The following is a 63,737-nucleotide window of genomic DNA, read 5'->3' as shown; positions in this document are numbered from 1 at the left end:
TTCGTAGGAAGCTTTTGGGGGACAGCACAACCGGGTAGTCAAATCCCGAGTTTCAGAGAGACAGGATAGAAGTAGGCGGAGAACAAGCCTCGTTGCTGGAGAAAGAGAGAGAGAAGGAGGAGGAGAAAAGGAGACAACACGGGAAGAGGATAGGAAGAATCGGAGTACGGAGAACACCGGAAGGAGGAAAGTAATTGGCGGAGTAAACACAGATGAGTAGAAACCAAGTACAGGGGAAAGCCATCTCACACTATAATCACGTGATGAAATAGGTTGTTACATGGTCGAGAGGAAGAAGATTGGTTGAGAAATTAATATCATTTCATTTGGATTAAATTGTTATTCTTTTGAATTTCACCTTTGTGTTCTTGATAATTTAATTGTTGGTATTGCTGACTGGTGGCTCGGAGCTTTACCTCTCTCTATCACTAATTTCACTTCCTACAAAAACGAGCCAGGGTGAGAATTCCACAGTAATTCAAATAAATATTGGGAGCATCCCACCCCAACGCATAACAGTGGGTCACATAGAACTTCACAGGGACAAAGTGAAGCTGAAGTCTTTTTGTTTTGCAGCTCGAGTGATGTAGCCAAAAATGTTGCTCGGACGGATCCGAGTGTTGGGGAATTTCGTAGAGCCGAGGATCGTCGTTAGGAGTTCATGTGTTATTATTTTGACTGTGAAAAGGATAAAAGTACTTGTCCCTACCACTGTTGCGACAGCTGTGTCAGCACGTGTAATTGTCATGAAGATATTGATAGACACCTGATTCTGATTATATATACTTGCTCATAAGTGGAGTCGAACCATAAACAACATAGACCATGATCTGACATTGCACATGGTATCAGCAGATCAGGGTCTGTTTTGTTTATTCCACTGATTACTGCAATCAAACGGCATAGACCCAGCTCTGTAGGCTCACTATGTGATGGCAGATCAGATCTATGTAGTTTATGGTTGGATCCAACTTATATGCAAGTATAGACAGTATTTAAATATGTAGCATAATATTTGAAGAATGGAGTATATAGGAAATAATACTGTTAAAACTATCAAAAATCCTTTTTTTGAATTTTCTTAATAATCATTCAGTATTTTGTCGATTTTTAGGATTTACCCAGACAAGTCTAATTTTGATAACACCAGATCATTTGTGTTATTTACTGCAATGAAAGAAAATGCAGAACCAATAAAAAGTACATGAGACCTTTGAAGACTTTTCATGACCTGCCATTTGTCGGCCACTCAGGCATTATGTTCCAGAAAACTACAATGGGGTCCCCAAGTGGCCGAGAGGTTTAAAGTGTTCACCGTTGCTGATCACTGCCATCTCACCTCCATCTGTGTGGGTTTGAGTCTCAGGCTTGGCTAACGTCAGTACGTGAGAAAGCTTGCCAGTAGCTTCTCATGGGTCAGTGGTTCTTCCTGGGATTTTCCAGGGTTCTTCCTCCACCAAATACACTGCCCACCATGTATAGCCTATCTAGTGCTGAAAAAATGGCATTAAACCCTACAACAACAACCAGAAAACTAACATGATCTCAGTAATTATATCATGCTGAAAAAATCAGTTACCTTCATTTTGTTTTCTTTCTTTGTTTGATAAGTCTGTATCCTCAGTCAGTGCTAATCTGATTAATTTATAAGTTACTATTGTTCTCATTCTCCTTTTGGTTTCTGTGAAATTAGTCGCATGGTATTATTTTACCCAACATTTTCTATATAATAACCATCAATTTGTTAGAGATAGTCACCTAACAGCAACGCAAGAAAATGCACATCAAGCAGTCATTTTTGTATGATTTGGGACTGCTTTGAACCCTAGCTCCAGAATAAAACATAATTTGTTCAGAAAAGTAAAGACTACAATGGTTTACAAATAATCAACTGTGTGGTGTACAGTATTTATTCATGTAATATGTACACCCATTTGTAAGCAGCCTAGACTTAGATGTGATATTGAATTCAATATTCATGTTAGCACAGCCTCTGACATGATGTGATGGAGATAAAGTACTCCCTCATTGTAATGCTGTCCATAGGAACCTTATAGCATTGCACCTTAAGGTGATAGTACCTAATGATGAAGTACATAATACAGTACTCCCTCAGTATAATGCTGTCCATAGGAACCTTTATGGTATGGCACCTTAAGGTGAGAGTAACATCACCTTATGGTGAAACTGCCTTATCAAGTACATGATACAGTATTTCCTCATTATAGTGGTGTCCATGGGAACCATGAATACAGTACTTTGTGATGAGACTGCCTTATAATGAAGTACATGATACCGTACTTTTTCATCAAAATGTTTTCTATAGGAACCTTAGAGTATACATGAAGCATATGACTTTACTGCCACCTAATCAAATAGGCTCCATGACAACCTAATGAAATGGGCTCCATGACCATACTTAACAATAAAATGAAATGGGCTCCATGACCATACTTACAACCTAATGAAATGGGTTTTATAACCATACCTACAACATAATGAAATGTGCTCCATGACCATACTTACAACCTAAAGAAATGGGGTCCATGAACATACTTACAACCTAACGAAATGGGCTCCATGACCATACTTACAATAAAATGAAATGGGCTCCATGACCATACTTACAGCCTAATGAAATCAGTATCATAACCATACTTACAACATAATGAAATGGGCTCCATGACCATACTTACAACATAATAAAAAGGGTTCCATGACCATATTTACAACCTAATAAAATGGGCTCCATTACCATACTTACTTACAACCTAATAAGATGGGCTTCATGACCATATTTACAACCTAATGAAATGGACTTCATGACCATACTTACAGCAAAATGAAATGGGCTCCATGACCATGCTTACATTGTAATGAAATGGGATCCATGGCCATACTTACAATGTAATGAAATGAGCTCCATGACCATACTTACAATGTCATGAAATGGGCTCCACGACCATACTTACAATGCAATGAAATGGGCTCCATGAACATACTTACAACGTAATGAAATGGGATCCATGCTTTCCTTACAACATGGGAACCATGCGATAATGATGTGTGTTACAGTCAAGAAGTTTAATGTATTATTGATTTTATATTGAATGAAACAAATTGTCTGCATATGAACCAACACAGATTTGCTCACACTCTCTCTCTCTCTCTCTCTCTCATACACACACGGCCTTGTTTATAATAAAATCAGAATTCAGAGTTAATCAATTTTCAGCTATTTCAATTTATGTGGTAATTATAGTCAGACTAGCAATGTAAATAGGGATTTCTTCAGTTAGCTAAAGAAACAGACACAAAACTGGAAACAGCATGGACCCAGAGTTGCCAGCCCAATTTGAGCTGGCAGGCAGTGTATATGATGTTTTTATTTTGCCATTTCTAGCAAACAGTATAGGATCAGGTCTGCTTTATCATTATTCAACTGTTAATATCTTTGTCTGTAAGATTTATCATTAAATGCATATCTTTTATATATTATATTATTGCCTGCTCTAGAGGTAACTTTTCTCCTATAGTGTTGTCCCATTGGGCATAAAGTATGTGAGTTTGGTTTAGGGACTAAACCCTTCAAGACAACACCTTAGAACTGGCCTGGGCAACTTCCTCCAGGGCATGGGGCAGATAGTTAATTTTTAAAGCCATACCTTTTAATATAAATAAGCCAGTAAAACCAGGTCACTAGCTGTAGTTTGCCCACCGATGCATTAGAAATACAGCATCCATGTAAGAAGGATATAATAGATTCAGTATTTCGCACAACTTAATGTGATGTTATAAGACTGAGTGCATGCATTAGTGCCCTCTGGAATGGGTGTATGACTGTAGCCATGGTAACCTGTAGTAATTCATAATGTACTAAAACAAATGTGCACAGCTACAGTGGCCTAGTGGTAAGAGCGTCCGCCTCGGATGCGGGAGGTCATGGGTTCGATCCCTGGCCGAGTCATACCAAAGACTTACAAAAATGGTACTAACAGCTGCCTCGCTTGGCGCCCACCATTAAGAGCTTTGGGTTAGGACTGGTCGGCCTGGTGTCAGGATAATGTGAGTGGGTGGGACATCATGCTACATGTCTGCGGCATGATGCCTCAGTGCTAGACATCACTATAAACTGCCACACTGCAGACATCGAAGCGATATGACTGAAAAATTGTTAAAGCTATGTTAAAAATCCAAATCACACACACACACACACACTAAAACAAATGTCTGTAAATTGTTAGTTGGAACTAAAGAATTTATCATGCAATGTTCCAGTCATGGATAGATAATGTCCAATTCAAGTCTGCCTGTATTACTGGTAGACATGTGGATTTCGTAATTTGGGATTAATTTCAAATAGATGTCATGGTGTTTTATTTAGTTCAGAGTATACTTGTGCTTTTTAGGTTGGTGACATCCAGGAAGTAGAGTATCCACCAGGACAAGTCTTGAAGCTGATAACACGAGCAGTACAGCCACCAGTATTTGGCAACTTGTCATTATAAATTTTATGTTACCGAACATCAATGTTTTGTACTTATCTTATTTGTTGTCTTTTACAAAAACACATTTGACTTTAGATAGTATATATCAAAATTTTAATTATATTCAACTGAATTCAGTGTGACAACTACAGTATAAGTTAGTTTTTATGCCAAAAAATAGCAGGGGTTAGTAACCTTTTCTAACCCTCACCCACTCCACCTCTCAAGGCTACTGCATTCATGTTGTGATTCTGCTTGATGACATTCATTCTTTATTTGACAAAGGGGTCACAAGAACTATGTTGAATGATATTTGTGTTTGGTGTTTAATGTTATTTAAAGCTGACCAGCAGCAAGTCATAGTAAAGGCTTGTAAATCCAAGATTTTTCTAGCTTATATCAGAATGAGTTGTCTCCCTTTGTATATTTTGAGTAATAGAACTTTTCATAAGGACAAGCGGTACTAATTCAGTTCCCATAGTAAACCTATGCAAACACCATGATATTAAAAATTCAATAGCTTAAAATTTCTGCGTGCTCATGATCAAACCTATATTTATTAGTTATTTTCTGTGTGAGTCAGCAACCGACAGTTTATACCACGATAAACTCAGAAAAAAAATGTTAAACTCTTAAATATTGCAAGTTTATCTTCACCTAAAGACCAATGATACATTTCAGACATTTAATATTTGAGCTTTATTTAAGAAATTAAGAAAAAATATTAAAATAAAGCTGTCTTATAAGAATTATCTTTTTTTAATATCACCATTTATCTCTCTTCAATTTAATGCTGAAATATATTACCAGCCTTGTCATATTATGTAATTAATGAGTAAAAGGTCAAGGTGACCAGTTGTATGTACATGTATTATTACAGAAAAAGAGATTTAAATGACAAAAATTACCTAACATTCCCCCCCCCCAGAAGACATATAATTTAAAACTAAAGTAACATAGACATAAGTCCATTAAAATGAAAAATATGAACTTTCAAAACATTCACTGAAAGAAATTAGAGGAATGCAAAGTCATGAGAGGTCATCACCATTAAGCATGGTGGAAGAGACCTAAGTGATCAGATCTGAAGCATTATGTTTCAAAACACAACATGGAAATATCATATTGCTTACTGTAATTACTCTATAAATGGTAAATTGTATAAATTTTATATATGCATCACTTAGATATAAACCAAAGTGCTAAACACTCCACCTAATATAGTCAAATCTACACACAGTTCCCCCTCCCCCCTTCTTGGCAACACCTGATATATCTGAATACACATTTAATATCCTCCCTAAAGTCACTCTGTGGTTTACAAAATGTCTTAATTTTGCTTGTTCTTCACAAATAGAATGACGATTGCATTTATAGTAAAGTTAATTGCACTTGCATATGTGGAGTCACTGTATTGCTTTGGATGTCTATAGGACTCAAGGTACTAATTCAGTTTCCATAGTAAACCTATGCAAACACCATGATATTAAAAATTCAATAACTTAAAATTTATGCGTGCTCATGATCAAACCTATATTTATCAGTATAGATGAAATGTGGATGTCAGCTTCAGTGTAGAGGAAAGGATATGAGCAGCAGCATTTTCTGGACCTGCATTTGTTTGAAACATATGCTTTCAATTCCGTACCAAAGAGTCAGGTGCTAATTTTAGTAATGAGTGTTCCAAACTCAAGTCTGTTAAAGGACTGAAATTCCATCAATAAAACAATGTCTCTAATTCTTTTTCACTTACAACTAGGATAAGCTCTCAAAAGATTCTTTTTCCTACAACATAACTTACATTATTAACCAATCATGGTCAGCCTAACCCATATATACTCTATTTTAGGTTCACCCATTTCCAGGCTGGTTCCCATTTGTCCATACCATTAGTACGGTGTGTCCATAACCAGCCAGCTATGTTGAATTTAACAGTTCTTATTGCAATGTATTTATTCACCCTTTTATAAAATTATATTAGCTCTGAATATGTTTGCCTCACATTATTTCTTAAGTTTTGTATGTTCCAAACAAAGCATCCTTGAAAAAAGAAAATGCAGGGCTATCTAGCTATAATGGCACCAGGAATTTTTCCTGAAGTCTGTTATTTAGTGCATCAGGAAAGGGTCAGTATATTTGGGAGGAATGTGTCTGAGTTGATTTAATTATAAGTCACATGAAGATTTTATTCCTTCCTAATGCTTTTAATTCCCACACTATACTTTCTAAAATTTTAAATGTATATTATTGTATGTGCCATTAGTTTTGTGTAAAATGTTGTACTCTTTACATTTTGTAATGTGCAAATAATCATGTCCTACCCTAGCTGTAAGTAATGTACAATTAATGGACAATAAATAATGAGTGATTCTCTAACTTCCAGAAATTCCAGAATTCTTGACATCAGAGGAGTGTGATATTATAATCCAAACAGCGAATCATGTGGGACTTAAAATGAGTGGTGTCTTTGGAGGTGATCTAGAGGAACAGTTGAGGACCAAAAACATTGCTGATGTCTCCCACATCAGCAATCAGACATGGCTAACAATGGCAGAGCTTGGAAATTTGGGGGCATCTCTATTAAACAGGCAATATAGGATTATTCATTCAACCAGACCTCTCTTATGGCTCAATGAAATCTTTGTCATACCAGGTTCTGGTAGGGGTTGATCTAAACATTGCTAGCTTTTAAACTGAGATATATAATTATTCTAGTAAAGTTTTGGATTCATAAGTTAGTCAGGTTTCTTCATAAAAACATGGATGATATAAATGCACAATTGTAATATTTTGTTTTTTTTATGCTTTGAATGGACCACATAAATTATTATAGGTAAGACAGGCTGTCACTTCTGCATGAAAAACATGCAAATTATCAAGCTGTGAGACTGATACACACAGTATATAAAATAGGGTACAATGTCTCATCCAGTACGATAAATAGGGCAGTTATCCAGCTTTGCCTCATTATATTCTATCACTTCTATAGTACATTAAAATATATTTACATTGTATCACTTATGTACAAACAGAGTTGATGAACTTTATGGTGTAGACAGTGTATTATTTGGACAGAAGGTTAAAAAGTAAATAAAAAACAAGTGACACTTGTCAGTACCAATCATGCAGATATTTACCAGGCACATATCTCTCAGAGTCACAGGAGAGTTTTGTTGAATTAGAATTGGATTTATTCAGACTTGTTATACTGTTATACATAGCCAGGGGAGTTGAGAAGGGTGCGATATCACCCCCACCTCTAATCTTCACTCGATTAAATTGTTAAAAATCAGATATCTGCCAAAATGTTATGGCTGCCTAATTGTCTCCCTTTCAAAACGTCATCCTTTGGACTTTAATTATTTTGATAAAGAAAATTACAGATATCCTTGAAGGTCTGACAAATTTGATATGTTCATTCCCCATTTTTTCAATTTTTAATAAAAAAGCTGTGTGTATTATTAAATAGCCTTTTTGGTGCAAGAGAGGGGTAACACATCTTCCTTTTGGTCCAATAGAGATAGGTGAAACATCTTCCTTTCAGTCCAAGAAAATTAGGTGACATATCTTCCTTTTGGGGTTCTAGTCTGCAACAGTTTGCCAGACCATAATCTTCCTCTATGCTACAATCCTTTCTATATTTACTCAAGAGATGAATATTCTTCATGGTGAGGTCATGCAACTGAGAGTTGTCAATAGTTGTAACAATAGAAAAATATCAATGTATGTTTTTTCCACTTGTTGAGATGATGCTTTTGAGAGTTGTCATTAGTTGTAACGATAGAAAAATATCAATGGATGTATATTCCACTTGTTGAGGTCATTCATTTGAGAGTTGTCATTAGTTGTAACAATAAACAAATATCAATGGATGAATATTCCACTTGTTGAGGTGATGCTTTTGATATGTGTCATCAGTATTTATAATGGGCAATACTGCAATATATCAACATTCCACTTGTTGAGGTGATGCTTTTGATATGTGTCATCGGTATTTATAATGGGCAATACTGCAATAGATCAACATTCCTCTTGTTGAGGTGATGCTTTTGATATGTGTCATCAGTATTTATAATGGGCAATACTGCAATATATCAACATTCCACTTGTTGAGGTGATGTTTTTGATATGTGTCATCGGTATTTATAATGGGTAATACTGCAATAGATCAACATTCCTCTTGTTGAGGTGATGCTTTTGATATGTGTCATCGGTATTTATAATGGGCAATACTGCAATAGATCAACATTCCTCTTGTTGAGGTGATGCTTTTGATATGTGTCATCAGTATTTATAATGGGCAATACTGCAATAGATCAACATTCCTCTTGTTGAGGTGATGCCTTTGAAAGTTGTTATTAATATTCACAAAACCATAGTCTCAGTATGAGAATATTCTTCATAATTAGTGATTCATTTTGAGAGTTGTTATTAATATTTAGAATAGACATAATCTCAGTAGATAAATATTTGTCATAATATTTATAACACTATTCATGAGATACAGTTTTCACTCTTTCTAACACTATTCATGAGATACAGTTTTCACTCTTTCTAACACTATTCATGAGATACAGTTTTCACTCTTTCTAACACTATTCATGAGATACAGTTTTCACTCTTTCTAACACTATTCATGAGATACAGTTTTCACTCTTTCTAACACTATTCATGAGATACAGTTTTCACTCTTTCTAACACTATTCATGAGATACAGTTTTCACTCTTTCTAACACTATTCATGAGATACAGTTTTCACTCTTTCTAACACTATTCATGAGATACAGTTTTCACTCTTTCTAACACTATTCATGAGATACAGTTTTCACTCTTTCTAACACTATTCATGAGATACAGTTTTCACTCTTTCTAACACTATTCATGGGAGACAGTTTTCACTCTTTCTAACACTATTCATGAGATACAGTTTTCACTCTTTCTAACACTATTCAAGGGAGACAAAAAATGTAAAAGTGAGTTGACTTAATACGTAGGTATATTCCAACAAGTTGTTGTTGTTGTTGTGGGGTTTAACACCATTTTTCAGCACACAATAGGCTATGCATGGCGGCCAGTATTAATGGTGGAGGAAGAACCTGGGAAAACCCCGGGAAGAACCACCGACCCACGAGAAACTACTGGCAAGCATTCTCACATATCCACATTGGCCAAACCCTGGACTCGAACCCACACAGACAGAGGTGAGATGGCAGTGATCCATAACGGAGAGCGCTTTAGACCACTCGTCCACTCGGAGCCCCCTATTCCAACAAGTCAAATGCTTATTAGACACAAAAACATGCAGAATAGTTAACGATGATAAAACTATGTTACAATATAGCTCTCAAGTGCCTAGTCTTAAAATAAAGTGAAATTAAATAGGAACAACAGAATAAAACTTAACAATTAAATAATATTAATAAGCATGCAAGTACTATAAGAAGGTGGTAGAATAATGAGGGGCTTTTTTGTGAGGAACCACAATACCTCAATGAAAGCATTATATGAACAACATTCTCTGTCAGTTTAAGAAATTTTTGAGAATTGTTTCCCTTTAAGAAGGCCACTTTTTTGAGGTACCCAGTAGTTTGCCTGCATATTTATACAACTTTAAGCAACTGGAAAAAACAACAAAAATAAATATAATTAAGTTGAAGGCATAAAACCGAAATTTGATTGCTTTAGTACCATAGAGTAAAGAATTTTTTATTATAAGCTATAATTTTTGACTGAGAAATTATGAATCATTTAGAATGATATGTCTGAAAATTTAACCTTAAACATTTATCATTTCTTTCAGAGTTGCCAGTATTACAGAGCTACCAGCATTAGTCATTACAAGAAGTGAGAAACTCCAGGTATAACGTCTTCAATAATAATGCTGTATTTGTACATGCTGCAAATTTGTATAAATGTTATGAATCTTTTCCTTCTACAGAGAACAGAGGAGTAAGCATTTACATTATTATATGTTTGTCTAGTCTTCTAATCTGAACAGAACCACATAAATAAAAAAACTCATGAATTATTACTGCAATAACCTGTAAATTACCTGGGGCAACAATAAGCTAGCATGGTATTTATGTATGATTATACTGATCAAAATCAACAAAATTCACAATTGCTGATAATCAAAGAAAATTCATGTTATTGCATTGCTGATAAGCAAAGCTAATTATAGGTTACTGCATTTGTATGGGAAAATATGAACAAGATTTTTGGATGGAAATACTGCACAACCTTGGGAGTGCAGTATATCCATCTGAAAAAACAAGTTCATATTTTTCCATTCAAATGCAGTAACCTTTCTATTATATGCTCATTTTCTTATTCTACCTAAGGCTTAATTATCTAAATAAAAATACACTACAAGAAACAAAGTAACTGAATGTATGTCATATTCCAAACTAAATACACAAGTGCAAATTCATCATTACACAACAACATTATTAATGCACACATAACTCTGCCCAGATAAATTTGAATTCAGTCACATGCTAGACATAACCTTCAAAAGAAAATGGCATTTTGGTCTACTTAAAATTGAAATTTGGAGCCATATTTTGAATGAATGTGCATATAATGCAACAACTTTTCCATTTGATCTGGAATGAATCATTTCTATGAAATTTTGTGATTACACACTGGTTTTTTCTAGACCAGTTCCACATGAAGTGCATCAAATTTCAGTGGTAATGAGATGGAGCAGTGTGTTGACATCTGCAAGTGTGTTTCTGTTCTGTCATTGAATGTTAAAATCATAATGTGGGAAATATATGAAGTATTTCAATTGCAATTATCAAAAACATGCTATGGAATATGTTTATTTCATTTTAAGTGCAGTAAGGAGGATGTAATTGCACTTGGAATGTAGTCAAAATTACAATACAATTTTGAAATGTGTAATCAAGCTTGAGAACCCATGAAATGGTTCTTGTAATTTGGATTTGCAGAACTAAGAAAATACATTTTGAGGAAATTCAAGATGTTAAACAGTAAGTATATTTTTTGCCATTCTTATTGCCATCTAAAGATGATGGTTTATGCCCTGTCAGTTGCATGTTATTTGTATTAACCCAGCAATTTTATGAAATCAGGCATTTATCGCCTGCCTAAATCCGGAACATTGTATCAAAAGTTAACGTGGAATGTGGCAAAACAGCTGCTATGTGGCAGTCCATGAAACATCTGCTTTAGTTCATTCAGAAACACATGATTTGTTTACAAATCAAAAGTCTTGGCATCTGCATCCATTGTTTGTTTACAATAGAAAGTAGTTTCTTTATGAGTGCAATATGATGTTGTTGTTATAGGGTTTAACGCCATTTTCAGCACAAGATAGGCTATACATGGCGGCCAGTATTAATGGTGGAGGAAGAACCCGGGAAAACCCCCAGAAAGAACCACTGACCCATGAGAAGCTACCGGCAAGCTTTCTCACATATTCACATTGGCTGAGCCTGAGACTCAAACCCATGCAAACAGAGGTGAGATGGCAGTGATCCGTGACACATAGCGCTTTAGACCACTCGGCCACTCGGGGCCCCAGTGTAGTATGAAGTTGCATGCAAGTTCAATATCATAAAATACTGAACAATTCTGACAATGCAAAATTAACGGATAAAAAAATGAGCATATAATAATTCAGGTTATTGTATTAAATGGTAATAAGCCAAGGTAATTCAGGTTATTGCATTATCTTACTGATTAGCAAAGGTAATTTAAGTTATTACAGTATCTTGCTCTTACAAAGTGAGGCTGTGTGAGTATGCCACATATATATTTCCTGACAAAAATAGTGGGCTGCTTGCTTTAAGTCTGTTATTGGACTGGGCTGCTTGCTTTAAGTCTGTTATTGGACTGGGCTGCTTGCTTTAAGTCTGTTATTGGACATAGTTGGTCCCAGTTTCTAAACTTAAATGAAAATTTAAGATAATAAAAAGGACATGGCAATAAATAAATACACGTATGAACATCTAGATAATATGGTGTTCATTTCATCCTTGAGGCCTGGGACACACTCATAATATACTTCATCTCATCCTTGAGGCCTGGGACACATTCATAATATACTTCATCTCATCCTTGAGGCCTGGGACACACCCATAATATACTTCATCTCATCCTTGAGGCCTGGGACACATTCATAATATACTTTATCTCATCATTGAGGCCTGGGACACACTCTTAATATACTTTATCTCATCCTTGAGGCCTGAGACACACTCATAATATTCTTCCAGCCAAGGTCAACAATTTGAGCAAATGTAACTTGTATCCTCAACAAAACAAAAAGGCTATCTGGCTGTTACAAAATTATATTGCCTGTAGTGACCTTTCAAGGTTGATACCTATCTTACCAGGTACTTTATCACTACAAAGTATTTCCCCAGTGTAAGCTGTTTGACTCATTAGTAGTGAAGATACTGGAATATGAGTAGTGAAGTGGGCCACCCTAGCCTCAAGGGAAATTAGCATTAAAAAACCCCTGGGCCACTCTAGCCTCAATGGGAAATTTAACATTACAGAAACCCCTGGGCCACTCTAGCCTCAAGGGGAATTTAACATGGGAAAAAGTCTTGGGCCACTCTAGCCTCAAGGGGAATTTAACATGGGGAAAAGTCTTGGGCCACTCTAGCCTCAAGGGGAATTTAACATGGAAAAAAAAAATCTTGGGACTGTTGAGCAACAAGGGAAAATGGAACAGGGTCGGGACCCTATTTTAATACGGTCCCGACCTGATGGGTCTATGGAAATGGAACAGGGGAGAGGGATAGAACACACACATACACACACACATACACACACACATATATATAAAATAAAAAAATCTGGCTAGGCAATTGAAAGTCTATCTCTTTTCGAGAGATGTGGGTGGCCCTGAAAAGGGCCTTTGGTTTTATGTTAATACACCCTTAACATAAAGGGCATCTGTGACATCTTCTTCTTCTTCTTAAGCTTCGCCTAACTGTAGGACCATACATTAACACTCTTTTGAGGCATCCTTGCCTCTCAACATTACTCTTCGTATCCATAGGCTGGTGTCGGTCCTATGGATAACTGTCCATTTGGATCGGACATACATCGGTATGTCCGTCCTGAACATCATCGAAGACACAAGGGTGGAAGATTCAACGTCGGTCCACATCTTGAGGCACCGAGAACAGGTGAATGAATGCAGTGAACTGCGCTTATTTATAGGTAGAAAAAGGATTGAAACAGATTGAGTTCATTGACCAATCTAAACACGCGTTACAAAATTCAGTCAGCCCGCATCCAATCCGAAGAGAGCAGTCTGTGATGTCACGTGGTCTATATAGATTCGCTAGCGCCTGTGCTCAGTCAATTCATGCGACAGTTATTCAACATGATGGAAACTCAGAAAACGATCAATTGGGGTGCACCAGCAGTGGAGACCACCCAAAGGAACCCGGACTTACTTTCAGAAGAGGTGAACTGGGATTTTGTGGATTTCCTTACCTCGCAAGAATTTGTTCCGGAACCTTAGTCACCTTCTCCTTCATTACTGCACGTGGAGAATTTTAGACAGAGACAGAAAGAAGTATTGGAGAAATTTATACAACAGCAAAAGGAAGCGGAACAAGCTTTTCTCCTACAGCAACAACAGCAAGAAGAAGAGGTAAGAAAAAAACAAGAAGAAGAAGAAGCAGCAAAGAAACAAGGGTGTGAAAATCAAACGGTCATGGTACTGTTAGACATTTTAGCGGAGTTAAGAAGTCTGAAACAAATGTATCAGACTTCTTTATTACGACCGAAGAGAATACGACCTTCCCGAGCTAAACACTCCAACCCTGTGACTAAGCCTACCGTGCCACCCTTAGTGATTTCAACCAAATCATCATTATCATCATCAACAGTACGCAGTCCAGAAGTAGGCCTTGGCCTTGGCAAAGGCTTAAGACAGTTAAAGTTGATTGCTTAAACTCACCCCTACACCAAAAACCAAAGGCCCTTTTCAGGGCCACCCACGTCTCTCGAAAAGAGATAGACTTTCAATTGCAAATAACTTTAAAAAAAAAAAAAACATTTTACCCTTATAGTACGTGTGTATGAATGTGTGAGTGTACGTTCTTATTTTAAAATCAAAACTCAAAGACACTTACCTTTTTATACCTAATTTATTCTTTTATAAATATTTACAATCCAATTCACAATTCACAATTCTCAACAGAACACTTTAAAAAGTTCATACACTTCTTCTGTCTCATTGTTTAGTGTCTTTGTTTTTTAAATTTCTTCACCGTCACATTCTTTTCCTCCTCTTCCTCCTCACTTTCTTCCCTTCTTCTTTTCTTCTCCTGTTTCTTTTTCTTTACCTGTCTGCTTTCTTATTCTTCTTCTTTCCCTGAAGAATCCCTCTCTTCTGACTCCTTTTGTTTCTTTTTTGGGCAATCTGGAGACCAGTGTCCTTTTTCTTGACAATAATAACAGGTATCTTGACTTTTGTGTTTTCTAACCCCTTTTTTTCTTTTTTGACGGTCTGGACACTCTGAAGACCAATCCCTTTCTTCTGACAGATATAGCAAGTATCTTCACTTTTATCTCGCAAGGAAGGAGAGTAGTCCGTCGGCTGGTCTGAAGAGAATTTTCTAATGACGCCTCGCAAAGCTCTGATGAAACGTTCGATTTGGGTAGTCTCTTCCATCGTTGTGCTCGGTTTGAGAGTGAAATGAACAGTGAAAGGACAAGACACACACCCTTTTATATACGCTGGTCTGCTATGAATATAAATTAGTCCATGGTGTTTAAACTTTACTCATTTGACGTTCTGCTATCAAGATGAAACGATCCAATTCATTTGAGAAGAAAGAAGAAGAAAGTAAGAGGCAGAAACGTGATCTATCGCCTCGTACCAGGGCTGAAGTCTTGGCACAAATTCATGCCAGTGATTTTGAAGAGGACATGAGTGAACCAGAATCCAAACCCTCTAAACAAAGTTCATCACCCTTAGTCAACCCTGAAAAATACTATTCCATTCGAGAGACGGAAAAGCTTCCCTCTAGAAAATTTAGAACCACGGCTTACAAATACACGGTGAAATTTAAAGATTTCAAGTCCGAAGTACCGTTGGAGAAAGCAGAAGGGTTCATCACCGAAATGTGGGATTCTTTGCTCACCACACTCAAGCGACAATGTCAACCCAAAGAAGACGATCACTTGAGACTTTCCATACAACACGACGGCTTGAAATCCCCGGTTTGGATCGAGTTTAGCAGCCCTGCAGAATTCACCGCTTCCAAAGTCATGGACAAGATTCAACACGTACAACAATCCAATGACCAGTTTGACATCACCGATGGAAAAGCCACACTGGACATGACCCATGTCTCTCCTCCTCAAGGGACTGGACGCAGTAAGGTGTTATTGGTAGACAACCTTCGCAACACCAAAACAAGTCTCGTCCGAATTCACAACCCTCACGACCAGATGTGTTTAGCCAGGGCTATCGTGGTGGGACGAACCTATGCCAACAAGAACGACACGGTAGAATGGAAAAGAGCCTGGAAAACTATTCGACAATCGGACTGAGCCAAACAACGAAGTGAAACAGAACTCCTGTTACAACAAGCCGGCTTGCCCAAAGACACACCCTGCGGCATTCCTGAGATGCAAACATTGCAAGATATTTTAGCTCCACGCTACACCTTGAAAGTGCACCCTCAAGAAATGCGTGGGCCTCTGTTGTTTCGAGGGAAAGACTTTAAGGATGGAAAATACATTCACCTTTATCATCACGATGACCATTTCGATACCATTACCACTATCACCGGATTCCTGGGATACATATATTACTGTGAGAAATGTGACTATGGCTGTAACAATCGAGAGCAACACAAGCATTGTGGATTGAAATGCTCAGGATGTTTGGCCTCTCCACCCTGTCTGAACGAAGGGCAAGAACCAGTGCATTGTTCAACTTGTCAGCACACGTTTGTCAGCCCTACCTGTTACCAACAACATCTGAAGACGCAAGGTTCACAGCAGAAATGTGCTTGTCAGCTCCTGAGATTGTGCCCTACGTGTGGCCAAGGCATACGTACCAATAATGCCAAGGCACACGTATGTTCAGGAAAGAAAAAATGTCACATTTGTCACCACATCGTGGACTTGGAACATCAATGCTACGTGCAAAAATACCAATCCCAACCAGAGAAAGAGGATGGACACAAGAAGAAAGGTAATTTCATCTTTTTCAATTTCGAATGCATGCAAGAGACCGGTATTCACATTCCTAATTTCTGCGTGGCTCATCGAGCGTGCGAGAAGTGCATTCAAGAACCTATCTTGAGTTATTGCCCTCACTGCAGTAAGATTCCTGGAGGACGTGAAAAAATCTTTCGAGGGCCGAACACGCTAGCCGATTTCGCCCAATGGGTCTTAGACCCCATCGACAAGACGTTGAGCAAAGAGGTCATCGAACGTTACGGAGACTGTCATTGTCATGCCACGGTGATGGCTCACAATTTCTCCGGATACGATGGTCAGTTTCTTCTCAGATACTATACGGAACATGGCACCGAACGTCTGAAAGTGACTTTGAACGGAACCAAAATCATTTTCATGCATGTGGGACAAGTGTAGTTTAAAGATTCGATGAGTTACTTGGCAATGCCTTTGAGCCGAATGCCTAAAACGTTTGGAATGACAGAAATGGCTAAAGGGTACTTTCCTCACTTTTTCAATACCGAAGCCAATCAACACGCCATTCTACCCCATTTGCCTGAGGCTCACTATTACAACCCTGACAACATGTGTACCGAACAACGAGACGCTTTCTACGCTTGGTACCAGGCTCACGCCTCAGACCCTTTTGACTTTCAGGAAGAAATGCTAAAGTATTGTCATTCCGACGTGGACATTTTACGGCGTTGCTGTGGAAAATTTCAAGAACTGTTCATGGAACACGGAGGGGTCGATCCTTTGAAAGAAGCTTGCACCATTGCCAAAGCGTGTTCCTTAGTGTACCACCAACGATTCATGCCTGAAAACACCGTGGCTGTCATCAGTCCTCAAACGACCAACTATGTCAAATGTCAATACTCGGTCAAAGCCCTACGCTGGTTACATTACTTGTGCGACAAGGAAGACAAATGGATTCAGCATGCCCGCAATGGAGGAGGCGAAAAGACCATCAGAACGCATTCGGTCGATGGCTGGGACTTAGAAAACCCCAAGACCGTGTACAAGTTTAACGGCTGCTTATTTCACGGATGTCCCATCTGTTACCCTGACCACGGCACTAAAAATCAGTTTTTACAATGAATCATGGAAGACTTGTACCAGGCCACTTGTCAGCGATGCCTAAAGTTAGAACAGGAAGGATACCAAGTGGTGGAAATGTGGGAACACGAATACGATCACCGTTTGAAAACCGATCCCGAGCTTAAACGTCTCGTGGAAAGTTACCAGTTCATGGACCCCCTGAACCCGAGGGATAGTTTGTACGGAGGAAGGACCAATGCCACCTGTTTGCTGTACCAAGCCGACGAAGAGAAAGGAGAAGAAATCAAATACTTGGACGTGTGTTCGCTGTATCCCTATGTGTGCAAATATTGTCGCTTTCCTGCAGGGCACCCACAATTGTTCATCGAACACATCGACCTGAAAAACATTCGACAATATGAAGGCTTGATCAAGTGTAAAGTTTTGCCTCCCACGGACTTGTATCATCCCGTACTACCTCACCATTGTCAAGGCAAACTGATGTTTCCTTTGTGCCATACTTGTGCCAAAACGTGCAACCAAGATCAACCTTGTCATCACACCCAGGAAGAACGAGCCTTGACGGGAACCTGGGTCAGCATAGAATTGTTCAAAGCTCTGGTCATGGGATACCAACTGTTAGAAGTGTACGAAATTTGCCACTTTCCCAAGACACAACAATACCACAAAGGTGACCCCACGCAGAAAGGCATTTTCGCAGACTACGTGGATGCCTTTTTGAAACTGAAACAAGAAGCCAGCGGCTATCCTTCCTGGTGTCACACTCCCGAAGACCAAATACATTTCAAAGAGAAATACCGGGAACAAGAAGGCATCACTTTAGACCACATCGAGAAAAACGAAGGCAGGCGATCGTTTGCCAAAATGATGTTAAATTGCTTGTGGGGCAAAATGGCACAACGACCGTGTTTACCCAAGACCGAATATTTGACCGAACCTTCACGCTACTTCCAGATGATTCACGACAGAACCAAATTCATCGAACACGTGGACGTTGTCCGCGAGAATTTGATCTTAGTCAATTACGAAAAAGAGCTGGACTTTGTACAAGACGACCCCTTTGGAAATGTCATCATTGCGGCTTACGTGACAGCCCATGCTCGCTTAAAATTGTACGAAGCTTTAGAACTGTTAGGGGAACGTGTCCTGTACTTTGACACTGACAGTTGCATTTACATCCATCACCCGAGTCAACAGCACCCTGACATCGAAGGAGACCGTTTAGGAGCCTGGACAGACGAGCACCCCGACGACAAGATTCTAAGTTTCGTCAGTGGTGGTCCTAAAAATTACGGTTACGAATACCGGGACAAACAAGGAGAAGTGCACATGCAGTGCAAAGTGAAAGGATTGACTCTGAATTATCGTACCAGTCGAGTGGTGAACTTTGGGGTATTGAAAGAATCCTTGCAGTCTAGAGAAGATGAACACTTTAAAGTGACCACCTATCAGCCCAACAAGATTGTATGTTTACCCACTCACCACATCGTCAGTCGACCCTTGGAAAAAGTCTATCAAATCGTGTACCAGAAGCAAGTGCGACTGCCCAACCACTTTACTTTGCCGTATGGACATGTTGGTATAAAACATTGGTTGTAAGAGGATAGCCACCCACCAGAAGGATGACTTCGCCACAGCAAGAATCGAGTGAGAAACCCGATGAGAACTTCAAGTTCAAACCCTACCATTTTCCGGTTTTCTTGCCTGACTATTGTGATTGTGCCCATCGATTGGACAAGTTTCAAGCATGGCCTACAGATAGGAAAGGATTACCTACTTCGCATGTTTTAGCTAGAACAGGATTTGTCTACTTGGGACCTGAGTCAGGATTGGGATACGAAGTACAGTGTTTCGCTTGCGGACTAAAGTTACGAATGGATCTATGTATCTATAAAGATTCAGCTATTCTGAAACATACTTGATGGTCTCCGCACTGCCCTTACCTTTCTATGGTCTTTCCACCCATGACATTATGGTACAATGATAACGGCACCTTAGAAACGGTACCTTCCAAAACTAAACATAAAAAAGGAACGATGTACAAGCTTGAGACTGCATTGCGACTAGTATAAAAAGGGGCTATGGTCAAGATCGATAGTTCATTGTGACTACCAAGACCAAGCGAACAAGATGAATACTTTTAGAGAAACACAAAACAAGTTCAGACAGGTACACTTCAAGTGTGGGACTTCTGAAGTGGAATGCGATTGTGAGCCTTGCGATGGGAATGATGTTGTACGCTGTGACCTTAGCGATGCCGTAAAGCATCATGGGAACTTTGTTCTCACTACCCCTATCATGGAAAGTGATGCTGTGCGTGTCAAACCTGAGGGATGCAAAAGCGATGCCGCTCGTTCTCTTGGACACTTTACTGGGTTTCATTTTAAAGGTGGATGTTCACCTTCACGTCTACCCCCCTACGGATGTCATCCAGCCCTGAGCAAACTCCTGTCCATGTCACCCAACCCTCATCGAAACGAACCTGTGAAAGACGAATATTCGTTCCCTGTACGTTTGTCGGAATACTGCAACTTTGAAAATTGTTTTCAATCGTTCAAAGGAAAATGGCCTAAGTATCTGGGAGGACCGACCCCCGAAGAATTAGCCAGAGCCGGATTTTTCTACTTGGACGAAGGGGATAAAGTCAAGTGCTTCAGTTGTGGTGTGTCACTTCACCACTGGGAACCGCAAGATTCGGCCTACATAGAACATGCTCGATGGTCACCGAATTGTCATTACTTACCCTTAGTGGGACCGAGACATTGAAGTAACTTACCATGTCGTTGACGAAGAAGAAACCAGATTGGCTAGGAATCAAATGTTGGACATCACCGAGACCAGTATTTAAACTTCATTTCATAAACGATATTGAATCATTACCTAAAGAACTGCAAGAGAAGATTTACAAGGAAGTTTGGCAGGGGTTTGCCAGAGTGAAATCTCAATGAGTGACTGTAGAACTTTTGTGCCGAGAAATTCATAAGAGGAAAGTGAAAAAAGTCAACCAGTGTGTTAGATTTCTCTGGGTCAAGTGTGCATTCGTCCTATTATATTACTCTAGACTGTTTAAATCAAAAGAGTTCAGTGACATTCTTGGACGTTACCCTGAATGGCAGTGGTCAGAAATTACTCACTATGTGGATTACTTTTGCTCTAGGAGAAGATTGTGAATTGTACGGACTGACCTATTCATGGATACTTTACAAGAGAACATTCGTGCTTTGTCTGTGGAGTTGAGAGAACGCATTTACCGAGAGCTGGTCAAAATACAAGTCAAACGTAAAGAACAGTTGCATCCGTTACGTCACCAGATCTTTAACCACTGGTACCTGAATGGTATAAGAGGACTGATTCGTCAGAAATTGTTTCAGTGGTCAGACCTTGTTCAACACTTTCAGTTAGTGAATGAACTAAATGTTTGTAATTTTGGTTACTTCAAGATTCACCTAGAGCAACGTATTGAGGAAGACGAGTTAAAGGATTACCAACATGTTTTACGTGGAATCTGCTTAGCGGAAGACGAAACATCTAGACAAACTCTGAAGTTTAGGTTACAGTTTGGAGCATTTAGATTCCCTACTGGAGAACGAAGATGTCTAGTTAGAAAGTACCTTTATTGCTTCCGAAACAAAGAGACTATAAAATCAGGAATCCATGCCACGGCTTATGTCACAAGTGATTGAACAGATTCTGTGGAAGGAACTCAACGACCATATTCAAACCGTGGATCATTACCATCAATTATTACAAGAACTGTATCCATTCAATTTGGGACGACGCATAGTGTGTGTCTTAGTGACTTGTTTTCTGGGATTTCGTTTACCAGCCGATTCTTTGTGGGCTCTTTACGATCAGTACTTACCACCCCAATGGCCTTAAATGGTCACGAAAGACTCCTTTTGCTTAAAGCCTTGCGTTTTCATCTGGATACTTCTCAACCTCAACAGGAAAAAAAGATTCGTCAACTTTTAGCTACCGAAGACGTGTATGACGATGTGTGTGTAGCTTGTGACTTACACCCCCACTGGACAGATGTTCGTGACTGGAAAAAGGGGGGTTTTGAGGCTTGGACCCAAGAAGTGGCCCAGTATGCACAAGAGCTGTTCAAGGAAAAAAGTTACTTTTCAACCTGTGTTAGTGACAGTGCCAGAAGAGCCCGTCGCCGAGAACAAGCACTCGCTTCAGGACAGGACTGTCATGGACATTCCTGAAAGGTCATTCCGGGAGGACACTTGTGTGACAATACCTCATGTAGAGACTGTAAGAACATTACACACTGTCCCTAGGACATCTTGGTTACCCAAAACATGTTGTACAGAGACTTGTTTATATTCCACTTTGATCGTTTTGATGTGTTTTTTATTCCTGTACATACCTATTTGGCTTTCATGTATTTTTGTCTTTCCTGTTGTTCATATTTGAAACATTCAATAAACGTGTCCTGAAAAAAGTATATAAACTCTTGTCTTGTCTGTTTTCATGTCACAAGTGACATTCCTAACACTATGGCTACCTCTGCTGTCTCTGCTCCCTCTTCCTTCACTGTCAAAGTCATCGACGAACACTTAGATCGTGCCAGCTGGGAGGCTTTGTATCTTCGCCATCCCTTTAACATGCTCATTGCTGGACCTAGCGGTTCAGGCAATGCACATTACGTGGTCTTGTTTAAAAGTCCTCGAGATAAATCACAAGTGCAAGTCTTACCCAAACAGTTAGGAACGCCTTGGCTGACTCAGGCGTACGACGATGCCACTCAAACTCCACATGCATATTTACTCGTCATTTTGAAACCTACGACCCCCGATGATTTGCGATTTCGTACCCACTTGTTTCAGCACTGGTGCCAAGACGGAGGGCCTGTCCTGTACACGTCTCCGTCCTTGACTTAACTTCACTCCACAAAAAAAAATTCTATAAAAACCTCAGACACTTTTCGTCTGTCTCATACACAGTTTGAACATGACATCCCTTCAGTCGCATCTTCCCATCAAATTGATTCGTGCCTTGTATGGCATCAGTCGAGAAAAAAATCCACAAATACGGGCTCGTGTCTTAGAAGCTAGTCTCAAAGAAGTCTTACGATGGTTCACGGTGACAGCACGTCAATTACTACAAGGGATCATTCAGATTCCTCATCAAACCAAACGCTTTTTTGAGCGAAACAAAGTCGCTTTGACCCAACTGGCCGATCCTCGCATCGACACTCAAACCAAAAAACAAATCATTTTGAAACCTGGAGGGAGCGGTACTCTAGGAGGGGTCATCATTCGCTCTCTCTTAAGATGGGATCCTAATGCCCCCAAAGTTCTCCCCAAGAAAAAAGTCAAACGAAGCTCCAAGAAGAAGAAAAAGACCAGGTCCCCAAGGAGACCCGTGTCTCCAAGAACTTCTCCAGTGGTGGGACCCTCCTCTTACCAGTCACCACCCTGGAAAAAAAAAGAAGCCCCCAGAAAAAGAAACAGAGAAAAAGTCCCCAGAAAAAGAAAAGTCCACAGAAGAAAACTAGTTGTAAGAGAGGCACTTCGGCCAGGACGCAACCTTACACTGGCAAACCACAACCAGCAACGGCGGTAACCGCGTCTCCGGTAGCCTCAGGTTCATTCACTTCTCCGTTGATGTCACCAAGAACTGAAGAGTACTTGGAGACGTTGATCACACCAAGAACATCTCCATTGATGACCCCAAGAACTTCCCCAGTGGCAGGTCCCTCCAATTTAGCGGCAGTGGCCGCTGCTCACAAAGTACCTGCTCCCAAAATCAAAGTCCAAGAAAGATCGGGTATGTTACAAAGTTTACTGGATTTGTCCAAGCAAGAACTGGCTCGATTTAGTCCATTGCGTACCCCTGCATGACGTGTCATGCCTGTCCTGAAGTTGATACAACGTAAAGACAATCAGTGGCGACGAGTTCCAGTATAAAAAGGTGTGTGTGACCAAGTCGGGGTATCAGTGTTTTTTGGTGCTCCTGAAGGCTCAAAGATGTCACCCTCCAGAAAACATCCCTCTTCTAAAACCCAAGGAAAGAAAAGGAAAGGACTGCCACCACGTTTAGTCAAACATGGGGACATGTTATCTGTCCTGTCCAAAGCTTCTCCACCCCTACGAAAAAAACTCATTCAATCAGCCTCCAAAGAGGTCATCAATACCGTGTGTGAATGTTGTTTGAACGTCTTGAAAGGTACGATCCCTTTGTCCAAACACCAGAAACAATGCTTAGGCAAACATCGTCACGTTCTTCGCCAAATGGTTCAAAAGAAAATTCCCATTCGTCAAAAGAAGAAGATGTTGGTCCAACGTGGAGGAATTTTACCCCTCTTGCTAGGCCCATTGCTGAAAGGAGTCTTGGGAACCATGTTGGGAGGACTGGTGGGAGCAAGATAAAAAGGCCCTCTGAAGTCCCAAGATCTCAGAATCGACCCCTGACATCCCATGGAAGGACGAAAACTAGCTTTAGTGCCTTACAAACAATGGATGGAATACCATCGTTGGCAAGAACAACGCACCCCGCATTTACCTCCCAATCCCCATTTGAGCGAAATGTCCCAGTTACAACACGAATTGCAGTCCTTGATGGATCGCCAAGATTTCTCCGAAACAGAAAAATCGCAAAAGTACAGTCAACTCTTGCAACGACTGCAACTCTTTCACCAGAAAGCCTCAGACGAAACAGCTCTTCCCACTCTGAAAGATTTTAAGACCTTGATGAAAAGTCCAGCACCATCACCAGTACCAGTACCACCACTACCAGTGACCAAGACAGAAAAAGGAGAAGAAGAAGCAGAAGGGTTTCAAACTCCTCCAGAAAAAGTACGCAAATTAACAACACCACCTACCTCTACAATTCAATAGATTAAAACGATGATGACCACTCCTTCTTCATCACAAGAGAAAAAGAAAGTGAAGACAGAAGTGAAGACAGAAGTGAAACAAGAACCAATATCCCCTGTTCAGACATCCTCCTCTGCGACACCTAATGCTGGTCGCACACGCAAAGCATTACAATCCAAGAAAGTACCTCAAGAGAAAAAGAGTAGCATCTTCCAAGAGTGGGTGCCTTATTAACACACAAACACAAAAAAAAGGAAAAAGTGTTAACCAGCATTTACTACGATCCCTCGCATCCTGCAGGTTATGCAGGAGTTCAAAAATTGTATCGTGCTGCCAAAACGCGACTGAAAAGTCTCCGTTTACCTCAAGTGCAACGATGGTTACAAGAACAAGCTACTTACACTTTACACAAACCCATTCAACGCAAGTTTTCCAGAAGTCGCACCTGAGTGGAAGGCATCGATCATCAATGGCAAGCCGATTTAGCCGATGTCTCTCATTTGGCCAGCTACAATCGCGGCTACAAATATTTGTTTTGTGTTATCGACGTCTTCTCCAAATTTGCCTGGGTCGTGCCCTTGACTTCCAAATCGAGCAGTGAGTTAGTGCGAGCCCTGCAACGAGTGTTGAAACAAAGCGGTCGTCACCCTCTTCGATGGCAAATGGACAAAGGCACCGAATTTCTGAACCAAGCTTTCCAAAAAGAATTAAAGAAACGTGACATTCATTGTTTTACCACCGAGAATCCTGAAACCAAAGCCAGCATCGTTGAACGTTTTCAATGCACTTTGAAAGAACGCATGTGGAAATATTTTACGCATCACCACATTCTGAAGTACATCGACATCTTACCGCACCTGGTGCAAGCGTACAACCAATCTTACCATCGAAGCATCGGACTTGCCCCGCAAGAAGTGACTCCCGAGAACGAAGTGTTGGTGTTTGAGCACCTGTTTGGTACGTCCCCATTGAGGGCTGTCCCCAAGAAAAGTGGAGTGTTGACTGTAGGAGATTGGGTGCGCATTGGCAAAACCAAACGCACTTTCGACAAAGGTTACTTACCTAACTGGACGACCGAATTGTTTCGTATCACTGGATGAGTGCATGGCCGTCATCCTGCCGTCTATAAATTGGAAGACATGAATGGAGAAGTGCTCAAAGGAACGTTTTACTTACCCGAGTTACAACGTGTCACCAAAAAAGAAGACGACGTGTACGACATCGAAAGCATTCTCGAACGCAGAACCCGTAAAGTGGGCAAACAACGTGTCAAAGAAGTCAAAGTACGTTGGAAAGGATATCCACCCAGTTTTGATTCTTGGATCGACGCTTCGCAAGTCATCGACTATAAAAAGAAGTGACCATCATGCCCTTTCACACAGACGAAGCTACGTAGACCACTCCTTCACATAGTTCTTCTCTGCAAGATTTACAAAAACAACCTTTGTGGGTGTAGTGTAGAGAACGTGTGCCGAAAATGCAAATCGTCTTTTTCTGCCAGATCTTCGTGGTGTATTGTGTCATCAGGGCAGCCATCGCCAATTTAAGTTTGCAACAAGGAGACAAACAATTGTGGACCATTTTATTGAGCAGTTGCATTGGTTACCTGCTTCCCAATCCCTTCCTGAAATTCTCTTCCAATGGGAACAACGGGAACCTTGTGTCCAGTGCCAGTGTCAGTCACCACTCCAATAACAACAATAACAACCCTATTTTGAGCGGAGACACGCCTCTAACATCCAGTAACCCCTCGGACAGCCACAGAACTCTGGAATTATGAGTCACAAAAACCAATTTTACTTAACCTTACCCAGTGACAGTTCCATGGAGGTGTTTCCCAAGAACACATTGTGCTGTTACACGGCCAAATTACCTCAGACATCCCATTAGATCACGAAGCCCATTGGGAAGTGGCTATAGTAGAAATCATTCACCCGACCCAAGTCCTCAATGTCCTTCCCAATCAAAATTCTTTTGATGTGGAAGTTTATGACGAGCAAATGCAACCGTACTTGGATACCCATGGCAAATATAACATCAAAACCCCTGGCACACAAAATCAAAAGTACACCACCTATCACTTGTTCGTTCTCCCAGGCTATTATTTTAGTGGTCAACATTTGGTGAGCACCATAGCCTCCAGGTTTAATGTCGTGTTTCTGAAAGCTTTGGAAAGTGTCAAAAAAAGTGTCACCATGGAATACCACAAAGCAGCTCGTCGCTTCTTGATGAAATTTGACGGGAGTAAAATCATGTCCATTTTATTTTGTCCTGAATTGTTTGACATGTTGGGCGGAGACATGGACATGAGAATGGTCATGCTCAAGAAAAATGAATCACCAATCATTTACGACAATGAGTCTTTTAGCAAGTTATTTCGTTCCACAGTAGAACTGAACCAAGGACTGAATTTGATGTTTGTGTACTCCAATGTGGTGGAGTACAACGTGGTGGGACACACCTCTGTGCCGTTACTGCGTGTCATTCCTTTCAAAGTGGATTCTGCCACGGTCACTGACGAGGAAGGTGGAAACACTTACCACGTTCACCGCGAATTTGTACGTCCTCACTATTTGCCTGTCAGCAAGTCGTATTTGGACACGGTCAACATTACTATAAAAGGAGATCTGGGACAAAATATTCCATTCACCAAAGGAAAAGTCACGGTGAAACTCCATTTTCGAAAACGGTTCTCTCACGACTCGTAAGTCATGTATCCAGTGTACTGAGGGGTTGCTCGACAGAGAGGACACGGTTTAGGAGATATGCTGAAATCGGCCTTTCGTTCGGTGGCCCCAGTGTTGAAACCGATGGTGACACGCGGATTGCACGCCTTGAAAGATGTGGCACTGACACAAGGCAAAGAATTTCTCCAAAATGTCATCATCGACAAACAAAATCCTAAAGAAGCCTTCATGACGGCAGGCAAAAATGTCTTGCTGCAAACGGGCAAAGACATTTTGGGCCGACGAGAAACACCTATAAATGCCCTGCACGCTACCGAGTCAGGCTTTCGGCAAGGACAAGGCAGAAAGAGACGACGAAGAAAACACCCTTTCACCAGACTTCACACGTCTAAAGCTAGGAAGGCAAAGAAAAGAAGAACCGTCCGAGACTTAGATGTTTTCGATTATTGAGACACAGAGAAAAATGATGCACCGAGAGTATTGCGCTTGTTCCAAGTCGGAACTGGATCTGTTTGCCATGCCCCCCACCATGATGACCATGCAAGAATCCCAGTGGGTGGAATTTCACCCCGTCTCCTCTTTGACAGATTCCGCTCCCATCGAGTTTGAAATCAAAGGTCAGCTCGAAGATTACATCGATCTGAATAGCAGTTACCTGTATTTGAAAGTCAAAGTGATCAAAACAGACAACACCAATCCAGGAGGCGATGCTAGAGTAGCTCCTGTCAACAGTTTCATGCATTCCTTGTTCAGTGAAGTGGACTTGTACTTGAATAACAAACTGGTCAGCAGCAGCATGGATACTTACCCATATCGTGCCTACCTGGAAAATCTCTTGACATACGGAAAAGAAGCCAAGAATACTCATCTGGATGCTTGCGTGGTATGGAAACCTGACACGGCAGGTGTAGCCACGTTTAGCGACACAGTCCTGACAGAAGATGACAATCCTCACAATGTGGGGTTTAACGACCATCGTAAGAAAATTCTGCAAGGGCGAAGTTTAGAACTGATGGATCGTTTGCATTTGGACATGTGGTTACAAGAAAAGTATTTGCTGAACGGGGTGGATATCCGTCTGAGACTGAATCGTAGCAGTGCCGCTTTCCATTTGATGGCCCATGCCAATGAATACAAAACTATCATTCAAGAAGCCCGACTTTATGTGCGTCGTGTGGAAGTGTTACCTAAAGTGGGAAACGACGTCAGTCAGACATTGAGCAGAACGACCGCCAAGTATCCGATACGACGCGTAGAAGTGAAAACGTTCACCATTCCCGCTGGACAGCGATCTATGATCGAAGATCATCTGTTCCAAGGACAGTTACCCAAGCGTTTGATTGTTGGTATCATCAGGAATTCAGCCTTCAACGGAACCCACGATCAAAATCCTTTTGAGTTTCAACATTACAATGTGTCCAAGATCGAAGTCAGTCGCGACGGCAAGACCTTGTGTACCCGACCCTTTGAGCCCAACTTTGGTGTCGCGAAGAATTATTTGAGATCGTACTTGTCCCTGTACGAAGCCACGGGACAGTTAGGAACCAAAACCAGTCACGGTATTTCGTACGACGATTATGCAGGAGGCTATGCTTTGTGGGGTTTTGATTTCACTCCAGACCAAGGCAGCGACGAGGGACATTTCCACCCTATAAAATCGGGTCAGATTCGTGTGGAACTTCAGTTTGCAAATCCACCTCCAGATCACACAGTGAACGTCCTCCTGTATGCAGAATTTGACAATACCATAGAAATCAACAGTTTGAGAGAAGTCATTCTAGACTATTAGAAGCCATGGAAGACTGTTATCCCTCTTTACCTAGTGGAGAAACTTTGGAAATGGAATGTGAGGAGACCGGGGAAGAAGAAGAAGAATCCCAAGACGAAGAAGTTATCATGATGAAGTCAAGATGGCCAGAACAAGAAGCCCATTTAGTTTCCTGTTTTGCTACATTCCTGGCAGATATAATGAAAGAATTGATCAAGGAAGAGTGCTATGGATGTCACAATGATCATCCCAGTCAAATTGAACACGACAAATGTCTGATGTTGAGTCAAGAAGAAAAATTGGACGAATATCTGGACAAAGCTTGGGATCACATCGAGATAGAATTCGTGTTGAATGAGTGGTATAAAGGCTTGGATAAACATTCTTCTCCTCCATTAACGTCTCTGGAGTGCCGTCGCATCGAATCTCTCTTGGACCAGAGTAAGAAGTCGGATCTAAACGCCTTTTACTTGTCAGACATTTTCAAGCAAAAAGTCAGGATCGAATTGATCACTTATCATTACCTGTGAAGAAAAAAAACCACACAAAACGTGGATACCTGGGAACTTTATTACCTTTTGAACCACAGTTCATACATGGCTTCTTGGAATCCTGTCGTCTGTGCTAAAGATGAACTCCCTCATCGCAAACCTCAAGACCATCAAGCTTATGTGATCAACACGGACGACAGTCATCTCCCAGGAACCCACTGGGTAGCCATCTACTTTCCTCAAGAAGGATGTGTGGAATATTTCGATTTGTACGGATTGCCCCCTTTGGAAGACGATATCATTGACTTTATGAGAAGAAATGCTCAAACCACCTGATTCAATAATGTGAAATTACAAGGCACAGATTCCTTGGTGTGTGGACAATATTGTGTGTATTTTCTGCATCATCGCAGCCTGGGTTATTCCTTAGAACATTTAGTGACTCATTTTGATACTCGTTCTTCTTCTAGAAATGATGTGAAAGTAGATCGATGGTTTTGTGACCATTATGCTTATCTTTTGTCTCAAGCTAGGAAACGTGGTGTCCATCAATGGCCTAATGACTTCCAACAGTGGAAATCACAATTTCATTCACAACGTTGTCAACCCTGTCCAAAATAATGTGTGAGTTGCACAAAAATAATGTTTGTCATTTGAAACAAAATGTTTGATGTTATATTGTCAAATTATTATTAAAAATGTTATAGTTGTTTGTTAGTGTTAAGTGATTTTGAATAAAAAATGTTGTGTTTTGAAAAAAAATGCCTTTGTCTTTTGTTTGGCTATAGGAATTTTGATTCATGTTCTTTGACTTCTTACTATCCCTCTCATGACACTCGTTGAACGTTGCGGCTCAAAAACTGTGTGGGGATGTTTTCCTTCATGTCCGCGCTTTGACTTTAAAGCCGGGGGTAGCCTTCAGTCTAACCATCCATTGTCGACTCATCCTCCTACGAAGATGTGCTCCAAACTAGCTAAGCTAAACGAAGCCTACGTGAATTTGCATAGGGTCAGACACAGTCTGATACCGAAGCCAGAAGAGACAGAGAATGTGAGAATCTTAAAAGTCACTGAAGACCTGATAGAAAAGCTCTTCAGAGAAGAAGTGAACAGGGAGAAAGAAGAATGGACAGAGAAGTACAGACTTCAGAAACAGCAGAGAGAGCAGCAACAGCAATAACAGCAGCAGCAGCAACCTGAACCTGACAGAGTCTTTGTTCATTGTCGTATCGACACCAAAGAGTTCTTCTTCTCTTTCCGAAGAAGCAGTCCTATCGTCAGAAAGTCTATCGTCAGAGGACATTGCATTCTTAGAAACTAAAAGATCGCCCTAGCTTCAACTTCACACACAAAAAAACAGCCCTTTTCAGGGCTACCCCAATCTCTAGAAAAGAAATAACAATCAATTTGCCAATGTATGTATGTAGATTAGTGTGAATATAAACACTGACTCTTTTGTGGTGTGAGTGTATGTGTTGGTGTGGATAGTAGCTAATGATCATGTTTTTTTGCTGTTTGAGGTGCGTGGAGAGTAGATTTGGGGTTTGATTGGATTGCTTTGCATATGTGGATAGTATATTGAAGTGATTAATGAAAATTTTTAAATTAGTAATGGAGAGTAAAAAAAGTGAGTGAGTGTTTCTTTTAGGTCCGCGCATTGTTTGGTCATGATCTAGGTAATATAACTTTTGTTTAAGGGGGACGTTTTCCTTCATGTCCGCACATTCACTATAAATTGAAAATCGCTAGGCAGTCTAGCTACCCTTGTTGATTGATTAACACCAGAATGAACACCAGACTAGCTAAACTTCTAGAACTCCAGATGCACCTGGAATATGCCAGGCGCATACTAAATGAACTGGCCGCAGAGGCCATCATTGAAGAGGGAAGGATGAAAGAGGAGGAAAGAAGAAAAAGAAGAGGAGGAAAAGGAGAGAGGAAATTTCAGAATCCCAGAGACAGAAGATTGGGATTCTGAAGCCACTTATCCCGCCTCTGCACTCCCAACAAAAAAAGTAAAAGGAGACTGGGGAAGAAGATGTGTGTGTGGTGCCAGGCCTGGAAGGTGCCATCATTAACCAGGTGTGACTGCAGTTAAAAACAAACAGCCCTTTTCAGGGCTACCCAAACCTTTAGAAAAGAAATAGTAATCAATTTGCCAATGTGTGTATGTAGAGTAGTGTGAATATAAACACTGACTCTTTTTTTCCTTGTGTGTGTGTGTGTGTGTGTGTGTGTTCTATCCCTCTCCCCTATTCCATTTCCATAGACCCATCAGGTCGGGACCATATTAAAATAGGGTCCCGACCCTGTTCCATTTTCCCTTGTCGCTCAACAGTCCCAAGAATTTTTTTTTTCCATGTTAAATTCCCCTTGAGGCTAGAGTGGCCCAAGACTTTTCCCCATGTTAAATTCCCCTTGAGGCTAGAGTGGCCCAAGACTTTTTCCCCATGTTAAATTCCCCTTGAGGCTAGAGTGGCCCAAGACTTTTTCCCATGTTAAATTCCCCTTGAGGCTAGAGTGGCCCAAGACTTTTCCCCATGTTAAATTCCCCTTGAGGCTAGAGTGGCCCAAGACTTTTTCCCATGTTAAATTCCCATTGAGGCTAGAGTGGCCCAAGACTTTTCCCCATGTTAAATTCCCCTTGAGGCTAGAGTGGCCCAAGACTTTTCCCCATGTTAAATTCCCCTTGAGGCTAGAGTGGCCCAAGACTTTTCCCCATGTTAAATTCCCCTTGAGGCTAGAGTGGCCCAAGACTTTTTCCCATGTTAAATTCCCATTGAGGCTAGAGTGGCCCAGGGGTTTCCGTAATGTTAAATTTCCCACTGAGGCTAGAGTGGCCCAGGGTTTTTTCTAATGCTAATTTCCCTTGAGGGTAGGGTGGCCCACTTCACTACTAATATGGTTACAGAAAAATCGGTGGTGTTTGCTGTGAGAAACTGATTTTTTCTGTCATTTCTTGAAAAAAGAGTAACCTTAAACTATTGTGGAATAAAGAAAGGATAGGAAATAAAATTAAAAATCTTGGATAACATACATTTATATGCAAATTCCGCTGATTTGCATTCCTTTGCCATACAATTTTAGAGGGGATATTTGCTTGTGTGTTTTCATTCATATGTTTTTTTATTATTTGAATGCTACAGTGGCCAAATGGTTAGAGCATCCACCCTGGATGCAGGAAGTCACGGGTTCAAACCCCAGCTGAGTCACACCAAAGACTTATAAAAATCATACTTACAGCTGCCTCACAAGTTATTGTTAGGACTGGTTGGCCTGGTGTCAGGATAATGTAATTGGGCTGGACATGATGCTACATGTCTGTGGCATGATTCTCTAGTGCTAGACATCACTATAAACTGCCATACTGCAGACATTGTAGCGATATGACTGAAAAATTGTTAAAGCTACATTAAAAATCCAAATTACACACACTTGTATCTTGATTTTTTTTGTTTATTCATTCCTTGCACCAATGATACCTTGGATTCTAGTTCACCAACACTCAGCAACATTTGGTTAATGGATCCATCTCAAAGAGGTTAACTCAGCCTTCTAATACTGCTGCACTGCAGTCATAATTTAAATGTGTGGGTCACTTTTGATTTTTCAGCTTTCATTTGTTACATCGGTTTTCACCAGTACTTATTTAGAAAAAATAGTAGTGGATACATTTAGATTAAAAATATCTCAACCACACAAAAACATTTTCACTGTGATCTAATTTTCATGATTGAATGACTTTTGTATTTCAGGTAGCCGTTAATTACATTCTTGCTATATCTGACACTTTCATACTCAGACTCATGAAAGTTGGTGCATGGATGTATCTAAAGACCAAATCATACCAAAAGTAGGTCACTGTGACCTAGTTTTCATGCTTGAGTTTTCTTTATGCCATTTGTCACATTCTCTGTATCTTTAACTCCATTATATCTAGACTAATCAAATCCTAACACCAGTGACCATAATGGGCATTGAATCCTGTCCAAAACAACCTTGGTTGGTTGTCATGACCTATCTTTGTGTGAGGTTCTTATCTCTTATTGCCTTGTCATTCCACTCGTACACCAGTCTGTATATTGTCAGTAATTCCATATGTGCTCCTGTCGGTGAAGGAATTTGTACTTAAGAATATACACTTCACCAAATATTTAATTTGCTATGTATTATCCTTACATTGGAGATTATGGTATCGTTTATGTGGTGTTTTTTTATATGTGACTCCCGTACAGTCCTTTTGCTATAAGGTACCCTCTATTGCAAGTGAATTATAGTCAAGGTACCATATTTGTGTGTCCATATGTGAATATCAGTGTAAAACTTTCATAACAGGTGGATCAACTGATGAAAGACATGGATTAAAAGGTATGGGAAATTTATGAGCTTATAATTGCAACAGGGCACATGCAAATTTAGGCAATGCATGCAATTTGCACTCAAGCTCCTGGGTATGGTGTTACTAACTTTATAAATAATAATGAAATAACTATCAGTTCTTAAATGAAAACTTTGAAAAATGATATTCCTCCATGCTAATGTAAAATTTAAATCGTGCTATAAAAAGGAATCTGTACAAGATTGACACAATGCCTCAAAAATATGGGAATAGTTATTCATCATATCAATTAATTTCTTGAATAAAACATCATTGGGTCAGATGAATACTTTTAATGTTGTTTGCTTTCTGTCCCCTCATTATAATACTGTTATTGGGAGTCACAAATGTACTCACATTATAGTGAGGGAAATTTGATACATTGCAATTTTCCATCAAGGAATTGTTATAATAAAGCATAACCTCACAAAAATATGTTATTTATTAATCTGAAATCAGATCATGGTTGGTTCTCATTTGCCATTAGTTAAAATTAAGCAAAATAACTCAGATAAAAATGAGAAAGGAAAATTCAACCAATTCAATGAGATGACAACCACACCTGCATTTAAAGAGGGTCAGTGTTACACTGAAGGACTTTATAGCAAGGGAGCCTGGTATTTACAGGAATTACAATTGTATGCAATCATAACTTAAATATGGTCCTGGGGTTGTGATAGAAGTAATGGTGTAAGTATAAAACTTGGCCTTACCAGGGTTATCCGAGAATAAAAGATTCAGGGGTTCACTGCTCTCTTTTAGCTTTCTAAATAAGGATTCTAGAGCTATATCTGAAAATCCCAACAGTGGAAAACATTAAGGAGCAAGAAATTTTATTAAAGGCTGAATCATCAGAACTTCTGAGATTTAGAAACTGGTCCATGAATAGAAAGTTTAATTAAGTTTGGGATGTGAGGTTGTCCTTTTCTTCAGGGAAAACTTGACTGCATCTTGAGCAACCACTGTTATTAGATTATAAAATACATGTAGATAGGAATAGATAGGATTCAAGTTAAATGATTTTGGTATTAACTTGCATTATGCTTGTGTTGAAGAAAAATGGATTTTGCTTGGATCAAAATTTTATACATTTTTTAGACTGTGGATATCTGCAGATATTTTACTGAAAGTTTGTGGATTTAAAAAACAATTGTGGTCATACTTTATGTGAATCTGAGTACCATTCTGTGATATAAGTAAATCTACTAATTAAGTACAGTTTTAGTAATATTTATATGAGAAGTGAAACTTTTTTCTATTGTCTCTTTTCAAATTATTATATGATTGCTCCCCCAGGGTATATCATTGCTGCCATCTGTGCATATCATCCTCACTCATGTGCATATTACTGCTTTCTAATCGGCATGTTTTTGATACCCCTGGACATATCAATACTACACCCTGGGCATATCGATACTACACCCAGGGCATATAATTACTGCCCCCTTTGCATATCAGTACTGCCTCCTGGGCATATTGTTACTGCCCTCTGTGCATATCATAGGATAAATATTTTTGTACTTATTGTTAACAGGTTGTTAGTTACAGCGAAGGAGGACATTACCATGCCCATCAAGACAGCTCCAATACCTATGCTTCTGATGATGATGAAGTTCCATCGGATATCCCATGCTGTTTCCAAACAATTTGTGGTGATGTTGTGGACACTCCTAAATGGAATACCTGCTGTCATCTTTGTAGGTAGGTTATTTATGGAGAAAGGTATCCATTGTTTATCCCATGATAACCTCCACCCTCTCAGTTACAACTCTTTGGAAAATGCAGTATTTTATAGTAATGTTTATTAAAAAATAATTGAGCTGCTCAATTTAAAAACATTAATCTTTACTGACCACATGATAAAGTTATACTAGGAGAAGCAAGGTTATCAAAAGGAGAAATACAGACAATTCTATTGCAGTCTGAAATCTGTATAATTTTTCACCCTTTCAATGGCTTCTTTTGTTTTATTTATTATAACTTAATTTTGCTGTTTTCAGTATGTATTCTTTCTCTCTCATCTCTCTCTATCACTTTAAATTTTTCTCTACGTAAAGATTTTTTTTGTTTTGACATTTTGGGCTAAGAATAGCAATTTTTGTTAGAGATCAAAAGGAATTTTAATAGTTTCTACCCCCACCCCATTTTAAATTTTAATATACATTCTAAAGCATACTTACACTATCCTTCAACATTGAAAGTCAAATTCTGTATACAAAGTCTCTTTTGGGCCCCAGGGTGGCCAAGTGGTCTTGGGAACTTGCTTTTACAATCACTGTCATCTCTCCTCTGTCTGCATGTGTTTCAGTCCCAAGGATGGCCATTATGGTTACATGAGAAAGCTTGCCAGTAGTTTCCTGTGGGTCTGTGGTTCTTCCCAGGCTTATCCCAGGTTCTTCCTCCACCAATATACTGGTCTCCATGTATAGCCTATAGTTTGCTGACAAATGGTGTTAAACTCAAAAACCACAAAGTCTCTTTCACTTTGAAACAGTCTTGTCCATTATGGCAGTGGTACCATAAACAGTCTTGTCCATTATGGCAGTGATACCATAAACAGTCTTGTCCATATGGCAGTGATACCATAAACAGTCTTGTCCATATGGCAGTGGTACCATAAACAGTCTTGTCAATATGGCAGTGGTACCATAAACAGTCTTGTCCATATGGCAGTGGTACCATAACCAGTCTTGTCCATATGGCAGTGATACCATAACCAGTCTTGTCCATATGGCAGTGAAACCATAACCAGTCTTGTCCATATGGCAGTGATACCATAAACAGTCTTATCCATTATGGCAGTGATACCATAAACAGTCTTGTCCATATGGCAGTGGTACCATAACCAGTCTTGTCCATATGGCAGTGATACCATAAACAGTCTTGTCCATATGGCAGTGGTACCATAACCAGTCTTGTCCATATGGCAGTGGTACCATAAACAGTCTCGTCCATATGGCAGTGATACCATAAACAGTCTTGTCCATATGGCAGTGGTACCATAACCAGTCTTGTCCATATGGCAGTGATACCATAAACAGTCTTGTCCATATGGCAGTGGTACCATAACCAGTCTTGTCCATATGGCAGCGGTACCATAAACAGTCTTGTCCATTATGGCAGTGATACCATAAACAGTCTTGTCCATATGGCAGTGATACCATAACCAGTCTTGTCCATATGGCAGTGATACCATAAACAGTCTTGTCCATATGGCAGTGGTACCATAACCAGTCTTGTCCATATGGCAGTGGTACCATAAACAGTCTTGTCCATATGGCAGTGGTACCATAACCAGTCTTGTCCATATGGCAGTGGTACCATAAACAGTCTTGTCCATATGGCAGTGGTACCATAAACAGTCTTGTCCATATGGCAGTTGTACCATAACCAGTCTTGTCCATATGGCAGTGGTACCATAAACAGTCTTGTCCATTATGGCAGTGATACCATAAACAGTCTTGTCCATATGGCAGTGATACCATAAACAGTCTTGTCCATATGGCAGTGATACCATAAACAGTCTTGTCCATATGGCAGCGGTACCATAAACAGTCTTGTCCATATGGTAGTGGTACCATAACCAGTCTTGTCCATATGGCAGTGGTACCATAAACAGTCTTGTCCATTATGGCAGTGATACCATAAACAGTCTTGTCCATATGGCAGTGATACCATAAACAGTCTTGTCCATATGGCAGTGATACCATAAACAGTCTTGTCCATATGGCAGTGATACCATAAACAGTCTTGTCCATATGGCAGTGGTACCATAAACAGTCTTGTCCATATGGCAGTGATACCATAACCAGTCTTGTCCATATGGCAGTGGTATCAAATATATTCACTTATAAGTCAGGTCTGACTATAAACAACGGTCAATGCAGTTTGCAGTTGGATCTATCTTACAGATATGTACAGTATATTGTTTCTTTTAATAGAGAGTTGAATTTTTTATTGGAGAATATAGCTTGTATATCGGTAGTCAAAGATTTATTATTAAGTTGTCCATGTCTCTACTAAGCTCTAGATGTTATTTTCTTTCATGATTGGAAATATGAATCAGGTTAAAATTAAGCGTTGTACAAAATTATGAATAATTCTTTGAAAGAATTCTAAGAAATTTTGTTTTATTACATTTTTTAAAAATAAAAGCTCCATGTAAGATCAATCAGTTCTTAAAGTATCTCAGCTTTTGGTCATGACTGAGTTGTATAACTGAGTGCATACATTTCATAAAATGGCAGGTACATCACAGTGATGTATTACCTGTCTGATGTTCCAGCAGGAGGAGAGACGGCCTTTCCACTTGCTGATCTCTCTGAAGAGAAGTATCAGGTACAGAAGACAACTAATTAATTTATTAATATTAATTTTGGATGTAAACCCAACCCAACAGCTGGTCCAAAGTCTAGTTGGTCTTTTTGCTAAAGTGATTATGTCAAATAATGACATCAAAATTCATTTTTTTCAGGTAGTACATTGAACAATATAATCTGTTTACATACAGCCGAATCTTGTTGCAACAAAATTTCTTTTAAACAATATTTGGGTTCCAAAACAAAACAGACTAAAACAAGGGTGTTCATTGGTAAATTTGATAATAATAATAATGAAATATTCAGCATTGGACATAACTCAACAGCAGTTTTCCAGTAACAAACCTTAAATATTATGTTTTTGTTCAATAACAATGCCATTCCATGGGATTTTGCATTTAATATATGTACGTGAGACAATAGCATATAAATATTTTATTTCTATAAATATGAGTCTTAAATGTAGGAAAATATGCATGAGAGTTGATGGTAAGTACATTAACATTAGAATATTGAACATATAATGTTTGATTCTCTCTTCTCATTTACACCTGCTGGTAGGACAAAAATAAGACAAGAATGGTAAATCCTCTTAAGTATAGGCATGATCTCTTACAACACCAACTGCTTTACAGTGATGATCTGGCTGTAACTAGAGTTTACTATATTTCACTTATAACTGCCATGTGTCTTGTTTTGAATTATTAAAAAGTTCATACAGTTTCCCATTTTAGCTTTAGAATTTTGGATACAACCTTCCTTAGTGGACGTATACCGTTATATCATCAAAAAGCAATCTGTATAAAAGTTAATTGGTTGCTTTCATTACATTTATCAGCAATTTTACCTCTATATAGAGAATACCATCCAATAATTAACAAATTTCTATTTCATGTATTTCTTATACTTAAATTCAAAGGTCATTAAGTTTATTTGTAAGCAATGGTAGAAAAGTAATAATGACTTTTAAGTAATGGAAATATATCAAGTCTTATATTATCTCAATTTTTCTTATTTATTCTCTTTCTCACTGTCTCTCCCAGAGTGATGAAATGCCTACATGTATTGCATACTGTATGTATTCATGTATTGTAAGAAAGTGATCGTAGGGCTCTTAGACCCTGGTACTGTGTGTCCCAGACTGACAGTATGTCTGCATGTATTGCATACTGTATGTATTCATGTATTGTAAGAAAGTAATCATAGGGCTCTTAGACCCTGGTACTGTGTGTCCCAGACTGACAGTATGTCTGCGTGTATTGCATATACTGTATGTATTTATGTATTGTAAGAAAGTGATCGTAGGGCTCTTAGACCCTGGTACTGTGTGTCCCAGACTGACAGTATGTCTGCACGTATTGCATACTGTATGTATTCATGTATTGTAAGAAAGTAATCATAGGGCTCTTAGACCCTGGTACTGTGTGTCCCAGACTGACAGTATGTCTGCGTGTATTGCACATACTGTATGTATTTATGTATTGTAAGAAAGTGATCGTAGGGCTCTTAGACCCTGGTACTGTGTGTCCCAGACTGACAGTATGTCTGCATGTATTGCATACTGTATGTATTCATGTATTGTAAGACAGTGATCCAAGGGCTTCTAGACCCGGGTACTTTCCACCCAAAACTGACAAACTGTCTACATGTATTGCATATAGGGCTCCTAGACCCTGGTACTAGCTCGTCCAGACTGACAGTATGTCTACATGTATTGCATATAGGGCTCCAAGACTGTTACTATCTCTCCCAGACTGATAGTACATATCAACATCTATTACATATACTGTATGTATTTATGTATTGTAAGACAGTGATCCAAGGGCTTCCCAAACTTGGTACTTTTTTTCTTGTCTAATGAAATAAATATAAAATGAATTTTTTTAAAAACATTTTGTGGTAAGGTTCTGCTCTGAGGATTTGACTACAATATAGGTTCTTTTGTATTTGATTAGACAGACAATGTCATGCGCTGTATGTAGATGGTTTATCCTGAACAATTCATAAGGACTTACGAATTGTACCAAACTAGGAAGAATGTTTTACATCAAGAGGTCAAAGTCAATTTTCAACCCTTTGTAAAAAAATATAATAGGGTTATTGCCCATATTTGACCTAGGTCATTGCCTTGTCTCAAAATTCCACTGCCGGCACCGATGATTGTTTTGCAAATATTTATCAGAATAACTTTAATTTCCCTTTGTTCATATTTTAGATTTATTTTAAATGGAATTTTTTTACAGCTCAATCTGTTTATGTTTTTTTCAAAATTAGTTTGTAATCTTGACAGTATTTACTCAGTTTTAAGTGAAATAAACATGTTAGTTTGCAAATTGTTTTCTGTAAGACTAAATTCATCAGAATTCAAACATTTAAGCAAGACAAAACCCTAGAAAAACCCAGTATTTACTGCAGCTGTAAAATTGATCATTTATTGATGGAGGGTATTGATAATCACATACGCTTGTGCTTATCGATCTTTTCTATGCTTTCTTCTGAAAATTTTCATGAAAAAGTTTAAACAGAAATATTTACATGACGGTTTCTTTTTTTAACAATGATATTCATTACTTTTATACATCATCCTTTTTTCTGAGATTATCTGAAGAAATTTAGTTTTAATACCAACGTTTCTTTCCATTATCTGCACTATACAAAGCCTTTTATTCACTTAGAAAAGCTATAACAAATAACTATGAAAGATCTGAGTATACCAACCAGTGATTTTTAAGGTAAAAGACTACTTAATCTTCTTACACACAAAAATTGTTCATACTGGAAAAACAATGAAGATTGGTCCTTAATCAGGCAGCAAAGTTGAAGCAACTAGCATTTACTGCAGCTGTAAAATAAATGAAACTTGGATACAGTAACTGTTGGCATGCTGTTCTATTAATAGCACATCGCAGTGTACCAAGAGGTATGCATATGGAGTTGTAGTTGATCGGTAGGATGATAAGATGGAAAGGTCAAAGTCAACAACTATTCAGACTCTGTACATCCAGAAATTGTTCATATTAACAAAAGATGATTGGTTCTTTGGTATTATGACCATTTAGATCAGACCTTTTTTAGCATCAAACCAAAGCTTCAGCTCAAAATGTAAATTTTTGTGTCAAAAGGACATATTGATTTGAAAGAGACACTAACCATAGACTATTTTATGCAGTGTCATAAAAAGTAACTGAAAATTGGCTTTAACACCTGTAATTATACAATTCATCAATTTTTTTGTGGTGTAATAAGTTTTTGCTAACAACTTTAAGGACCGCTCCAGTGGTCTAGTGGTTAGAGCGTCCGCCTCAGATGCGGGAGGTCATGGGTTCGATCCCCGGCCGAGTCATACCACAGACTTACAAAAATGGTACTAAAATCTGCCTCGCTTGGTGCTCAGCATTAAGGGGTTAGTGTTAGGACTGGTGGGCCTGGTGTCAGGATAATGTGACTGGTTGGGACATCATGCCACATGTCTGCGGCATGACGCCCCAGTGCTAGACATCACTAAAAACTGCCACACTGCAGACATCGTAGCGATATGACTGAAAAATTGTTAAAGCTATGTTAAAAATCCAAATCACACACACACACACATACAAACAACTTTAAGGTAACTAAGAATTTATGTTCAGTTTGATTTTGTGAATGTTTGGTGAATTGGATGTATATTTGCAAGAATACTTGTGTGACCGTGACTGGATGTATATTTATAAAGTTACTTGAAAAATTTGAGTGGATGTATATTTACTAAGTTACTTGTTTGACTTTTACTGGATGTATATTTACAAAGTTACTTGTATCACTTTGACTGGATGTAAATTTACAAAGTAACTTGTATGACTTTGGATGTATATTTACAAAGTTACTTGTATGAGTTTGACAGGATGTATATTTACAAAGTAACTTGTATGGCTTTGACAGGATGTATATTTACAAAATAACTTGAACAACTTTGACAGGATGTATATTTACAAAGTAATTTTTATGGTTTTGACAGGATGTATAGTTACAAAGTAACTTGTATGGCTTTGATAGGATGTATATTTACAAAGTAACTTGTATGACTTTGACAGGATGTATATTTACAAAGTAACTTGTATGACTTTGACAGGATGTATATTTGCAAAATAACTTGAACAACTTTGACAGGATGTATATTTACAAAGTAATTTTTACGGCTTTGACAGGATGTATAGTTACAAAGTAACTTGTATGGCTTTGATAGGATGTATATTTACAAAGTAACTTGTATGACTTTGACAGGATCTATATTTACAAAGTAACTTGTACTGATTTGACAGGATGTATATTTACAAAGTAACTTGTATGGCTTTGACAGGATGTATATTTACAAGGTAATTTTTACGGCTTTGACAGTATGTATATTTACAAAGTAACTTGTATGGCTTTGACAGGATCTATGTTTACAATACCTGTGTAACTTTAACTAGATGCATATTTACAAGAATATCTGTGTAACTTTAACTAGATGCATATTTACAAGAATATCTGTGTAACTTTAACTAGATGCATATTTACAAGAATATCTGTGTAACTTTAACTAGATGCATATTTACAAGAATATCTGTGTAACTTTAACTAGACGCATATTTACAAGAATATCTGTGTAACTTTAACTAGATGCATATTTACAAGAATATCTGTGTAACTTTAACTAGATGCATATTTACAAGAATATCTGTGTAACTTTAACTAGATGCATATTTACAAGAATATCTGTGTAACTTTTGACTTACAATGAGTAGATTAAGTGGAATGTTGAAGACTGTGTATAGGTCTACAACACCCAGCAACTAATATCAGTTCATAGTACAACAGTTCTGAGGCAGACATGTAGAGAGAAATCAGCCATAAATTAGTTCTAACCAGTGAATTACAGTATATATATAAAACTTAATACAAACCTTCAGAAATAAAAACAAAACAGACTGACACCAGGTCAGTCAGTCTATTCAGTGTAGCATTTTGACATCTGAATTTTGTCATCATCATTGGTTTGCTATTGATTAAGTAGGGAGTATTATTGTTCAAGGGAACCATGATGTTGAATGTTTACTGTGATAAAGGCATAAACACTTTATAACTTTGTAGAATATATTGAAAACATCATTCAACATATACCAGTGGATCCATGATTATACACTTGTTATATCACAGACTGTATTATACTGAATGGTTCATTGTGAGGGAAACCCTATATTGAGGCAATCCATGATCAATAAAATCAATCAAATCGACCAACTCTTATCCGCAGGATTATCTACCAAATCACATCATTGAATAAATCTGTGTGCATAGCAGTAGACATGACTGGATACATAAAAGGTCATCAAGTAAACTTGCTAAAATATTTAGAACCATTACAGTAAAAGTGTTATCTGGTACATTATCTTATTCAGACTGGTTACCTGGGATGTATTGATGATCAGTCCTTTCACGGAGGCTGTGACGTTCTGATGGGTTCAAAATGGATTGCAAACACATGGATCTCCACACCACCATATTATGATCGCTTAAAACCAAGTCTCCATTATAAGGGAAGGGGACATTAATCCTTCTAGAAGGATGCATTTATAAGACAGATCTGTTTTTCAATCACAGTATTAATTAAATTATAGAATTCAAAAAGGATATTCCAAGTAACTGATGTGTTTTATTGGCTTATTTTTTTTACAAATTTGCCTTCTTATTGTAATATTTTGGGCCACCTTTTTCCTCTGTGATATTTAGTCCTTACATGAAACTAGAAATGGAAAGTAAATACCATATATACTTGCTTATAAGTCCAATTCAAGTCAAAGATCCACATACCCAGATCTGCATCGCATCATATAATTTGTGTATAGATCCAGGTCTGTTCAGTTTGTTACATGTAATAAGTAGAACAAACAACATAGACCCTGATCTGCTGGCATATTATATGATGGCTAGATAGGTCTATGTTGTTTGCAGTTTGATTCAACTTAATAAGCAAGTATGATGGTACATGTATTGCTATAAAGAATGAGTGAGTGTTTTGAGTGTGTGTGTGTGTGATTTGGATTTTTAATGTAGCTTTAACAAAAATTGAATCATATTACAGTACTATGATTCTGCAATAAGGCTGTTTATAGGGATCTTTAGCAATGGAGGCATCATGCTGCAGACATCTATCATCATGCCCCACCCGTCACATTATCCTGACATCAGTCAAACCAGTCCTAACACTAACCTCTTAATGCTGAATGCCTAATGAGGTAGCTGTTAGTACCATTTTTATAAATCTTTGGTATGACTTGGCCAGAGATTGAACCTGCATCCAAGGTGGATGCTCTAACCACTAGGCCACCAGAGTAGTGCGCTATAATGAATGATGGCTTTAGTACTTTATTCCTTGTGTCACAGTGTCTGCTCCTCAAAGCTGAAGTGAGAAATATATATGGAAGGTGGCCATTTAAATACATTTATGGAAACTTTAGCTTTTTGATCAATGTAAATTTTTCTCCCCTTTTCTGGTCTCTGATTTTATTGTTAATCGATCTTATAATTTGTTTGAGTTGAAAAATAATTCTTCCAGAATTACCTTTTTATTACTTTTTGTGCTTTTGTGTATTTTATCACAATACCAGTGCAGAGCTTTTTGTATTTTACACAAATTACCATTTTTGTTTACTTCAGTTGGTTTACGGCCAAGTGAGCTTATGATGGTGCCTATGACAGTCATATATCATGCATTGCAAGTTGCATGTCTGTGCATATTTACCACATTTTGTAATGTTCTTTACAAAACTCTTAGACAATTTTTGTCAAAAACTTTAGTTATGTTCTGTAAAAGTTGTGTTTTTTGGTGGTTACCCTAGCAACCAGTTGGTCTCTTTGGCAACAATGTCTATTTTGATCAAACTTTGTAGAAATGTTTCTCAGGATATTTTCTTTTACACTGTGCTTATGTGGCTTTTCTAGTGAGTTTCTCACATTCGTAACAATTTGGTGACAATTGTATCAAAAGCAAAAAATATTTTTCTTTGCCATGAATTTTGATCAGTCTTGGAAGGAATATTCCTAAAGACATGTTATTTCAAAGGAGCAGCCCTAGTAATCATGTGTTTCATTAGCAACCATTTCAAAATATTTTTTTTAAAAAAAGATAAATTTTTAGAATATTGAAATGAAAGTTTGTGATAATGTCTTTTTTGAATTTGTGTTGTTTGGTGATTTCCCTTGCAACCAGATTGAAAATATATTTTTATTATTTTATTTTCTCAGAAAGCAACAAGGCAGTTTTGATACAACTAGGCAGAAATGTTTGATACCGCATGCTGTACAGATCCTGGTCTGTTAAATGCAACACTAATAATAATTGTAACATATATCTGATTTAATCATGTCTATTTTTAATTTAATCGTTTGTCAGTTTTAATTTTTTTTCTATTATAATGTAAATTTTTTCACTAGAGATGATACTTTTTCAGAAAATTGTTTTGCCTTAACTGTTAGTTTATAAACACCAGGTGTTGATCTAAATTCTGACCTTGTTTCAAAATTAGTAAAGAAAGTTCTATTTTATTTTAAAATGATTGGCTGTTGTCAAGGTCATGATGGGACTATGTGGGTTAAGAAGTAAACACTTTTTTTTTAATTCTGGGAATAAAATCATTGGTCTAATCAAGGCCATACTCTGTGTATGTGATATAAACATGATCATGTGACTCCCCCCATTTTGCAACTTGGGGGAATTTCGAAACTGCGTCTTATGATACAACACAATCTTTGTTTTGAGAGAGATTTCTCAGTTTTGGGCTTTTCATACTGATGTCAAGTTAATTTGTTGTATCCAGATTTGAGCTAAAATAATTCTTCAGATCAGTTGGATTTCAAAAGGATTAATTCTCTATTCTCTGGAAATATTTTGAGGAGTGCTCACACAGAAATTTTGGAAAGACATTGCTTACTAATTTAATTTTGATTTCCAACACCAGAGTGCCATTATTTGTATTTCTACAAGGAACTGTATAAAAGCACGGTACTGACTACAGCATACATCATCGTCATCCATCTTGGATTTTACATCAGGACTCGAATTTGAAATTATTAGAACATTTATTACTAGGACTTTTGCATTTAATTCGTAAATTATTCTTAGATTATTTTGGATTTGATTCTTGAAACCGTAAGTTCTTCTCCTTTATTTATTTTTATAGAATTTTCCAGGAAAATAAATTATTTGTTAAATTTTAAAAAGCTTGTTATTTTCAGTCTTTCTGTGTTACTGTTTATTCGAGCCTACATATGTAACATAATAATGTAATGAAACACAATAGTAACACAACACAATGTTCCACAATAGTAACACAATGCAATGTTACACAATAGTAACACAACACATTGTTACACAATAGTAACACAGCACAATGTTCCACAATAGTAACACAACACAATGTTACACAATATTAACACAACACAATGTTACACAATAGTAACACAACACAATGTAGTACTAAGTCCATTACAATTTATGATAATACTAGATAAGAACATCCCCACATCATAGATTTGATGTACATGGAACTTGTCAACCAAACCTTGCACATGTCTGTGAACACTAAGCTGCTGATGTTATTATTCCTTTAGAAAAGTGACTAATGTATAACAAAACTGCATTACATTGTGTATATCATGTGTTAAAACTGTATTTGTCAATATGAATTAAAACTGTGTGTAACTTGGGATGTTTCTTGTATTTAGGGCCTTTTTATTGCTGATTGAATGCTAAGAATGGATTTTAAAGTGAGTTGCAAATAGTGAGAAAATGTGAGATACTTTGATAATTATTCACGTTGATTGCGTATAGGAGTTAACCCCAAAACAAGCAAAAACAAACACAGTAAGTATTATGAAAAGCAATATTATTTTCACACTTTCCATTCCCTGACTTTTCTCGTTTTCAGCAACTTTGAAAATTAAAATAAAAATAATCAATAACTAACTAATATATCAGTTTGTGGAAGTAAACTAAAGCTTCATACACTGCGTTCATAGTGCGTCAATAGCAGCCTTACATGAATGAATTCGGGGCCCCGAGTGGTCTAAAGCGCTCACCGTTCCGGATCACTGCCTTCTGACCGCTATCTAGTCTCATGCTAATCTTACGTGGGTACGTGAGAAATCATGCCAGTAGGTTCTCGTGGGTCGGTGGTTCTTTCCGGGATTTTCCCGGGTTCTTCCTCCACCAGTTATACTGGCCAACATGTTTGGCCTGTATTATGCTGAAAATGGCGTTAAACCCCAAAACAACAACAACATGAATGAATTCTGGTTTGCAAAAGAAACGTAAGATATCTAGCTTGGATGAGTCAAATTTTTTATAATTATTTTTTATGGAATGCTTCATTGAATGCAGACAGTATTGCAATGCAGATAATCTTTCCAGGAAGCAACCTCCATAAATTGGAAAGAATATTGATAGAATATGTACTTTATAAAAGCAAGAATCAAAGCGCTTAAAGGAAACCTCTAAGACAGTTAAGAATATTAAGTAATAAACCAATATATTTTGATGTATTTTTCATGTATATAAACATTTGTTTAAAAGAAATTATTATTATTATTATTATTATTATTATTATTAAATGAGATAATAACGAATTAATGATCCAAAGTCATTTTTATTTTTCTATAGACACATAAAAAGATGTTATAATATTCCTACCAGATTGGTTGAGTAAATTGTATGGAATGGTGTTTAGAAAGAATATATGAGGTCGACTGAGTATTATATCACATTCTTTTGTAGAGAAAATACTGAATTTATCTCTGATGGAAATCATTAAGTCAATAGTTCTATGTTCACTGGTTCTTCTTGCGGTTGTTGCCACCGAGTAAAAAATCCAAGCAGAGGGCACTGACGGGGATACAGAGGAGGGAGATAAAGACAATATGTACAGATTTTCATTTGGTTTTGATGAATTTGCTTCCTCTGAGCTCAAAAATGATGATGAAGACCAACCCAGATGTGAAGTGTCGAATTTTGAATTACAGAAAATGTTAAAGTTGAATGCATTTAGCAATTAGTCTTATTGCAGTTAAGCCACGAAAGTCTTTGTGAAAGGTCACTTCGAACTTTCGTCGTTCATCCCCCCCCCCATGTCAGTGTAAACTTCAAAGGAACAATATTTCTGACCCAGTGAAATTGACCGGGGTATCTTAACACGGTCCTTAGAAAGTAAACATTTGAGCTACCAACCTTAACCGCTTGGTAGGAACCTATGTCCACTTATCATATTTTCAAAGGGAAAATTGTCACGCACTGTCGTACACAGATTCTGAGCTGTCTAAATCTGATGAAAGGAATTATTTCTTTGGGGAAGATTAGGGACCACCGCCTACGATTGGGTAGAATAAATTAGGGCGTACACTTTAGAGCAATCTGACTTTAAAGTGACGACCCTAGTCGAAATTCTTTAGTCTGGAAATTTCATAGAAGAGGAAAGTTTGTCTCGACTCCGTGGAAACCTAAGATTAGTGCTTTCCTCGTGAAACAAGAATGGGACCAGTTGGTCGTCGTGTAAAAAGAAAGGCGTGTTTAATAATAGGACGCACAAGTCCTGAAGGAAGGAAAAAAATACAGCGACAAGGTACGCTATTTTAGTTTCACGTAATATTCTGTTATTTGATTGCTTGTTTTATGCAAATGTGTTTGCTATGACTAGGTTTCCACATTATGTATCGTTTACTCAATTCATGCAAATGTGTTGATGTTAGAGTTGTTATGCAACTTACTTTATTCAATTTCATGAAAACCCCGGAAAGAACCTCCGACCCACGAGAAGCTACTGGCAAGCTTTCTCACATACCCGCACTGGCCGATTCCGAGACTCGAACCCAAGCAGACTGAAGTGAGATGGAAGTTCTCCGTAACGGAGAGCGCTTTAGACCACTCGGCCACTTGGGGCCCCTAAAGAAGGAAAGAAGAACGCGGTCAGAATAAGGGGACCAGGAGTTTCATGAAGGGTCAGAACCTAGAGTTTAGGAAGGATGAACTAGGAGACGTGATATACGGTAAAAGTGAATGAAGGTGATGCAATCAATCGTGGACATTGCGCTCTTTTCACCTCTCGTTATGATGATGTAATAAATCAAAATTGGACACACCTGTTAATTTCTACTTATATAATCTAACTTGAATTTGAATTACCATTTTAAATGGTTCTGGAAAGCTTTCTCACATACCCACATTGGCCGATTCCGAGACTCGAACCCAAGCAGACTGAACTGAGATGGAAGTGATCCGTAACTGAGAGCGCTTTAGACCACTCGGCCACTCGGGGCCCCTAAAGAAAGAAAGAAGAACGAGGTCAGAATAAGGGGACCAGGAGTTTCATGAATGGTCAGAACCTAGAGTTTAGGAAGGATGAACTAGGAAACGTGATATACAGTCAAAGTGAATGAAGGTGATGCAATCAATCGTGGACATTGCGCTCTTTTCGTTATAATGATGTAATAAATCAAACTTGGACACACCCGTTAATTTCAACTTATATAATCTAACGTGAATTTGAATTATCGTTTTAAATGGTTCTGATTCGATTTGTTATTTTCATGTCAAAGGGGGCTCGTGTTGTTTATTTCTTTCCATTAAGCTAGCTCAGTTATCTGTTAAAATTCCATTTTTCTTTCACTCCCGCCGGGCTATAATATGGAGGGAGGTCATCCTCTGGATAACGCCAGCCAAACCCAATTAACCACCCCTCTTTATAAGAGGGAAACGTGTCACCAGATATGTTGAGGTGGATGATGTAACGTTACCCAAATACAAATATCCAGCACTGACTAGGAGAGACCTAGGAAAGGTACTTCCAAATGTTCAATATACACGAATGGGTCCAGGATTTTTCAGGGTTGGGGGACAAGTTAAAAAGAGGATGGTTCACTTTACATAAAATTGTCATATTTCTCAGTTTTTATAGTCATGCACGCTTAAGCTAAGGATTAATAGCCAGTTCTCCATGAATACTCAAGCTAGTTCTTCAATTCCTTTCTCTAAATAAAAATATTTTTTTAATAATATATTTGTAACGGTTTCTTTACAGCGTTTCTTTTCATCGAAAGGCTGGAAGAAAGTTAACCTTACCCCTCTTCCATAAAAGGCAGCTGTGTTACACTCGTTCATCGAGACAACTCATTTGAGAAACATTGTCCTCACAAGGAATATGATTCTTGTCAATTTGGAGCATATTTTATTTTTTTCTACTAAATTCTTTGCATATTAAGAAGCAAATATTAACTTTAGCAATGAAAACAATTAAACTTGTTTCATTTATCTGGAATAAAAATAAAACGTTTGTGTATCACTTAATTTTTATTGTGTAATAAAGCTGCTGTTTTATTTATGAAATTTAGCAAGCACTACTATAAATACTCGCTTATAAGACAGTCCAAGTGCAAACAAAATAGATCTTGATCTGCTGTAGCATAATGTCTTTGCAGATCAGGATCTATGTTTTAGGTTATGCTGATTACCCCTTACAAACTACACAGACCCAGATCTGCTGGCGCATAATGTCCGGGCAAATCTGGGTCTGTGCAGTTTGCAGCTGGACTAGTCTTATAAGCGAGTATAAGTTTTATAATACTCCTGCTGAAATTAGGATAACTTAACAAATCTAGATTATACAACTGTGAGAACTATAACCATGAATAAAAATGTTTTTTATGGCATGAATTTGGACCAGACTTGGATGCAAATTTCCTAAACACATGTTATTTCAAAGAGGCTACTCTAATAATCATTATTTTATGAGCAACCAGGTCAAAATTTTAAAACAGTTGGAAGGTAAATTTATTAATTTTGAAATGAAATTTTAATGTTTCACGTGACATATTCAACAAAAAATGTTGTTTCGTGCTTTCCCTTGCATCCAGAGCAAAAAAGAATTTTTGTTATTTTTCCTGAAAGCAACGAGGCAGTTTTAACATAATATTAACACAACACAATGCAACACTAATAATATTAATTTAATGCAGCACAATAGTAATACAACACATTGCAAAACTAATAATAGTACTGTAATGCAACATAATAGTAACACAACACAATGCAATACTAATATTAGTATTGCAATGCAACACAATAATAATAAAACACAATGCAATATTAATAACAGTAATGTAATGCAACACAATAGTAACACAACACAAGACAACACTAATAATATTAATTTAATGCAGCACAATAGTAGCACAGCACAATAAAATACTATTAATTGTAATGTAATTCAACATAATATTAAAGGAACTCAATACAACACTAATAACAGCAATTTAATGCCACCCAATAGCAACACAACACAATGCGATACTAATAATAGTAATATAATGCAAGATAATAGTAACACAACACAATTCAATACTAGTGATAGTAATGTAATGAAACAATAGTAACAAAACACAGTGCAATAATAGTGATAGTAATGTAATGCAACACAATAGTAACACAACACAATGCAACACTGATAATAGTGATGCAATGCAAACAAAATAGTAACACAACACAATGCAATGCTAATAATAGTAAAGTAATGCAGCACAACACAATGCAACACTGATAATATTAATAGTTATGTCATCCAACACAATAATACCACAACACAATGCAATGTTACTAATAGTGGAACAAATCTACACCACTTCCAACTACCTTCTCTCCAGTCGACCTTCCGGACATGTTTGCAAATTTCTTCCGTGACAAAGTACAAACCATTCGAGATAAGCTTGACACCAAGAGTTCACTTGACTCGTCGTCACCATACAGTTGGGATACAGAATTTGAGCGGCAACCATTAGCAGCATTTGAACATGTCTCTATGGATTTCGTACGTACAATCCTGATGAAGAGGGCACCAAACTCATGTGAACTTGATCCAATTCCAACATCACTGCTGCTTGAGTGCTTAGATCCAGTATTGCCTTCACTAACTGATGTTATTAATATATCTCTCTCATCCGGGGAATTCCCATCATTTTTCAAAACTGCCATTGTAAAGCTTCTGCTGAAGAAACCAACACTAGACCATAACGATTTAAAGAACTACCGCTCAGTTTCTAATCTCCCATTCATATAAAACATCTTAGAAAATGTTGTTCTATCCCAGCTTATATTTCACCTAAATTCAAACAGTCGTTTTAGCAAGGTACAATCAACATATCGCCCTTGCCACAGTACTGAAATTACTCTTCTAAAAGTAGTTAATGACATTCTCTCTACGTTGGATAGCGGAATGATTACAGTGCGCACCCTCCTTGATTTGTCTGCAGCATTTGACACAATAGAACATGATATATTACTTCACCGTCTCCAGCATGTATTTGGCATTCATGATACAGCCTTACTGTGGTTCAAGTCCTACTTGGTCAACAAGACACAAATTGTATCTGCAAATGGAATACACTCCAGCCCAGTTGATCTATGTTGTGGTATTCCACAGGGGTCTGTTCTTGGTCCTGTTCTCTTCATTCTGCACACTCAGTCGCCCTCAGTAGTGAATGGGGATACTTTACGGACAATGGGAATTAGCATTACAGAGACCCCTGGGTCAGATTACGGACAATGGAAATTTAACATGGCGAAAAATCGTGGGTCAGATTACGGACAAGGGGAATTAACATGGGAATAAATCGTGGGTCAGATTACGGACAAGGGGAATTAACATGGGAATAAATCGTGGGTCACTTTACGGACAAGGGGAATTTAACATGGCAATAAATCGTGGGACAATCTACGGACAAGGGGAATTTAACATGGGTTTTTTTTAAATTTTAAAAAATTTTTTTTTAAAAAAGGGGTAGGCAATTCAAAGACTATCTCTTTTCGAGATATATGGCTGGCCCTGAAAAGGGCCTTTGGGTTTATGTTAATATTAATATTAACATAGATGGCATCTCTCACATCTTCTTCTTCTTCTTAAACTCCTTCTAACTGCCGGTCCATACACAAGTACCCTCTTGAGACATCCTTGTCTTTCTATATAAACTCTCCTCATCCATAGACTTGTATCTGTCCTATCAACAACAGTCCACTTGGACCGGACATACATGAGCATGTCCGTCCTGAACATCATCGTTGACACAAGGGTTGAAGATTGAACGTCGGTCCACATCTTGAGGCTCCGAGAAACAGGTGAATCAATGCAGTGAACGGCGCTTATTTATAGGCAGAGGTAGGATTGAAACGAATTGAGTTCATTCACCAATCCGAACACGCGTTACAAAATTCAGCCAGCCGCATCCAATCCGAAGAGAGCAGTCTGTGACGTCACGTAGTCAATATAGATTTGCTAGCGCTTGTGTGCAGTCAATCTATGCGACAGTGATTCAACATGACGGAAACTCAGAAAACGATCCATTGGGGTGCACCAGCAGGGGAGACTGCCCAAGGGAACCCGGACTTACTTTCAGAAGAGGTGAATTGGGATTTTGTGGATTTTCTCTCCTCGCAAGAATTTGTTCCGGAACCTGCGTTACCTTCTTCATTACCGCAAGTGGAGAATTTTAGACAGAGACAGAAAGAAGAATTGGAGAAATTTATACAACGACAAAAGGAAGCGGAACAAGCTTTTCTCCTACAGCAACAGCAAGAAGAAGAGGTAAGAAAAAAACAGCAGCAACAGCAAGAAGAAGTAGCAGCAAAGAAACAAGAGGGTGAAAATCAAACGGTCACGGTACTGTTGGACATTTTAGCGGAGTTAAGAAGTCTGAAACAAATGTATCAGACTTCTTTATCACGACCGAAGAGAATACGACCTTCCCGAGCTAAACACGTCAACCCTGTGACTAAGCCTACCGTACCACCCTTAGTGATTTCAACTCAATCATCATCAACATTACGTAGTCCAGAAGTAGGCCTTGGCCGTGGCAAAGGCTTAAGGCAGTTAAAGTTGATTGCTTAAACTCACCCCTGCACCAAAAAAGGCCCTTTTCAGGGCCACCCACATTTCTCGAAAAGAAATACAATTTCAAATTGCCAATAACTCAAAAAAATATTCAACAGCCCATTTTACCCTTATAGTACGTGTCTGTGTATGAGTGCGTGAGTGTAGCTTCTTTTTTTTGAAATCAAAATTCAAAGACACTTACCTTATATCATTCATTTATTCTTTTCTCCATTTTTTACAATCCAATTCACAATTCACAACACAACACAACACTTTAATAAAAAGTTCATTGATTTCTCCTTGTTTAGCCTCTCTGTTTTTTGAATTTCTTCACCGTCACACTCTTTTCCTCTTCTTCTTCTTTCTCCTCGCTTTCTTCCCTTCTTCTTTTCTTCTCGTGTTTCTTTGCCTCATTTAAATAGAATTGTCTTTTTTCTTCCTCTTCTTCCTCTGAAGAATCCCTCTCTTCTTCTGAAGAATTCCTCTTTTCTTCTGACTCCTCTTGTTTCTTTTTGGGGCAATCTGGAGACCAATGTCCTTTTTCTTTACAATAATAACAGGTATCTTGACTTTTGTCTTTTTTATCCCCTGTTTTTTTTCTTTTTTGACGGTCTGGACACTCTGAAGACCAATGCCCTTTCTTCTGACAGATATAGCAAGTATCTTGACTTTTATCTCGCAAGGAAGGAGAGTAGTCCGTAGGCTGGTCTGAAGAGAATTTTCTAATGACCCCTCGCAAAGCTCTGACGAAACGTTCCATCTGGTTAGTCTCTTCCATCGTTGTGCTCGGCTTGAGAGTGAAATGAATAGTGAAAGGACAAGACACACACCCTTTTATATACGCTGGTCTGCTATGACTATAAAGTAGTTTATGGTGTTTGAACTTGAGTCATTTGACTTTTTGCTTTCAAGATGAAACGATCCCATTCATTCGAGAAGAAAGAAGAAGAAAGTAAGAGGCAGAAACGTGATCTATCGCCTCGTACCAGGGCTGAAATCTTGGCACAAATTCATGCCAGTGATTTTGAAGAGGACATGAGTGAACCAGAATCCGAACCCTCTAAACCAAATTCATCACCCTTAGTCAACCCTGAAAAGTATTATTCCATTCGAGAGACGGAAAAGCGCTCCTCTAGAAAATTTAGAACTACGGCTTACAAATACACGGTGAAGTTTAAAGATTTCAAGGCTGAAGTTCCGTTAGAGAAAGCAGAAGTGTTCATCACCGAGGTGTGGGATTCTTTGCTCACTGCACTCAAGCGACAATGTCAACCCAAAGAAGACGATCGCTTGAGACTTTCCATACAACACGACGGTTTGAAATCCCCTGTTTGGATCGAGTTTAGCACCCCTGCAGAATTGACTGCTTCCAAAGTCATGGACAAGATTCAACACGTACAACAATCTAATGATCAGTTTGACATCACCGATGGTAAAGCCACACTGGACATGACCCACGTCTCTCCTCCTCAAGGGACAGGACGCAAAAAGATGTTATTGGTGGACGACCTTCGCAACACCAAAAAGAGTCTCGTCCGAATTAACAACCCTCAAGACCAGATGTGTTTAGCCCGTGCCATCGTGGTGGGACGAACCTATGCCAACAAGAACGACACGGTAGAATGGAAAAGAACCTGGGACACTATTCAACGTTCCGACCGAGCCAAACAACGAAACGAAGCAGAACTCCTGTTACAACAAGCCGGACTGCCCAAAGACACACCCTGTGGCATTCCTGAGATGCAAAAATTGCAAGATGCCCTAGCTCCACGCTACACCTTGAAAGTGCACCCTCAAGAAATGCGCGGGCCTCTATTGTTTCGAGGCCAAGATTTTAAGGACGGAAAATACATTCATGTTTATCATCACGATGACCATTTCGATACCATTACCAGTATCACCGGATTCCTGGGATACGGTTATTACTGTGAGAAATGTGACTATGGTTATAATAATCGAGAGCAACACAAACATTGTGGATGGAAATGCTCAGGATGTTTGGCCTCTTCACCCTGTCTGAGCGAAGAACCAGTGCCTTGTTCCACTTGTCTGCGCACGTTTGTCAGCCCTACCTGTTACCAACAACATTTGAAAACGCAAGGTTCACAGAAGAAATGTGCTTGTCAACTCCTGAGATTGTGCCCTACGTGTCGACAAGGCATACGTACCAATAGTACCAAGGCACACGTATGTCGAGGAAAGAAAAAATGTCACATTTGTCACCACATCGTGGACTTGGAACACCAATGTTACGTGCAAAAATACCAACCCCCACCAGAGAAAGAGGACGGTCACAAGAAGAAAGGCAATTTCATCTTTTTCGATTTCGAATGCATGCAAGAGACTGGCATTCACATCCCTAATTTCTGCGTGGCTCATCGAGCGTGCGAGAAGTGCATTCAAGAACCTATCTTCAGTCATTGCCCTCACTGCAGCAAGATTCCTGGAGGGCGTGAAAAAATCTTTCGGGGACCAAAGACGCTAGACGATTTTGCCCAATGGGTCTTAGACCCCGTCGACAAGACGTGGAGCCAAGAGGACATCGAACTTTACGGAGATTGTCATCGTCATGCCACGGTGATGGCTCACAATTTTTCCGGATACGATGGACAGTTTCTTTTGAGGTACTATACGGAACAAGGCACCGAGCGTCCTAAAGTGACTTTGAACGGAGCCAAAATCATTTTCATGCAAGTGGGACAAGTACAGTTTAAAGATTCGATGAGTTACTTGGCCATGCCTTTGAGTCGAATGCCTAAAACGTTTGGAATGACAGAAATGGCTAAAGGGTACTTTCCACACTTTTTCAATACGGAAGCCAATCAACATGCCGTTCTACCCCATTTGCCTGAGGCTCACTATTACGACCCCGACAACATGCGTACCGAACAACGAGAAGCTTTCTACGCTTGGTACCAGGCTCACGCCTCGGACCCTTTCGACTTTCAGGAAGAAATGCTAAAGTATTGTCGTTCCGACGTGGACATTTTACGGCGTTGCTGTGGAAAATTTCGAGAACTGTTCATGGAACACGGAGGGGTCGATCCTTTGAAAGAAGCTTGCACCATTGCCAAAGCGTGTTCCTTAGTGTATCGACAACGATTCATGCCTGAAAACACCGTGGCTGTCATCAGCCCTCAAACGACCCACTTTGTCAAACGTCAATACTCGGTCAAAGCCCTACGTTGGTTACATTACTTGTGCGACAAGGAAGACAAGTGGATTCAGCATGCCCGCAACGGAGGGGGCGAAAAGACCATCGGAACGTATTCGGTCGATGGCTGGGACTTAGAAAACCCCAAGATCGTGTACGAGTTTAACGGTTGCTTATTTCACGGATGTCCTGTTTGTTACCCTGACCGTGGCACTAAAAATCAGTTTTTGCAACGAACCATGGAAGACTTGTACCAGGACACTTGTCAGCGACGCCTAAAGTTAGAACAGCAAGGATACCAAGTGGTGGAAATGTGGGAACACGAGTACGATCACCGTATGAAAACCGATCCCGAGTTTAAACGCCTCGTGGAAAGTTACCAGTTCATGGACCCGCTGAACCCGAGGGATAGTTTGTACGGAGGAAGGACCAATGCCACCTGTTTGCTGTACCAAGCCGACGAAGAGAAAGGAGAAGAAATCAAATACTTGGACGTGTGTTCGCTGTATCCCTACGTGTGCAAATATTGTCGCTTTCCTGTAGGGCACCCGCAATTGTTCACGGAACACATCGACCTGAAAAACATTCGACAATACGAAGGCTTGATCAAGTGTAAAGTTTTGCCTCCCACGAACCTATACCATCCCGTCTTACCTCACCATTGTCAAGGCAAACTGATGTTTCCATTGTGCCGTACTTGTGCCGAAACGTGCAACCAGGACCAACCTTGCCATCACAGCCAGGAAGAACGGTCCTTGACGGGAACCTGGGTCAGCGTGGAATTGTTCAAAGCTCTGGACATGGGATACCAACTGTTAGAAGTGTACGAAATTTGCCACTTTCCCAAGACACAACAGTACCGCAAGGGTGACCCCACGCAGAAAGGCATTTTCGCCGACTACGTGGATGCCTTTTTGAAACTGAAACAAGAAGCCAGCGGCTATCCTTCCTGGTGTCACACTCCCGAAGACCAAATACAATTCAAAGAGAAATACTACGAACAAGAAGGCATCACTTTAGACCACATCGAGAAAAACGAAGGCAGGCGATCGTTTGCCAAAGTGATGTTAAATTGCTTGTGGGGTAAAATGGCACAACGACCGTGTTTACCCAAGACGGAATATTTGACAGAACCTTCCCGCTACTTCCAGATGATTCACGACAAAACCAAATACATGAAACACGTGGACGTCGTTCGAGAGAATTTGATCTTGGTCAATTACGAAGAAGATCTGGACTTTGTACAAGACGACCCTTTTGGAAATGTCATCATTGCGGCTTACGTGACAGCCCATGCTCGCTTAAAATTGTACGAAGCTTTAGAACTGTTAGAAGAACGCGTCCTGTACTTTGACACGGACAGTTGCATTTACATCCATCACCCGATTCAACATCACCCTGACATCGAAGGAGACCGTTTAGGAGCCTGGACAGACGAGCATCCCGACGACAAGATTCTAAGTTTCGTCAGTGGCGGTCCCAAAAATTACGGCTACGAATACCGGGACAAACAAGGAGAAGTGCACACGACGTGCAAAGTGAAAGGACTGACTCTGAATTATCGTACCAGTCGAGTGGTCAACTTTGGGGTATTGAAAGAAGCCTTGCAATCGGGAGAGGATGGAAACTTTAAAGTGACCACCTACCAACCGAACAAAATTGTACGTTTACCCACTCACCACATCGTCAGTCGACCCTTGGAAAAAGTCTATCAAATCGTGTACCAGAAGCGAGTGAGACTTCCCAATCATTTCACCTTACCGTACGGTCACGTCGGTATTGGTCTGTATATAAAAAAGGAACCCTAGGCAAGATCGATAGTTCATTGTGACTACCAAGACCGAGCGAACAAGATGAATACTTTGAAAGAGACATCGTTCCAGTTTGGGGATTGTAAAAAAGCTGTATCTTTCTCTAGTGTGACTAATACTGGATGGATAAGACCCAGGCATTGCGACGGAAAATGTCCGGAAGGAAACTGCGATTGTCCATGTGGTTACCATTGTAATTGCGTAACGGAGTTTGCAGACGAGTGCGATTGTGAGCCTTGCGATGGGACCGATGCTGTACGTTGTGACCTGAGCGATGCCGTAAAGCATCATGGGAACTTTAGTGCCCCTACCCCTATCATGGAAAGTGATGCTGTGCGTGTCAAACCTGTGGGGTGCGAAAGCGATGCTGCTCGTCCTCTTGGACATTTTACTGGGTTTCGTTTTAAAGGGGAATGTTCACCTTCACGTCTACCCCCCTACGGATGTCATCCAGCCCTGAGCAAACTCCTGCCCATTTCACTCAACCCTCATCGAAACGAACCTGTGAAAAACGAATATTCGTTTCCTGTGCGTTCGTCGGAATACTGCGACTTTGAAAATCGTCTTCAATCGTTCAAAGGAAAATGGCCAAAGTATCTGGGAGGACCGACCCCCGAAGAATTAGCCAGAGCCGGATTTTTCTACTTGGGCGAAGGAGATAAAGTCAAGTGCTTCAGTTGCGGTGTGTCACTTCACCACTGGGAACCGCAAGATTCGGCCTACGTAGAACATGCTCGATGGTCACCGAATTGTCATTACTTACCTTTAGTGGGACCGAGACATTGAAGTAACTTCTTACCATAATAATCTGTTCATGGATACTTTACAAGAGAACATTCGTGCTTTGCCTGTGGAGTTGAGAGAACGCATTTACCGAGAGCTGGTCAAAATACAAGTGAAACGTAAAGAACAATTGCATCCGTTACGTCACCGGTGTTTGAACCACTGGTACCTGAAGGCTATACAAGGATTGATTCAATTGAAAGTGTTCCATCGGACAGACATTGATCAACGATCCTCTAGTTTTAAAAAGGATTGGTTTGGTATGGACGATTGTAGTTACATCATTGTAAACGTACTGCATCGAATTCCAGAGGAAGAGTTAACGAATTACCAACATTTTGAACACAATGTCAACTTAGTGAAAGAGGAAACTTCTGAACGAATTGTAATGTGTAGATTAGTGACTCAACGATTTAAATTCGACACTGAAGTGAAACCATGTTTGTGCAAAGAGTACATTTCTTGTGTCAGACCAAAGAGGATTTAGTATGACCTATTCATGGATACTTTGCTAGAGAACATTCGTGCTTTGCCTGTGGAGTTGAGAGAACGCATTTACCGAGAGCTGGTGAAAATACAAGTGAAACGTAAAGAACAATTGCATCCGTTACGTCACCAGATCTTTAACCACTGGTACCTGAATGGTATAAGAGAACTGATTCGTCAGAAATTGTTTCAGTGGTCAGACCTTGTTCAACACTTTGAGTTAGTGAATGATCGAAATGTTCATTATTTTGGTTACTTCGAGATTCACCTACAGCAATACATTGAGGAAGACAAGTTAAAGGATTATCAACATATTTTACGTGGAATCTACTTAGAGGAAGAGGAAACTTCTAAACGAACTCTGAAGTTTCGGTTACAGTATGCAAGATTTAGATTCCCTACTGGAGAACGAAGATCTCTGGCTAGAAAGTACGTGTATTGTTTCCGAAACAAAGAGACTATAAAAACAGGCTGCCATGCCACGACTTATGTCACATGTCATCCAACAGATTCCGTGGAAGGAACTCAATGACCATATTCAAACCGTGGATCATTACCATCGATTATTACAAGAACTGTATCCATTCAATTTGGGACGACAAGTGGTGTGTGTCTTAGTGACTTGTTTTCTGGGATTTCGTTTACCAGCCGATTCTTTGTGGACTCTTTACGATCAGTACTTACCACCTCCATGGCCTTAAATGGTCACGAAAAACTCCTTTTGCTCAAAGCCTTGCGGTTTCATCTGGATACTTCTCGACCTCAACAGGAAAAAAAGATTCGTCAACTTTTAGCGACCCAAGACGTGTATGACGATGTGTGTGTAGCTTGTGACTTACACCCTCATTGGACAGATGTTCGTGATTGGAAAAAGGGGGGTTTTGAGGCTTGGACCCAAGAAGTGGCCCAGTATGCACAAGAGTTGTTCAAGGAAAAAAGTTACTTTTCAACCTGTGTTAGTGACGGTGCCAGAAGAACCCGTCACCGAGAACAACCACTCGCTTCAGGACAGGACTGTCATGGACATTCCTGAAAGGTCATTCCGGGAGGACACTTGTGTGACAATACCTCATGTAGAGACTGTAAGAACATTACACACTGTCCCTAGGACATCTTGGTTAACCAAAACATGTTGTACAGACACTTGTTTATATTCCACTTTGATCGCTTTGCTGTGTTTTATATTCCTGTACATCACTATTTGGGTTGTATGTATTTTTGTCTTTCGTGTTCATATTTGAAACATTCAATAAACGTGTTCTGAAAAAGTATATAAACTCTTGTCTTGTTTGTTTTTCGTGTCACAAGTGACATTTCTCACACCATGGCTACCTCTACTGTCTCTGCTCCCTCTTCCTCTACTGTCAAAGTCATCGACGAACACTTAGATCGTGCCAGTTGGGAGGCTTTGTATCTTCGCCATCCCTTTAACATGCTCATTGCTGGACCTAGCGGTTCAGGCAAAACCGAATTCGTCAAACGTTTGATCGAACATAAACATCATTTGATCGATCGGCCCCCTCAACGAATCGTGTGGTGTTACAAAGAGTGGCAATCGGCGTACAGCCTCTTGCGAGAAAGTCAAGGCGATTCCATCGTGTTTGTGGAAGGCATTCCTAAAGAAGACGACGGCATCGTCTCTGACTCCCGTCTAACCCATTTGGTCATTTTCGACGACATGTTAGGAGAAGACGAAGAAGAAATTAAATTGTGGTTCACGCGCAAAGGGCATCACCGTAATGCCAGTGTCGTTTACATCACCCAAAATTTGTTTCAACAAAGTAAAGCCCATCGCACCATCAGTCTCAATGCGCATTACGTGGTCTTGTTTAAAAGCCCTCGAGATAAATCGCAAGTGCAAGTCTTAGCCAAACAGTTAGGAACGCCTTGGCTGACTCAGGCGTACGACGATGCCACTCAAACTCCACACGCCTATTTACTCGTCGATTTGAAACCTACGACCCCCGAGGATTTGCGATTTCGTACCCACTTGTTTCACCACTGGTGCCAAGACGGAGGGCCTGTCCTGTACACGTCTCCGTCCTCGACTTCATTTCACTCCCCATGAAAAAAATCTATAAAAACCTCAGACCCTTTTTCGTCTGTCTCACACAGTGTGAACATGACGTCCCTTCAGTCGCATCTTCCCGTCAAATTGATTCGTGCCTTGTATGGCATCAGCCGAGAAAAAGATCCACAAACACGAGCCCGTGTCTTAGAAGCTAGTCTCAAAGAAGTCTTACGATGGTTCACGGTGACGGCACGTCAATTACTCCAAGGAATCATTCAGATTCCTCATCAAACCCAACGCTTTTTCGATCGAAACAAAGTCGCTTTGGTCCAACTGGCCGATCCCCGCATCGACACTCAAACCAAAAAACAAATCATTTTGAAACCTGGAGGGAGCGGTACTCTAGGAGGGGTCATCATTCGCTCACTCTTAAGATGGGATCCTAATGCCCCCAAAGTTATCCCCAAGACAAAAGTCCAACGAAGCCCCAAGAAGAAAAAGAAAAAGACCAAGTCCCCAAGAAGAATAACTTCTCCAGTGGCGGGACCCTCCTCTTACCAGACACCACCCCGGAAAAAGAAAAGAAGCCCCCAGAAAAAGAAACAGAGAAAAAGTCCTCAGAAAAAGAAAAGTCCACAGAAGAAAACTAGTCGCAAGAGAGGCACTTCGGCTAGGACGCAACCTTACACTCGCAAACCACGACCTGCCACATCGTCTCCGGCAGCCTCACGTTTGTCCACTTCTCCGTTGATGTCACCAGGAACTGAAGAGTACTTGGAGACGTTGATCACACCAAGAACTTCTCCGTTGATGACCCCCAAAAGAACTTCCCCAGTGGCAGGACCTTCCAATTTAGCGGCAGTGGCTGCTGCTCACAAAGTACCTTCTCCCAAAATCAAAGTCCATGAAAGATCGGGCATGTTACAAAGTTTACTGGATTTGTCCAAGCAAGAACTGGCTCGATTTAGTCCGTTACGTACCCCTGCACGACGTGTCATGCCTGTCCTCAAACTGATAAAACGTAAAGACAATCAGTGGCGACGCGTTCCAGTATAAAAAAGGCCTGTGACCGAGTAGGGTATCAGTGTTTTTTAGGTGCTCCTAAAGACTCAAAGATGTCACCCTCCAGAAAACCCCAAGGAAAGAAAAGGAAAGGACTGCCACCACGTTTAGCCAAACATGGGGACCTGTTATCTGTCCTGTCCAAAGCTTCTCCACCCCTACGAAAAAAACTCATTCAAACAGCCTCCAAAGAGGTCATCGATACCGTGTGCGAATGTTGTTTGAACGTTTTGAAAGGCACGATCCCTTTGTCCAAACACCAGAAACAATGCTTAGGCAAACATCGTCACGTTCTTCGGAAA

The 63,737-nt window shown here is 39.3% G+C and overlaps 1 protein-coding gene across 1 annotated transcript; it reads left to right on the top strand.

The window, feature by feature from the left end:
* Positions 1–3,330: 3,330 nt before the first annotated feature.
* On the top strand, positions 3,331–43,772 carry LOC149780891 (transmembrane prolyl 4-hydroxylase-like). Its single transcript, XM_089936244.1, has 8 exons — positions 3,331–3,372; positions 4,410–4,491; positions 6,871–7,075; positions 10,288–10,345; positions 33,261–33,317; positions 35,418–35,584; positions 38,131–38,221; positions 43,620–43,772. Exons 1-8 carry the CDS (start codon positions 3,331–3,333, stop codon positions 43,770–43,772), a joined length of 855 nt encoding a protein of 284 aa, XP_089792370.1.
* The last annotated feature ends 19,965 nt before the right edge of the window (positions 43,773–63,737 follow it).

This window comes from Sinohyriopsis cumingii, chromosome 16 (assembly GCF_028554795.1).
Source record: "Sinohyriopsis cumingii isolate HCF-2022 chromosome 16, ASM2855479v2, whole genome shotgun sequence".
Taxonomy (NCBI): domain Eukaryota; kingdom Metazoa; phylum Mollusca; class Bivalvia; order Unionida; family Unionidae; genus Sinohyriopsis; species Sinohyriopsis cumingii.
The sequence above is the reverse complement of the archived record's forward strand: the minus strand, read 5'-3'. Positions and strand labels throughout refer to the sequence as shown.

Coding starts and splice junctions, on each gene's coding strand:
- LOC149780891 (XM_089936244.1), top strand. CDS start 3,331: ATGGACCCAGAGTTGCCAGCCCAATTTGAGCTGGCAGGCAGT. Junction 4,492..6,870: donor AGTACAGCCACCAGTATTTG/GCAACTTGTCAT, acceptor TCTAACTTCCAG/AAATTCCAGAATTCTTGACA. Junction 35,585..38,130: donor ACCTGCTGTCATCTTTGTAG/GTAGGTTATTTA, acceptor ATAAAATGGCAG/GTACATCACAGTGATGTATT.